Raw genomic sequence first — 72089 nt, forward strand, 5'->3', positions numbered from 1 at the left:
AGGGGCACACTTTGGCTCTGCCTTTTGGACTTCATACGCAACTGCATTTGCTCATATTCTTCCCCCATAACTTTTGTGTCATCCTATAATCCTCTGTTGCCTCCAGCCTCTCAAAATTTAGATTGTATGTTCCTCAGGGCAGAGATTTGTGCTGCTGCTTCGGTTTGGATTTTAGCATGAAAAATTCTGGAAAATGTAAAAAGAAATACTGTAAACAGCATCCAGTCTGCACGAACGTTTCTCTCTCGCCTGCATCATCTGTATTTTAAGCATGAGACTGCTACTTTTAGATTCCCTGAGAATCAGAGCAGTCAGCAGAAAAATTGCATCAGGTCTGCCAAGACAGGAAGCATGAATTTAGATCCTTAATAACACGGAGGCTGGCTTTCTCTCTGCAATTAACACCTGGACATCTTTGAAAACTGGAAATCTTTGAAATTGTGGGGGTTTTTTAATAGGCAGGGAGAAAAAACAATTTAGTATTTCAATGTGCTACACAAATGGCCTGGGAATACTGTAACATTTAAAAATGCATGCCCTTCCACAGATTGTTAACAGCAATCCATAAATAAATAAAATACAAGGAGCTCTCCTATTCATCAGGATGACAGAGCTGTGTGCAATGCAAAAGGGCTTTGGGAGGAGGGGACCTGCAAGTCATACCACTGACCCATCTAGCTCAGTGTTGTCTACTCTGACTGGCAGCAGCTCTCCCAGGTTTCAGACAGGGTATGTTCTCAGTCCTACCTGAAGATGCCAGGGATCGAACCTGGGACCTCCATGCAAAGCAGAGGATGTACCACTGAGCTGTGGCCTTCCCTACTACCGTAAATAACTGGAGTCATATCCATCTTGACTGTGAGTCCTGGAAGACCTCTTCAGGATTTTCTTCCTGACCTGGGTGGGAGAAGCCTTGACTGACTCCAGCTACAAAAGCTCAGGCTGCTGAAGAGACCAGAGACCATCTTGGCTGCGAGACCTGGAAAGACCTGCTTCCTGCCTTGCAGGTCTTTTTCCATCTTGCATGGGAGGGTGGGACCCTGACCGACTAGCTACAAAAATAGACTATTGTTTAGTAGGATTTGTTGGGAGGGTGTTGCTGCTGTTATTGATATTGATTTTTTGTAGCTTTCTTTTAGATCTTATTATGATTTATGTAGAAATTGTGCAGTTTGGTTGGGTGTGTGTTTTATGTTCCATCTATTGTTTAGGACCACTTTTATTAATTATGTTGTAAGCCACATTGAGCATTGTGTAAACTATGGAAAGGTAGCCTACAAATAAAATTATGTATTTATGTATATCCAGTTCTTCCCAGTTTCCCTTTGCCTCGCTCTCGAGACGGTTTTTCTCCCACTTGCTCTATGTGCATAACGTACAGAAGTTGCGGAATCCAGATGTTCTTGGCACAGAATTTGGATTGCAGGGGGAAAGGAATTATATTTTATTTTCTCAGTGTGTCCTAAAATGCAGCCCTGTTCATGGGACTCCCACCATCAGCGGCAGCGAAGGGCTCCGAGCAAGAGGTTTAATAGGGGCTCTGAGTTATGGCAGCCAGGAACCGAGGAATCAATGTTATTGGGGTGGAAATCTCTGCCGGTAATAGATGGCACATGGCGCCGTCCCTCATGAGTGACTTAGCAGCTGCTAGCAAGGAAATCGGTCACACTGCACGGGCTTCTGTGAAGCAAGCTTTAAAAGGCAGGAGGAGGAGGTGGGCGGCTTACCAGGGGTGGTCAAGATGATTCGCAGCAGGCAGTCTCCTTTGACATTTGTATCTGCCCAAACAAGGCTCTCTGCCTTCCACTTTCGAGATAAGGAGGATACTGGACTGGGGAGTATGGGGAAACAATGGGTAAGGAAGAAGATGCCTTGCAGTGTTTGAGGGATAGTCTGTTTATTTGCATGTCAAGCACAGAGGATCAGTAGCAGGGACCTAGGCAGAAACCAGAAGCAGCATCAATTCCTCCTACTCTCAAGCTTTTTTAGCCTGAGGGCCACATTTCCTTCTGGCCAAGGGCAACATGCCAGTGGTGGGTGGAGTCAGAAGCTAAAAAGTGAATGTAAATTTTTCACTTTCGTGCAATAGGCTGGTTTCTACACATTCAAAAGCCCCTCTCTGCCTCCCATCCAGGCACATAGGAGGCGTTATCAGAGTTCAAGGACCTTTGCCAGCCAGGCAAAAAACCTCAAGGAGTGAGAGGGTGCCGGTGAGGACCACTAAAGGATGTGAGGCTTTGGAAGAGGGTGTGTGGCTGGGGGGAGAGTTCCAGCAGCCAGACAGAGAAGCCAGCAATGTCTATCTGCATTCCACATAGGACAAGACAGGCCAGTGTCCGCGCAAATCGTAACATCGGAAATGGCAATAAGCAAAAGCCAGTGGGGGGACATTTCAACTCCCCAAGACACTCTGTAACGGACCTCAAGGTGACCAACCTTGAACAAAGGAACATCCGAGGAAGACTGCAATGTGAAACTGTTGAATTACAAAAGGTTTGACACTTGAGGATTGAATTAGGACCAGGCGCTGTGGTTAAACCACTGAGCCTAGGGCTTGCTGATCAGAAGGTCGGCGGTTCGAATCCCTGCGACGGGGTGAGCTCCCGTTGCTTGGTCCCAGCTCCTGCCAAGCTAGCAGTTTGAAAGCACATCAAAGTGCAAGTAGATAAATAGGAACCGCTACAGCGGGAAGGTAAACGGCGTTTCCATGTGCTGCTCTGGTTTGCCAGAAGCGGCTTTGTCATGCTGGCCACATGACCTGGAAGCTGTACGCCGGCTCCCTCGGCCAATAATGCGAGATGAGCGCGCAACCCCAGAGTCGGTCACGACTGGACCTAATGGTCAGGGGTCCCTTTACCTTTTAACTTTATCACGCTATGTGTGTTAATCGGCTTACCAATGCTAGGATGTCTGTGCTATCGACCACTGTTTTCTGGTGAATGCCCACTGTTAATGGGTAAATTATCATTACTGGCATTTCCTTGTTGACCCTGCCCTTCATCCCTGTATAGGCGCAGTACTTGCTACTCAGCATTAACACTTCATGCGTCTGATCGACTGCAATCCCCGAAAGCTTATGCCGTAATAAATTGGCTAGTCTTTTATGGTGCCGCCAGATTCTCAGATGCCGAAGTGGAAACGAGCCTTTGCGGAAAGAATTCTGGCAGATTTTGGTTTTCGAGAAAAGACCGAGAGGCTGGAGACAGCTTGAACCAGCTGGCCCCTGCTCTAGGCAACTTGGAAGAGGGATCACTGTTAATCGTGTGTACGTTTGCAAACCTTCCGCTAGTATCAATGGCATCAATGGCAGCAATCCGATATGGTATCGCTAATTCACAGTCTCTGGGCTAGCGCTTGTCGAGCCTGTGCCCAGCCCCTCAACCCAAACCTAGGATCACATCAATTGTGGGTTGTCTCTTGATCCACTTTGCCTCTAATCCCACAGGATTTATCACCGGTCTCATTCCACGGGACAGGCAATGCCTCAAAGCCTGTGAATCTATTAATGTGTGAGCCTTTAATTTCCTTTCACTGTGCAAAGGATCTTGCCTTCTCTATATGGGTATCAAACTGGAGAGTGGGGGGAGAGACGAGGGTTTAACACAGGTTAAAATCACGAATTAACCAATCAGACCTAGGGTGAAAATAAATCCTTTCTCATCCCAAAGCATGGGTGACCATGTGGACTGTTAAGCAAAACCTATTGATCATGGGTTTGGGGTGTGTGTGTTTTCCTCCCTAAGAAAATGATGCTGGGGGGTGCAAACCCACAACACCCACCCTGTCTGGAGAGGCATGGCATGCCCACTCCGAGCAGCGCACCATGCGTGCCAGTTCATTACGCTGCCTGTCGGCCACTGTGATGCAGAGCCAGCCACTTGCACAGGCGATTTATGACAGTAGCAACAGCAGGGAGTAAATCACGAACATGTCGTGATAAATCACACCTTGCGGACCTGCATAGTGGGGACACAAGTGATCGCTGTGTCCTAACCAGCCGGCTGCTGGCTTTACATTCCCACCAATCATCTCTGGCAGGAGAAGAGAGCCAGTCTAGCAAGGGGGCAGGACTGCGGAAGTCAAGAACAGAAATCCACGGACTGGCAGAAGGGTGGAGGTTGCCACCTGGGATCTAGGTGAGGGATGGCGAAGAAATTCCGCTCAGCTGGCATTTTCACGAGGTTCTACCTCCTTCGTGATTTCTCAAACCAATGCCCAAACCGAAACACAGCTATTCTTCGAAATTCAAAAATTTCAGCTTCCACAATTTCTTTCAGTGCAGTCCCCCAACCAAATACAGTCGTACCTTGGTTCTCAAACAGAATGCGTTCCGGGAGTCTGTCCGACTTCCAGAATGTTGAGGAACCAAAGTGTGGCTTCTGATTGGCTGCAGGAAGCTCCTGCAGCCAATCGGAAGTCGCGGAAGCTGCACTGGACGTTCAGCTTCTGAAAATCATTCGAAAACCAGAACACTCACTTCCAGGTTTCAATCGTTTGGGAGCCAAGGCATTTCAGATACAAGGTATATCTGTAATGTGTGCAAAAATGGGCAGATTAGGGGAAAGTTCACACAGGAATTCATATAAAAACTTCTGGCTTCTATCAAACATTTTACATTTATATTTTATGTAAATGGCTTATTGGTTTTCTTATGATTATAGACCTATAGACAAAGCTATAGGCAAACCTATTTTCTGCAATAAATAGACAAATAAATAAATACTATGGGTGAAATATATTATAATGCAGAGATGCATTATAATATCAGGGAAATTGCTTGCAAAAGTGTATTTCTTAGGCAAGAATGCACACAAAAATACAAAAACACAGATGAAACTAAAACACAGACGAAATTTTCGGAGGACTTCCAACTGTTAGAGAACTGAAGATTGGAAAAAATGAGAAAATGAAACAGAATCATCCATCCCTAAATTCCAGACTCATCCAGAATCCAGATTTGTCAGATCTACAGTTCTACTTCAGCTCTTGCCCAAGAGTTGCCTAGCTAAGGCAGCTTCCTTCAGTCTATGAGTCACTGCATTTTTTAACATCTCCTATCAGCTTGGCACCAGGCTGACAACCCCCAGCTTAGAAAGTTGCCTGCACATTTTGCTTCATAACTTTCCTTCCAGGAGCGCAAGAGCCAGGCTTGTTTTTTGTTTAAGTTCAGAGTCGGGCCCCATTGCAGGCACAGGCAATCATGCAATTGTTACAAGTGCACCATTACAGCCCAGCCGTGCATGAATCTGTCCGTCCCCCGTCCCCCCCGCATTGCTTGGATTCACTTGGCAAATACATTTTAGGCTGACTGATAGCAATAGAGGGGCTTATATGGTATATTTTAACGAGTTTTTATCAGATCTATTTTCATTCGTTGTTGCCCATCCCTCCCTTTTTGGATGGGGAAAGATATACCTTTGCATTCACAAGTTCTGCACCTTTGCAAAGCCGGTGTACGATGGGCCTGCAAGAGTTATTGGAGCAAAATATCACTCCCTCAGTTTAGTTTAGTTTAGTTTTGCTTCTTACAGTAAACACCACATTTCTTCAACTCCATCATATTCTAAATATAGGTTCAGGCCCATTTAAGGCTGCAGTCCTATATGCACATTTTCCTGAGAATAGGGATGCTGAACACAGGGACATGTAACCCTGACCGAGTACAGATGAAGAGGGACTGTGTTGCGAAATTGCATATCTTTCAATATTTCAACCTTCCAAAGCTGCCAAGCAATTACTTTGAAAGCTGTCCGCATTTGTCAGAGCCATTCAAAAACTGTCATTCAGTTTCCCTTTCTCTCAATTATTTTTCATTATTCTAAGCTCCTCACTAGTTTCACGCCTGCCTTTACTTTTTCTCACTTCTTCAGTGCTAGGCACCTCCAATGGTGCAATGGACGTACACAGTGAATCATAGAATCATAGAATCATAGAGTTTGAAGAGACCACAAGGGCCATCCAGTCCAACCCCCTGCCAAGCAGGAAACACCATCAAAGCATTCCTGACATATGCCTGTCAAGCCTCTGCTTAAAGACCTCCAAAGAAGGAGACTCCACCACACTTCTTGGCAGCAAATTCCACTATCGAACAACTCTTACTGTCAAGAAGTTCTTCCTAATGTTTAGGTGGAATCTTATTTCTTGTAGTTTGAATCCATTGCTCCGTGTCTGCTTCTCTGGAGCAGCAGAAAACAACCTTTCACCCTCCTCTATATGACATCCTTTTGTATATTTGAACATGGCTATCATATCACCCCTTAACCTTCTCTTCTCCAGGCTAAACATACCCAGCTCCCTAAGCCGTTCCTCATAAGGCATTGTTTCCAGGCCTTTGATCATTTTGGTTGCCCTCCTCTGGACACGTTCCAGCTTGTCAGTATCCTTCTTGAACTGTGGTGCCCAGAACTGGATACAGTACTCCAAGTGAGGTCTGACCAGAGCAGAATATAGTGGTACTATTCCTTCCCTTGATCTAGATGCTATACTCCTATTGATGCAGCCCAGAATTGCATTGGCTTTTTTAGCTGCTGCATCACACTGTTGACTCATGTCAAGTTTGTGGTCTACCAGGACTCCTAGATCCTTTTCACATGTACTGCTCTCAAGCCAGGTGTCTCCCATCCTGTATTTGTGCCTTTCATATATATTTTTTGCCCAAGTGTAGTACTTTACATTTCTCCTTGTTAAAATTCATCTTGTTTGCTTTGGCCCAGTTGTCTAATCAGTGCAATGTCTTTGTCTTCTCCTGGCCTCCCCAGTCCACTCAGTGCTCTCAAAATCAGCCCTGGGGAGTTGGGGGACCCTCAAGAGCAGAGGTTTGGTGTATGTGGAGGGAGGAAAGGAAGAGTGGAACTATGAGCATGGGACATTGGATTTAGCCCTATCTAGGTGGCCACAAGTACCAGGTTGGGACGCAGGTGGCGCTGTGGGTTAAACCACAGAGTCTAGGGCTTGCCGATCAGAAGGTCAGCGGTTCAAATCCCTGCGATGGGGTGAGCTCCCATTGCTCGGTCCCAGCTCCTGCCAACCTAGCAGTTCGAAAGCACGTCAAAGTGCAAGTAGATAAATAGGTACCGATCCAAGCGGGAAGGTAAATGGCATTTCCATGCACTGCTCTGGTTCGCCAGAAGCAGCTTTGTCATGCTGGCCACATGACCTGGAAGCTATACGCCGGCTCCCTCAGCCAATAACGCGAGATGAGCGCCGCAAGTCCAGAGTCGGTCACGACTGGACCTAATGGTCAGGGGTCCCTTTACCTTTACGAAAACGACCAGATTTCAAAGATACTGAGGTTACAATCCTGTATCCACTTAGCTAAGAAGCAGAGATGGAAGGATATGTCCATTTTAGTTCTCTCAGTTTCCATTTTTTCTGATCTCAGATTTGGTGATCCACATTTCTGCAGCAATTTGCAATTTAAAAACTGAACTCGAACCAATGGTTTCAAGTTACAAGAAAGGAGATTCCGACTAAACATTCAGAAAAAAACTTTCAAATAGTAAGAACTGTTCAGCAGTGGAACAGACTCCCATGAGAGGCGGTGGACTCGCCTTCCTTGGAGGTTTCTAAGCAGAGTTCGTATGGCCATCTGTCAGGGGCGCTTTAGCTTAGATTCCTGCATTGCAGGGGGTTGGACTAGATGACCCTTGGTGTCCCTTCCAACTCTAAGATTCTATGATTCTAATCCTCCTGAAATCGGCATTTTAGTGCAAATTTCTCATAATAAACACATTTTTGTATGCGATTTTGACTCATGTACACATTATTGCAAGCAATGTCCCCTAACAGAATGCTATTTTCAACAATATTTCAATTTTAAAGCATATTTCCCCAAATATATGCATTTTGAAAAACATTGGTTGGTTGGGAAACTGCATAACAAAATTCAGATAAGTACCAATTTCAAAGTATGGCTGTGTTTCAGGTTTCATATTGTTTGGGAAAGTGCCAATTTGATAGATTCACCTTTAAATGTGAACTGATGAACTGAATAAAATGTCTCCCCATCCTTACCTTGGAGTAAGCGTCATTGAACTCAGTGGATTTTCCTTCTGGATGAATCATGTATAGAATTGTGCTGAATTAACTCTTCCCCCAATGCCTTCTCACAGTCCTTCTACATATGTATTTAATCTGGGTATATTTCATTACCTCCAGCCCAGCCTGAATTTTATTACCCAGTTATTGCTGGTAATTCACGGGATTGAATGTCTCCCATACCACGTTTTAAAAGGATTCCCTTTTAATAGCAGGAAGCATCTTTTGTTTCATCTTCTCTAATGTTTCTAATCTGATGCCATATTCAGCTCCTCTCAGAGGAGATGCATTTGTTGGATTTCAGAAACAGTCCAGGCCACCACATCATGTAGAAAGGGCGTTTCAAGATCGTGTGGGGAGGATTTTGTGGAAGTTTTTAAAAAGCATGCAGAGCAATGATGCTGGCGATAATGCCATGTTACGTTGGCTTACACCACTATCGGTTACTGCAAAGGAGGGAGACGGAGCTTACGTATCTGTTTTACAAAGGCAAAAAAGGTGTAGTTAAATCTCCAGATTCACTCAACATCCATGTTAAAATGACCGAGGCTGCCTGTCTCTCCTGTCAGATTATTAATTCACAAACCATCCAAGTGCCCCTATTTTCCTGGGACAGTCCTGGATTTATAGAAGCCACCCTGGTTCTTGATTTGACCCCAGAATGTCCCGCTTTTCCTTAGGGCTCCCTCCGATCTTCATCTGAGAAATTTTTGAGAGTATGGTACGATATCCCTGTTTTCATTGGAGAAATGTGGGATGGTGTGGTTATGCGGCCCCGAAGCCAAGGAGATAAGTAACTATACAACTTTTAGAAGACATCTGAAGACAGCCCTGTATAGGGACTTTTAAAAAATTAAGTTTAATGTTTTATTATGTTTTTATATATGTTGCCAATCCAGTCAGATGGGTGGGATATGAATATTACTGTTGTTGTTGTTGTTGTTGTTGTTGTTGTTGTTGTTGTTGTATAGGATGTCCCTCCTTTCATCGGAGAAATGTTGGAGGGTATGGCATTGTGGCTGTTTCAATGCCTTTAAGATCAGCTTGATCTGCAGAAACCAGAAGAAGACAGTAAGAGTTGTTTGACAGTGGAATTTGCTGCCAAGGAGTGTGGTGGAGTCCCCTTTGTTGGAGGTCTTTAAGCAGAGGCTCGACAGCCATCTGTCAGGAATGCTTTGATGGTGTTTCCTGCTTGGCAGGGGGTTGGACTGGATGGCCCTTGTGGTCTCTTCCAACTCTATGATTCTAAGAAACTTTCAAGTCAGAATGACGACAGAGGAGCGCCTGGCAACGCCAACAGATAAAACTCCTGCGAAAGAGTACAGCAGGCATAGGCAAACTCGGCCCTCCAGATGTTTTGGGACTACAATTCCCATCATCCCTGACCACTGGTTAGCTAGGGATGATGGGAGTTGTAGTCCCAAAACATCTGGGGTGCCGAGTTTGCCTATGCCTGGAATACAGCAACCAAAGTCATTTGAAAGGTTGCCCGTTCTAGCTAGCTGCTTCCCAGGATGCACTGAGAAACCAGTCCTTGGTAAGACAAGGAGACGCTGAGATGGATCTTAGCCTGATCTTGCTATCCAATCATCAAAGGCCCCTGTGAAGCCTCTGCTCTTGTTCCAGAGGACGATTGTGGGCGATGCCACCCCACTCGCTTCCCCCTCTTTCCTCCCCAGTAACCGACACGCCCTGTTTACAAGGAAGCCTGCGCCGCTCCCTAACGAGGAGCATTTTTCTTTCTGCCGGGTTGTTAATTAGCTCAATGATCCTTGCAGATGTCTTGCTTGGGTTTATCAATCTCCTCTGGTGTCCCCGTCCTGGCTCAGGGACTAGTTGGTAGGTGAAAGGCACCCAGGAGTCTGGTAGGAATGGATGTTTTACCACATCAGACTCAAACTTTGGGGTCCCATAATGCAAAGCTGCATGTTAGCTGGTTCCTAAAAGATGGTCAGAGGGTGGTGGCTGTCAAGAGAGATTTTTTAATGTTTTAATGTATTTTAAATCTTTTGTTGGAAGCCGCCCAGAGTGGCTGGGGAAACCCAGCCAGATGGGCAGGGTATAAATTATTATTATTATTATTATTATTATTATTATTATTATTATTCTCTGTCTTTATAGGAATACAGTCTTCTTCATTTTTACAGACCTTCTGTCCCCAACAGTTTCCCATTCAACTTGCAACAGTTAAAGCCTGACACCAAAATTAAACATCTTCCTCAGGGCTTCACCTCTAGGTTGGAGTAAGCCCCCTAGGCAAAGCCCCCTCCTGTGAGGCCTGGCAGGCAGCAGTACTCTGAACAGCACAGAGCTTCTGGGGCTAGTCGCCATTTAAATTTCCCACAATGCCCCTGAAGTGTCACTTTGGGGGATGCTAGGACATAAAAATGGCAGCTAGCCCCAGAGGTTTGGTGCTGATCAGAGCACCACAAGGTTCCGTGCAGAGCTAAAGGCATTGGCGAAGCAAGCCGATCGGGTGCCTGGAGCGGCGCACATGTCCTGTGTCCAGGGGCGTGGCCAGCCGCCCATGGGGCGTGGCCAGCCAGGGCAGGATGCCTCCGAGGAATCTCCCTGCCTCCTCCCACTCAGCCACCCTACAGCTAGGGGGGGAGGCAGTGGGCAGACCGTTTGGGGCAGCACGGAGCCTGCGGGCCCCCCAGCCACCGTGTCACTCCCAGGAGAGATGCGTGGCTCGGATGCGCTGCAGGCCCCGCGGTGAGTGCCGCCCGGCATTTTGTCACCCCTCTCAGTGGTGACACCAAGGGCAGACCACCCCCACCGCACCCCTCCCTCTGCCCCTGGCTGAAGGGAGGTAGTGTGGTGACCTTTTCGTATCTCATAATAACCAGAGATCTGAGGGTGGTTCACGGTAGGTACTTGGGCACCCTAATGAGCTCATTGCTAAGCTCATAACTCAAAAGACACTTGACATATAACATACCTAAATGGCAGTTCTGCTCATTTTCCATTGGTTGCATCCCTCCAGATCATGCCTAAGAATATATATGTATATGTATACACACACACACACACACACACACACACACACACACTCTTCTTATTTTTAGGTATTGAACAAGACTGTTTGTACATTCAGAACATAGTTTGAAAAATGTGTAGGACAGTGTGACCCCAAGCATACTTACTCAGGAGCTCGATACTACAATGTTCAATGGAGCTTACATATTTCCAGATAAACATGGGTGGGATCCCAGCGCAAATTGTGTTAACAGAGAAGCTGATCTGTTGCACAGAACTCTACTTTACTGTAGCAGTTCAGATCCTGCACAGCTTATCTTGCTTATTATATATCCCTAATAGTATGGCTTAGGAAAGCATGTTGGAAAGGTTAATGATTTGGGACATTTTTGGATTAAAGTGACCATAAAAAAGAAAGAAAGAAATTAAGATCCAAAAGGGAGTGAGAAGGGAGAGCTGCCCTCTGGATGGCAGCCGGCAATTATAAGAGGCATTATAAGAGTTGGCAGATCCAACAGAGAGTCAATGAGAGAGCGAAAGAGATAGAGAGAGAGAGAGAGAGGAGATGTGGGGAAGGAGGGATGAGGATATACGCACAGACTGAAATCATCTGGTGTGCCAGCGTTTTGCAAATTAATTAGCACCGTGGCTGAATGATCTTCAAAAGTTTCCTAAAGAACAAAAGTGCAACAATAAAGCGGTGCGTTTGCTTGCCGCGAAATTGCTGGCAGAATTGCTGAGTGCACAAAACGTGGGACAGCGGCAGGCTCCACTTTTCGAGCTGACAATTTCCATCATCGTCGGATGTTGGCGGGATTGTTATGCATTTAAATGTTATTTAATTGGGTTGACGAGTAGCTGCGGGCCAGCGCACCAGCCGGAACGCTGGGAGCCGCATACGGGTAATCAAAATTCTGAAAGAGCTGGCGGCGGGCAGGCAGCCCTCGCTTCTCGCTGCTCCTAGCGAGGGGATTTATTGAGACATACAAGGCCTTATGAGTTTAATTTCCCCCTCCTCCCCACCCCCTGCCTTTATGATGAAAGCACTTACTCAGAGACCCTCAATATGTTTGTGTAAACAACACAGATGCAATGCTTATCCATCGAACACGAAGGAAGAATAGGTTCACATTTATATGGCGCTTGAGAGCAGCCTTGCCAATACACAGAAGATACCAGCCCATCTGCCCATTCTCTTCCAGTTTCACAAACATCGGCTGCTTGCTCACCTGGAGACACATGTTACTCGCCATAGGGGAGTGGGTGTTTGCAAGCCTGCTGTGGGATGTTCAAAGTGCTGTGCAGGCCCTCTCCGATAGTCACTGCCAGGCACATCACTATTGCTACATTCATGTCACAGATGGAGGGGCTGAGGCCGAGTGAGTGCCACTTTGCGAGTTCCTTGCCAGCAGGGAGATTTGAGCTGGGGGCATCCAGGTTCATAAGGCAATCCTCCACGAAATGGAATACAGGACGCTCCTGGTCCATTTGGCTCAGTACACACCGACTGGAAGCAGGTCCCACTGAAATTGGTAGATCCTAGCCATGTTTTCTCTCCCACTCACTTGCCAGCCAAGAATGAGCATTTATAGGCACATGCTGCATTACACACCACACATGTAAAGCACATTTCCCTCAAAGATTCCTGGAAGATTCCTGGTTTAAGTGTGCCGGGAGTCGTAGTTCTGCGAGGGGTAAACTGCATTTTCGAGAATTCTGTAAGCGAAGAATTGAGCGCAGTGTGTACTCAACCACACACATTCTATGAATGTGCTGATCTCAGTCCTCCTTTATGAGCGACTGACACAACTTGATTGTTGGGATAAGAACCTAAAGCCGTCACCTGGTGAAAAAACTTTACAGAGAAGATGCCTTTTCAGCCATTAACCCTGATGCAGATGTCCTGTGCTTTGGGGAGAATTCCTATGAATGATGTCAGGCTTTTGTGTAATTAAAAAATAAATAAATCTACAGTTGATAGGACTTTCAAAGGTCGTGGCACCCTAACAGTACAAAGCGCTTGTGATTTTGGTCAACTTCAGCATGGGATAACTGAGGAAAACGGATTCTCATCATTGCCAATGAGGCTGTGCCAGCAACTCTGATGGGTGCTAATGGGAACTTCCTGCCTCCCAACATTGCACCCTCTCCATGCATCGAGAGCTATGTGGACCCTTCTTGAGCATCCCAGCTGTGCAATAATTAATCACTGTCGGGCTCCTATAGCTCGGAGCAAAATTACTCCTGCATGAAAGCAATTTCCCTGGACAGAACATAGCTTGCGGTGAGCAGGCCTCGCCATTCTATTTCGCAGGAAGCTCTAATTATCTTCCAAAGATGGGAGGCAACGCTTAAGAACAATCATTTATCTAGTTAGTACATTTTGCAGGTGAGGTTGTCAGTCTGCTTAAACATCCACCCCTCGGGGAAGAGAAGCAGAGTGGGGGGAAGCTCCCCTCTCCCCCATCAATGACTGGGAAGTTCAGGCAAAGTACAAAGTGGCTCGAGGAGGAGGTGAGAGGAGCATGCTGTTGGAGCCAGGCCACGTTGTAGGAAACAGCATCGGCTTCCAAGTCTGAAGCCTTGAATGCAGCAAGAGAGAATATGTACCACTTCACTGACCAGGAAAGGACAGAAGGACAGCTTCACAGAATTTACAATCCAGCTGGCCAAACCAGAGGCTTCATACTGCCGGCCAATGACCAAAGTCAATGTTCCATACCGCTTTTATGACAGGCTGACGTTGCCCCCAAACATAGGTCAGGAGATTCCTGGTTGAAGCCTCAAAACCAGGGTACCTCAGATCTGGCCAACTCTCCTGTTTTGAGCAGACGCTTGCAGTTTTAGGGCCGATTACTCTGAAACCTGATCTCTTGGCTGCCTCTCTTCCTAATCAATTTCATCTCCACCGACTGTCTCCTAAGCAATGGGCTGCATCTAATTCTGTGCTTGTGCAAGGGAAATTTCTCGCCGCTTCCTACCCACCAGGGCCGGCCCTATCATTAGTCAAAGTGAGGCGGTGGCTGGTGGAATGGCAATGGAAGCGGCAGCTGTAGCCCCTGCCCACTTCCCTCTGTTGGAGGACATATCTCTGTGTGCCAGGTGACCTGAACTCTCCCCTCCCTGCAAACTGCTTATCTCAAATGCAATGGAGGATGGTGCCCTCCTACCAGTGTCAAAACACGGTCCAACTTCCAGTGTGGTCTACAACTCGCATCCCCCATGCCCTTACCTTCCAAGTCCCGGACTGCAGAATCCGGGACCGGCAGCCGTGTGACACCGGAAGTTGCGTCGATGTAACTTCCGGTGTCGCTTTGCCCTTCTATGGGCACCCAAAATGGCCGCCGCCGGCTTCGAAAGTCGCTTGTACGCATGTCAGGAAGTGCGTCAACGCAACTTCCGGTGTCGCTCCGCCCATATATGGGCACCAAAAATGGCCGCCGCCGACACCGGAAGTCGCGTCTATGCACTTCCGGACATGCGTAGATGCGACTTTTGAAGCCGGCGGCGGCCATTTTGGGTGCCCATAGAAGGGCAAATCGGAAAGAAAAAAATGGCCGCCGGCAGGAGAAAATAACGGAGCAAAACGGGAGACGAAGTGATACGGGGGACCACCGGGAAAAGGTAAGTAAAATCGGGGTTTTCCCGGAGAAAACGGGGTACTTGGCAGCTATGCCCATGCCTATGGACCATGCTTGCTGGAGCTGATGGAAGCTTGAATTCAACCGCACCAGTTCTCCATGAAAGGAAATGATTGTGTGAAGAGGATCAGGTGAGGTTGTATCCCATATTGCAGGTGCAGGTTTTGCATAGGAGAGACTGTCAGGCCTATGCAATGTGGAATATACTGTGTCAGTGAAGAGCGGCTTGTGGGATTGCTGAACAACCAGGTGTATCCTCCAACATTTCTCCAATGAAAAGAGGGACATCCTATTCCATACAATAATAATTTTATTATTGATACCCTGCCCAGCCACTCTGAGTGGCAAAAACACCCTCCCCCCATCTACCTCTCTTCCCCTTTTCTTCCTAATGTCTCAACAAATGAAACTGATTTGTAAAAATGTTATGAGAGACATGCCGCATATCTTTGTAAACCAAGAAAACCTTTAATTAATAAATAAATAAAAATATAATCAAACATGCAAAAACTTCCCTATACAGGGCTACCTTCAGATATCTTCTAATGGCTACCGGTATATAGTTACTTATCTTATTGACATACCCCAAACCCCGCAATAGTTCTCTGATGAAAATAGGGACGTCCTAAGGAAAAGTAGGGCATTCAAATCAGAAACCAGGACAGCTTCTGTAAATCCGGGGCGGTCCCTGGAAAATAGAAACACTTGGAGGGTCTGGGACAATGAGAGGAGGATCATGTGACTGAACGATTCTCCATACAAATTATATATATAGAAGAGCACTCAGCCATCATGCTCACCTGCAGGTTGAAGTGGTATAGCCCAAACACAGACATACCACCTGAAACTAGGCCTACATTTTACCTGTTCACCTCTGCATTTACCTATAGGCCATTGGAAGCTCATCTCACAATGTTGGCTCCAACTGGGAACTGCAGGCTGTGTCTACTGCAACATGGAGCTCAATGACAATTACTTCAGGGTCAAACAAATTATTCTAGGGGATCAGTGCTACACAAAGGTGTTTATGCGCCTAACCAGTTTACCTTTAGTAACGTCTCTGCATCAATGGTGCAGAAGAGTTTTCCACCAGGAAGAACCTATGGGAACCACTGCCTGCTAATGATGCTCTGCAAGCTGTTTTTCAAGGAATGGGTATGTAAATTTCACTGTGCAGCTGAGTAGAAAATCTCAGTGCCAGCATCTCCTCCTGCAATTAAAAGAATAAATAAACCACAAGCCACCTGTAAAAGTCTGGAGATGTGTCCTATCTCACTGGAATATCCAATGAGGGAACAGGCAAGGGGTTAGGAAGGCTCTCCTATAGGAACATTCCACTTAAGGTCAATGAATTCACACAAGTAGGTCCATCACTTGATGCCTCGTCACTTCCCCACCACCACCAAAATTTGAAAATACAATTTTCTTAAACAAAAACTGTAATATTTTCATCGTTATTATAAAGCAGCATCAACAACTACCGGTAATCACAACAGAGAAAGGCTTTCCCATGCATTGACATCCACATCGCAGAGCTTTAAGTGGGACCACTTTTAATGAATAAGTAAGGCCTTTGGTTTAAGGAGCTGTCCCAGAAGAGAGAGCCCTGTTATGCTGGTGCCGAATAGTACAGTGGTACCTCGCAAGACGAATGCCTCGCGCAACGAAAAACTCGCAAGACAAACGCGTTTTGCGATTTTTTGGTGACTCGCAAGACGAAGTTTTCTATGGCTGTGTTTTGCAAGTCGAATTTTGTTTGCCTTTTTTTTTGCCGTGGCAAACCGCGCTCAGCAAGATGAAATTATCGCAAGACGAAGCGGCTCGCGGAACGAATTAATTTCGTCTTGCAAGGCATCACTGTATATGGTTTTTACTGGCTTATGTCTCAAACAATTGGTAATATTACCACCTACTCAACCCCATGATTGTTTCAACACACCCAGATAGGTGGGGTATAAATAAATGATGATGATGATGATGATGATGAATGTAAAGGTAAAGGTGCCCCTGACCATCAGGTCCAGTCGTGTCCGACTCTGGGGTTGCGGCGCTCATCTCGCTCTATAGGCCAAGGGAGCCGGCGTTTGTCCGCAGACAGCTCCGGGTCATGTGGCCAGCATGACAAAGCTGCTTCTGGCGAACCAGAGCAGCGCACGGAAACACCGTTTACCTTCCCGCCGGAGTGGTACCTATTTATCTACTTGCACTTTGATGTGCTTTCGAACTGCTAGGTGGGCAGGAGCTTGGACCGAGCGACGGGAGCTCACCCCGTTTCAGGGATTCGAACCGCCGACCTTCTGATCAGCAAGCCCTAGGCTCTGTGGTTTAACCCACAGCGCCACCTGGGTCCCTTCGATGATGAATGTGAACCTCCCTAAAGTCAATTCAGAGTCGGGGCAATGCCTCTTGCCTTCACTCTGAATGTGCAGGACACTTTTAGACCTGTCTGCAGAATGATGAAAAGTGAAAAGGGATAAAAGGCAATCGTTGACACCAACTTCCCTTGTTTCTGCTGAGCTGCTGTTGTTACAGAAGGATAGCTGTGTCACAGCAGGAACAACTAAGAGTCCCATGGCACCTTAAAGACCAGCAATAACTAACCATAAAGGTGTCAGTCTTTAATGTGCCACAGGACTCCTTGTTGTTAGGATTATTAATTCAGTGTAGCTCTGAGTGGCTTACAACAGCCCTAATAAAAAAAAATCAACAGTGAAAATATAAAAGTTAAATAAAAACATACAGTACGAATCAATAAAACTCTAAACCAGTAAAGTCAACAAAACCATCTGTAACGATTACCGTTTACAACTACACACCCTCTGAAAGCCTGAATAAAAAAAGAATGTTTTACAGCGCTTCTGAATATTGGGCTCAAATGGCCTTCTTTCAGCAGGGAAGCATATAGTGTTGCTTGAGAGTAGCCAGCCACATGTTCAAAAGCACACATCTTCCACCAGTGAGTTGTTCCACAGCTACTATTTCCTTCCTTCCTTCCTTTTGTAAAAGATGGAGAAAGGGAGTAAGGGAATGAAAAAGTAGCATGAAAGCCTAAGAAGGAGAGAGAAGGAAAAGGAGATGGATGGATGGATGGATGGATGGATGGATGGATGGATGGATGGATGGATGGACGGATGTGGCAGAAACTGAGTCCTATACACTGAAATGCATAGCGGTCTGTGTGTCTGAAAAAGTCGGTATCCGTTGCTCGAAAACATCTTCCATCTACTGAGAGTCACATTGGAAAGAACCTGGCTTTGCCCTTCTTTCCACCTGTCTTTTGCAAAGTTTAAGCCTCCAAATGGAGCAGCCGGCTTGTTGCATCCGAGACTGGGTGATATTATAAGAGACTAGGTCAGAAAATTGAATGCTTTCATCCCCTTGACACTTAGAACTCGGTTTTGCCTGGTCCAAAAAGTGATTCTCACCAGATGCTGGGGGAGGCAGACAATCCGATACAGCTTATCTTTGATGCAGGCTCCTGCGAGAGGTAGCGGGTCCTTTTGATTTTGCCGCCCACCCCCCAGCCCTGTGGCTTCCCCTCCAGCCCTCCAGCCCCATCTGTTAGCTGCAGAGCGAAATCTCAAATTTCAGGTTAATGTCACGGGAGATCAAAAGCTGTGTGGGGCAGGTGGGGTGGAGAGGGGAGCAGGGATGAGGTAGGGATGAGGTAATGGCCTGAAATTCTAGGGAGAGAAGCCCCTCGGGACTCAGCACAGCAGCAGGATGAAGCCAGCCTGTGCCACTGGGGCGGGGGAGCAGCCTTGTATAGGGTCCATTTCCTTGAAAAAAGAGAGAGCATGAAGCAGTTGTGTTTTTCCTGTTATTTATTACAAGGCAAGATCTAAATATACAAACCACACATGGGTGGGCACCCAGAACAGCCCACTTCTTTAAAACAGCACCAGTTCTCCCACAAGTATGTCCTTGAGAAACCCTACCACCCCCACCACCAAGGCTTCTTAGCATCACAGAACTAGAGAGTTGGAAGGGACCCTGAGGGTCATCTAGTCCAACCCCCTGCAATGCAGGAAACCTGCCCACAGCCGTCCCTGGGTGGGCTTGAACCACCAACCTCCCGTCAGCTGCCAAACCTGGGCTCTTGTGTCCATTCCTGGCTACATTACAATTGTTTCTCTCTCCGGCCACCATTCAGACAAGTGGGGTGCCCATAGCAGCTCAGTTGGTTAGAGTGCAGTGCTGAAAATGCCAGTGTTGCAGGTTCAATCCCTGCATGGGACAGCTGCATAAATCTGCGCCGCAAGGGGTTGGACTAGATCAGGGGTCAGGAAACTATTTCAGCAGGGGGCCAGTCCACTGTCCCTCAGACCTTGTGGGGGGGCGGACTATATTTTTTGGGGGGGTGAACGAATTCCTATGCCCCACAAATAACCCAGAGACGCATTTTATATAAAAGCACACATTCTACTCACGTAAAAAACACCAGGCAAGCCCCACAAATAACCCAGAGATGCATTTTAAATAAAAGCACACATTCTACTCATGTAAAAACGGGCTGATTCCCGGACTGTCCGTGATTGGGCCGGCTCCGGCTCCTGGGCCTTAGTTTGCCCTTCCATGGACTAGATAATGGATGTTTATTGTGGAATTTGTGTACTTTATGCACCCAGGTTTTTCACACCGTCTGCATGATGACACAGTTGTCCAAAATGCCAGCTCATTTTTTTTTTTTATGTATATACTTAATTTGGGTTTTCTCTTACGATGGAAATCCTCTTATGCAGAAGTAACCACTGCTGGTAGTGAATGCTTGTTAGCTCTTTCCTTCTGGGAAGGGAAGGTGGTTTGCCCTGTGTGTCAAAGTTTGCTCCTCAAACGTTGGTGATGTTTCAGTTTCAACAACTGCAATCAGAGAAGTTGCTCGCTCAATATCTCTTGTAAGGGTTACCATGGAGACTGTAATCAAAGTACATGCATCAGGGCAATTCTTTTAAAAAAAACCATACAGAATTTCTGCACAAGATCTCTTTATCAGAATATAGGTGAACGGAATGCAAAACCTCTGCACATATTTTGAAAACTGAATGGAAATGGATACCCCTCCCTCTAAAAACAACAACAGCAACAACCCACAAGGCTTCTTCATTGTGAAACATGGTAAAAAGAGACTGGTAATGTTCACTATTCTGCTCTTGCACGCTTCGTGTGTGTGTGTGTGTGTGTGTGCGTGTGTGTGTGTGTGTGGTTGTTGTTGTTTTTAAGAGTGTGGGCACACAAATACAGAAAAACCTACACGAATGCCCAAAATGGGAAAAGATTGGGGGTGGGGGGAGAGAAGTAGCGGCTGAGGGGACCAGAAAACACAGCATAGGAATATTCCACCGAGGACCGCCCACTGTTGAGGACTGGGAATAGAGGAATATCTCTGGAAAAAAAACCCTGTAGCTATCAAGACAGGACATTTAAAAGCACATTCTTCAGATATACAACACATGACTTAAGAAAGGGTGGGTGGTTGCAATCCTGACAGAGGCCCTACCAGATACGTTTAGCTCCGGATTATGAATCATGGAACCTAAAAATAATTGTTAAGTGCATTGTGATCCATTTACTGTGCAAGCCACTTTGAAAAACCTCAATGAGAACAGGTGAGAGAGACTGTTCTTCTTTATAAATGTATAGGCCACTTATTGGCAGAATCAGCTTGCAAGCAGCTTACAAAGTATAAAAAAACCTGCTATACGGAAATTGAAACAGAAAACACCCATAATTAAAGTGCACAATAAAACAGTCCCATTAAAACATTAAAATATCAACACCCATCATTAAAATATGCTAAAATAACCACATTATGACAACACAGCAATCGAAACCAAACAGGAGACTTGGGTCAAGATTGAGGGAATGCCTGTGTTAACAGGTTGGTCTTCACGAAACCAACCAAGTTGGCAGAATGCCAAAGCAGATAGCCAATACTCATATACCTATGAGGTTCATCTGAGATGCTGCACCTTCTCCTGGCACAAAAGAATAACTCATAAAAATACACATGTACACAAACCAACCCCACCAGGGAGTGAATTAACTAGATAGAACTAAATGTCTTTTCGCCGGATTTTTGTCATACCTCGTAACAAATAGAATGAAGGACCAATGAGATCCAGGGTCCAATCTAGAACGTTATCAAGGTAACGTTTTAGGGGAAAGGGGGATTTATTTGGACTGGAATCATCTGAATTGAAAATGAAGGTTAAGTCAAAAACTATGTTCTTCTACCAGCAACAAGAGGAATGCAGCATCAGCACAGATAGGATAAGACCATTCTCACAGCAGCTGTAAATTAAAGTGTCAAGCTTTTGCACACAAGTTTCTCGCTAGGCTTTACTTTCTTCTCTGTTAATAGACCAGGAAACCACTCCATTACAACCTATGAGTGTTCCAGAAAAAACTTCCTACAGCTCATTAGGGTTTTTTCCAGCGTTATCAAGGTGGTGGTAATGGTCAGCTACTCTATTCCGAACTTAAAAATGGAAAGCGTAATGCTGGTGGTCAACAAAAGAGGTTTAAAAAACTATCTCAAGGCAAAACTAAAAAATTTTAGTATAAACACCAACAATTGGGAAACACTGGCCTGCGAGCGCTCCAGTTGGAGAACAGCCTTTACCAAAGGTGTCATGGACTTTGAAGACACTCGAACTCAGAACGCAAAGGGAGAAACGTGCTAAGAGGAAGACACGCTTGGCAAATCCACACCGTGATCAACTCCCGCCCGGAAACCAATGTCCCCACTGTGGAAGGACGTGCGGATCCAGAATTGGCCTCCACAGTCACTTACGGACTCATTGTTAAAACCGTGTTTATGGAAGACAATCTTACTCGGCTACGAGTGATCGCCAAAGAAGAAGAAGGTGATTGTTCCTCCAAAACCACGAGGACTATAAACTCGTTGCTATATAAAAGTCCTGTTTCCAAGGAAAGAGTTTCAGACACCAAGTTAAAAGCTGTATTCCGTGCTCCGCTGTGATCAATTGCAGCAAGGTGGATTTCGCTAGGCTCCCTGGAGGGTCTTTTTTTTGTGCTAAACTCAACCTCCCCTACAAGCACAAAGGCACTTTGTGATTTGGTCTCCCCAGGCCTCCAGAAGTGGAGCAAGCCGATAAGCGGCTGCGGCGACAGCTGCTTTTTGGAGCTGTGGATTGAGTTACAAGGGGGCGCAGATTGCTTTTGTCCACTCGGCTCTGGGCCATCCATCACCAGCTCCGACAGCGCTTAGAACTGCAGGAACGCACCGGCCACAGCGGCTCTCAGCACTGGGCTATCGGCGACATTACATCTCAAGATACAGGATTACAGCAGAGAGGCGCTTATACCCCCTAAATTGAAAGAAGGTGCAGGAGATCTGATGCACATCTTGTGTCAAAGACTTCAAAGGAACAGGGCAGCCGGGGAGGAGGGATGCCCCCAACACCTCCTACACTCCCCAACGCACGGCGGAAGCAGGTTACAAATCTTCCAAGCTGCAAATCTTTTAATGCCTTTTACATTAACATGGAATTCCTCCATCTTCCTTTAAAGAGGAAACTGATGCATCGTATTTAATGGATTTGGAAGGGATTTTGCATCTAGGGCAAGCCACCTGCTGAATAAATGGGAGAGCTGCTCTGGAAGCTGTCGGCTGAGTGCCCTTTAGCCTTCCTGCTATGGTGGGAGCTTTCGTTTGCAGAAATTCAGGTACACAGGCATGGATGCCTCTGAGCATGTACAGAATTTATCGCCAACCCCAACAAAAAGTACTGTTCCCCCCCCCCCATGAAGGGAACGTGTTCTCACCTGCTTTTGAATTACTGGTGTCAATGAGCATATGGATAGGCCTGATCTGGTAGGCATTATGTACTTTGACTTTCAAAAAGTGTGTTCTGCCCAGACACTGAGGTCCAGCGCCGAGGGCATTCTGGCGGTTCCCTCGCTACAAGAAGCCAAGTTACAGGGAACCGGGCAGAGGGCCTTCTCGGTAGTGGCACCCACCCTGTGGAATGCCCTCCCACCAGTGGTCAAAAAGAACAACAATTACCAGACCTTTAGAAGGCATCTCAAGGCTTTTTAGGGAAGCTTTTAATGTTTGATTTCTGTATTTTCATGTTTTGTTGGAAGCCGCCCAGAGTGGCTGGGGGAACCCGGCCAGATGGGCGGGGTATAAATAATAAATTATTATTATTATAATAAAGTCCCTCCCCTAGGACTAAACCTAGCTGTCATGGAATAACAAAAGAGGTTCTCATTTGGATATGTAACAGGGTAAAGAACAGGAAGCAGAGAGTAGGAATAAATGAACAGTTCTCACAATGGAGAAAGTGGTGCCTTCCAAGGACTGATATTGGAACCAATGTTTTGAAACTTGCTCATAAATGCCCTGGAGTTAGGCGTGACCAGGTTTGCTGATGACGCCAGAGGGTTCCAGAATGAAAGAGCAAAAAGGGATTGCAAGGGGGTCCAAAACACTTTCTTCATGCTGCGAATGAGCATTAAAATGGCAGGTGTGATTCAGTGATGCACACTGGGGTTAAAACGTTGCAACTTCACTTCCTGAAGTTATTAATACTGATTTACAACTGATAGCTGCAGTGTGAACTACAGCAAAACAGGGTATTGCACAAAAATTGAAAAATAAAGATCATCTACCATAACTGATTGGTTAAGCAAAACTTGGCAAACTATCTTAAACTTACATACAAAAGAAATGCAATACTTAATAATCAAGAAAATGTTTTTTTACTGAGAGGTGCGGTGTACCTTTTTTTTACATTTTGGGAGTTAACAAAGTAGTGATATTTTTCTTTTTAATTTATTCAAGGTATTATAGAGTTTTGTTGTCTCTCCTCTTCATATGTCATTTCTTTGTTGTTGTTTTTTGCATGAGATAATGGGTTTTGCTGCATATTGTTATACAGTCGTACCTCGGGTTACGACCACCTCGGTTTGCGAACAGTTTGGGTTACGAACTGCGCAAACCTGGAAGTGTTTTCGCCGCACGTGCGCAGAAGCGGCGCGCGATCGGGATCTGCGCATGCGCAAAATGGCGGCACCCATCGCGTTCGGGTTCCGAACTATTCGGGTTCCGAACTGCGATCCGGAACGGATCGCGTTCGTAACCCGAGGTATTACTGTAACATAATATTATTAAATTTTAAATAAAGGAAAAAGGAATTTTTTAATATATATATTTTTTGCAACTTCACATATACCTCTTATGAGGTCTGACCAGGAGAGATATATTTGGTCATGGTGAAAAGCTTGATGAAAATGCCAACGCAGTGAATGGCAGCTATGAAAAAGGCAAATTCAACATTAGGTATCCTTAGGAAAGAGACTGAAAATGTAATTGCCAGAATCATAGTACTGTTTTTGCAAATCTATGGTGCAATCACACTTGGAATACTATGAACAGTTCTGGTCGCCTCAGCTCAAAAAGGATATTGCAGGTTCAGAAACGGTGAACTAAAATGATCAAAGAGGTGGAACAACTCCCTTATCAGAAAAGGGCTCTTTAGTTCAGAAAAAAGGAGAGGTGGGGGTGGGGGGACATGAAATATATGCACAAGACATAAATGATGTGCAAGAAGTTGATAGAGAAAACATTTCCTGCTTCTCTCATTAGGCTGGAACTCATGGACATTCAGTGAAGCTTAATGATGGAAGATTCAAGACAGACAAAAGACAGTACATTTTCACACATTACACTGCTAAACTCTGGAATTTACCTCCAAAATTCAAGTTACATTTGATAAATTTTGCCTACTGCCAACCCTCTGGCATATTCTTAAGTTTGCTAAAGGACGAGCATACCTTTCCTAGAGAGTGTGGTAACTTACAATTTTATCAACAAAAACATAAACGCTCAGTGTTCAAAGGCAACGCCAACTTTGATATTTTCTCTTTCCATCGGAGAAGGTTATGGAGTGCAGAATATTCTCTTATCACACACCAGAAGCAATGTGGATTCAAAAGACGTGAACAATCAGTATTAAGCAGTATTAAGCAGAAGATCCAGACAACTGGTTTTAAGGGAGAGCTGTCCCTTGCGGCTGTGAGTTGCCGGCAATTCTTACTCCTCAAAGGGAAGCCAAAGTGGTTTCAACCTAGTTCAAAATATCTGCTAGCATTGAATATTAACAGGAAGCAAAAATTCCCACTTTTGTGTTTGGTTATGAAAACCTAACAGAGGTGGGGAGGGAACCAAAAGGAATAAGCTGAAATTAATGCCCATTTTAAAAATTAAAAACCCCTGATTAAATCAGATGGACCAGAAATGACTTACAAGCATATGAAGCTTCTTTGTGCAGACCTACAGTTGTTCTCATTTAACACTAAAAGAGAAGAGGCCCCATGGGCAACATCCATCCTAGGGGCCAGTCGCTTCTTACCCTGGTGTGAATTCATGGCAAATATTTTGCACATATACCCCCAAGGACCAAAACACGCTGTGCCCCAGTGGCATGGTCACAGATCTAGGGGTGCAGTGTGAGGAAGGCTGGGGGTGCCGTCCCCCCAAGTGCATTTTCTGGAGGGGGTGTGACTAGGCACCCCCACAACAGGCTCTCATGCGTGCGAGGGAGCTGCTGGACCCGGGAGTGGCGTGGAGAGTCTGCCGCCCCTCTCCTCAGCTACGCCACGTGCAGCTCCGCCCCAGCAGAGAGAGTCTGCCGGCCATGGCACCTCCATCCCTGGGTCACCCTCTCTGGCCCGGCAGCTCCGGCAGAGAGAGGAGAGTGGGCGGCGTTTCCATACGCTCTGCCCATGAGCAGGCCCCGTGACTTCTTCTGGGCGTGCACACTAGAAGTGCCTAGACCAGACGGCCACTTTGATTGCCACCTGCTTGATTTACCTGAACTCCAAGGGCTGTAGCTCAGTGACACAGCACGTCTGCCATACGGAAGATTTTGCACGCAATCCTCTGTTAGCATAAATCACCCCAATATTCTAACATCCTCCTCCATCTCCACTCAAGTGGCAGGTCTTGAACTTAAGAGAACTACACAGAGTAAGCAAAAGGTGGCTTGACCAGTTGCCCGCAGCCTTTTCCAACACGGGACCCACCTTTAACGCAAACATGTGTTTGAGGACCTCTTCATTATACTAGTCTGTACTATAGATATTTTTAGAATGTGTGTGTATGGAGGTAGTGCAGGTGTTGGGACCCACCTTAGATCAGGTTTTGACCAATGGGCTAGATCAGGAGTAGCCAATGTAGGAGCCTGTAAGGTGTTGTTGGAGTCTGACTCCCATCAGTCGCACTCAGCGTGGCCAATGGTCAGGGATGCTGGGAATTGTAGTACAAAGCATCTGGAGGGCATCACGGTGGCTAGTTAAGCCAATGGTTATTAAGACACCTTAATATGTTAACATGCCCACCCCAAAGAACGGAGGTTTGGCAAAAAGCCAGACTGAACACCATGGACCAAAACGCTACAATGTCTAACGTAAGTTTGATCATGGAGAAGCCAGCAAGAGGCAGAAGCGTCTAGCAGAGTGGCAGCTGCTGCTACAGGATCTGCCAGGTATCACCCCAGATGAGGTTTAGCACCAATACACGGAGATGAAATTGAAACCCAAATTTCAGGAAAGGCCCAACGGGGGGGGGGGCTCCAGAAGAACCTGTAGAAGTGAATTATATCTCAGGAGCACAAAAAAAGGAGTAGTGTTACAAAATGGTAGTGTCAACCCAACGATAGAATAGTAGCTTTCATAGCCCAAGCCTGGGCTGGTCTATGAAAAATGAGTCCAGAGTCATTGGCACATCCAATGTGATTGGCATGTGAGGCCAAGACACCCAAAGGCAACTGAGGTTTCGCAAGCAATCATTCCACAAGGAGAGCCAGCACACCGAGTTCCTCCAGTTTTGCTCGGATGATGGCATCCCAGCCCTTGTTGGCCTGGGGGTTGCGAGGTGATGGGTGCATCACCCCCTCGACTCGCACTGGGATCCCAGCGGCCGACAGGGCCTTGCGGGCACGCTGCTCAGCAAAACGCCCCACGCCAATCACCATGTTGACGCCCAAGAGCTTGACAGCTTCGCATAGAGCGTCATCGCAGACCTGCAGGAGCTGTTCACGCTTGGCGGCCGGCAGGTCGGCCGGAGTCAAGTTGCGTCCGCTGTGACTAAGAAAGAGAAGCGGGCAGTGGTTGTGGACGAAACAGTGGCGGAAGAACACCTCGGGCCTGGCGCACAAGGAGCGGAAGAAGCCCCAGAAGCGGGCCCCACTCACCTCCGTCTGGGGGCATTCCAGGCCCCGGATAGGTCTCTTGGGGTGCTCCCTTGGTGGCTTGGACACCTGCCCGTGGACCTGGAGCCAGTCTCGGACCAGCTTCACCTCTCCAAAGGGCACCTGCAAGGGAGCAAGAACCATCACACGGGAACCAGGATCCAATGGGAAAGAGTCTGACCCCATAGGATTTGACAGATCTGCATTTGCTTTGGGATTTCTGTGGGACTTCCAATTTGTCAGAAAAGGCACCACAAACCAATCTATTTCAGAGAGGAGGAAAGTAAACAAGTTAAAACAAAAAGTCCCTAGCAAGTAGCCCCAAGACTAGGCTGATGTCAGGCTTCGGGGAATCAACTTCCTCCCCCCCATGGCAGTAGATAAAAAGATCAAAGAAAGGCATGTCTTACCAGTTAGAAACTTTAAGAATCACAGCGAGTGAACAAAGAACACATCTCCTAGAAAGGGCGGTGCTCCCAATTAAGGATCACACTCCCTTCCGTCCCTATTAATCTACATCACTCCTACATCTTATAATCTGATCTTGTACCCTCTGTGCTTTCTGTTCTGACACTTTCTGAGCAATTCTTGACCTTGGGCTGAGTGGAGGAATGCTGTCCAGAGACTGTGAAACTGATAGCCCTCTCTCTTCTAGTGTTTCTTCTCCTAGCTGTTCCCCACCCAGTATTTCCCAGCTTCTGCCTTCTGAACTATGCCCCTCTGCAAACCACTGTTCCAAATCTATACTGTCCTCCTGCTCCTGGGAAGATTTAGGAGCAGGAGCAGGGGGAGGGCGAGGTTCCCACCATTCCTCCTCAGTGCAGCCCTCCTCAGCATGGTCCCTGACAGCTGTTCAGAGGCAAAGAAGAAGAGAGCTTCATGGCCAAACCTCCACTAGGGATCTTCACCACAGAGAGAATCCAGATTACTCCATAGGGGTACCACAATTATTTCTTTGCATAGCTGCTCAAGATCAACTGAGAAGAGAGTGACAGGCTAGATGATCTAAAGACACATGATGCAGCAACCCCGCTGAAACTATGCACTTCTAGGTCTAATTAGTGCCTGTGAAGACTACATATACCAGAGGCAGTAAGCTTCTGAATAACAGTTGCTGGAAATCACAATTGGGGGAGCTGTTGCATTCAGGTCCTGCTAGCGGGATTCCCATAGGCATCAGATTGGCTTCTGAGCATAGCTGCCAAGTCTCCCGTATTCCCCGGGAAACCCCCATTTTTCCAGCTGTTCCCAGCTGAAAAACGGATTTTTTTTGTTTCCCCCCGGTTTATTCTGGGGCGGCAGCCATTTTGGAACTGGGTGGAGCATGCTCAGAAGCGACTTTTGATGCAGCTCTGCCCAGTTCCAAAATGGCTGCAGTGTGACTTCTGGCACGGCGGCCATTTTGGAACTGGGCAAAGCAGCATCAAAAGTCGCTTCTGAGCATGCTCCGCCCAGTTCCAAAATGGCGGCAGCGCTAATTCCAGTCTGCTACTTCCGGTCTGGTCCCTTATTTCTCCAACAGGAACTTGGCAGGTATGCTGCTGTGAGAAGAAGATGCTGGAGTAAATAGGCCTCTGGCCTCCTCTGGAAGGACTCTTTTATGTTCTTGTGCCACCGTATGATTCATTTTGGAAGAAAAGCCATATACAGTGGTACCTCGGTTTTCTTAAACCGAAACCGTTCTTAAACCGAGGCACGCTTTCCCTATTGAGGCCTCCTGCCGCCAGTGCCCTTCCACCGTTCGGCTTCCATTCTTAGACCGAGGTAAAGTTCGCAAACTGGGACACTACTTCCAGTTTTGCGGAGTTCGTAAACCAAATTGTTCGTAAACAGGGCTGCTCTTAAACCGAGGTACCACTGTACAAATCAGGCATAGGCAAACTCGACCCTCCTGATGTTTTGGGACTACAACTCTCATCATCCCTGACCACTGGTCCTGTTAGCTAGGGATGATGGGAGTTGTAGTCCCAAAACATCTGGAGGGCCGAGTTTGCCTATGCCTGGTATAAATAAGAAGAATAAGTAGGAAAGTCAAGGGTAGATGAATAAAAATGGATGTCTCCTGAGACATGGTGTTTTGGGAATCATTATTCATCTAAGCAGTTTTTCCCAACCTTGGGTCTCTAGCTGTTTTTGGACTTCAACTCCCATCATCCCTAGCTAGCAAGACCAGTGGTCAAAGATGATAGGAATTGTAGTCCAAAACCAGCTGGAGACCCAAAGTTGGGAAAAACTGGGCTAAGGCTCCAGTCTTATACCTTGGGTGGTATCAAACTCAATTTTGCTCAGAGCAGACACACTGAAATCAATGGACCTAACTTCATTAGTTTCAACAAGACTACTCTGAGTGAAACTTAATTGACCCCATGAGTCTTACTTCTGTGTTGTAAACATATATAGGATTGTGAGATGAGCTTACAGAGGACCTGGCTGTGCAGCGAAGTCTTTTGCTTCAAAAGCCTTCATTGCAAACAACAGTTTTGTGGACAACAGAGACAGGGGCTTCTTCTCTTTTAAATTGTTTTTATTAAAGTTTTTCTTGGGTGGGAGGCAGGAGCTTCTGGGGCCGACCAGCCAAATACAGACCTCTCCTTCTGTTTTCCAGCTCAGCCCAGCTGCTGCTCTGAAAAGGATCTATCTTTTCTTCGGGGAGGGGGATAAGCCTTCGTGATGAGAGGCTAATCCATCTATCATTATCAGACACTGATCTCCATAAAATTTAAATGCCCACACAGGCCACAAAATGGATTGGGTTTTCCACTGGAATGCTAAGACTTTGGGATTTAATTCAGTTTTCAAAGAGCACGTAGAATTTCCCAGCCTCTCTAGGTAGAACTAGGAAAAACTCCTCTCCGAACATCCTGGAGTGACTCTGCCAGTCAGTGTAGATAATATGTAGCTAGATCACTGTTTCCAAAGTGGGTGATATTACCCCCCGGGGGGGCGTTTTGAATTATCCTGGGGGCAGGTAGTAGCCTTGGGTGCAAGTAGTAGCCTCTTGGGTGCAATTGGGAGGAGCTGATTAAAAATAATGGGGTGGTGGAAGCATAAAGAAAGAAGAAATAAAATTCTGAAAAACCATTATTATTATTATTATTATTATTATTATTATTATTATTATTATTATTATTGATACCCTGCCCATCTGGCTGGGTTTCTCCAGCCACTCTGGGCTGCTCCCAACAGAATAAAAAAGTAATAAAACATCAAGCATTAAAACTTCCCTAAACAGGGCTGCCTTCAGATGTCTTCTAAAAGTCAGATACAGTGGTACCTCGTGTTAAGAACTTAATTCGTTCTGGGGGTCCGTTCTTAACCTGAAACTGTTCTTAACCTGAGGAACCACATTAGCTAATGGGGTCTCCCACTCCCGCCACGCCGCCGCCACGCGATTTCTGTTCTCATCCTGAAGCAAAGTTCTTAACCTGAGGTACTATTTCTGGGTTAGCGGAGTCTGTAACCTGAAGCGTCTGTAACCCGAGGTAGTTGTTTATTTCCTTGACATCTGATGGGAGGGCATTCCACAGGAAGGGTGCCACTACCGAGAAGGCCCTCTGCGTAGTTCCCTGCAGCTTCACTTCACACAGTGAGGGAACAGCCAGAAGGCCCTAGGAGCTGAACCTCAGTGTCTGGGTTGAATGATGGGGGTGGAGACGCTCCTTCAGGTATACAGTGGTGCCTCGCTTAACGAATGCCCTGCTTAACGAAATTTCCGCTTAACGAAAGGATTTTTCAAGCGGAGGTTGCCTCGCTAGACAAATTCGTTTTATGAAAAATTCGTCTAGCAAATCGCTGTTTCCCATAGGAATGCATTGAAATTCAATTAATGTGTTCCTATGGGCAAAAAAAAAAATCCAAAAAAATTCAATGCATTCCTATGGGATTCGCTAGACGAATTTTTCGTTATAAGAAAAGACCCGTGGAACGAATCAAATTCATCTAGCGAGGCACCACTGTACTGGGCTGAGGCCGTTTAGGGCTTTAAATGTCAGCACCAACACTTTGAATTTTGCTCGGAAACGTACTGGGAGCCAATGTAGGTCTTTCAGGACATGTTTCATCTGTTGTGCAATGCTGCTTACCGCCAGGTCGAGCCGTTGCAGGATGGCAACAACGCCTCTCCTGGATCCTGCGCTCAAGCTGCAGGCAAGGGGTTTTCCCAGGCTTGAGTGGACCCTTTTCAGCTTCACCCAGGCCTGGGAAGTGGATCACAGCTTGCCTGCCTATTTGGCCAATGGCAGGCGGGCTGCGGCACTGGCCCCACCCCTGTGGTGGATCGGACTGAGCCGGCAGGCTTCACTCTGGTCCGCCTATAGGTTTTCATAGAAATCATAGAGTTGTAGAGTTGGAAGGGACCCTAAGGACCATCTAGTCCATACCTGCCAAGTCCCTCTCTGAAAAATAAGGGACCGGACTGAAGGTAGCATACCGGAAGTAGCGCGGCGGCCATTTTGGAACTGGGCGGAGCATGCTCAGAAGCGACTTTTGATGCTGCTGTGCCCAGTTCCAAAATGGCTGCTGCACCAGAAGTCGCACTGCAGCCATTTTGGAACTGGGCAGAGCAGCATCAAAAGTCACTTCTGAGCATGCTCCGCCCAGTTCCAAAATGGCCGCCGCGCCAGAATAAACCGGGGGGGGAAACAAAAAAATCTGTTTTTTCGGCTGGGGACAGCTGGAAAAACGGGGCTTTCCCGGGGGAAACAGGAGACTTGGCAGCTATGATCTAGTCCAACCCCCTGCAAGACAGGAATATGCAACTATCCCGTATGGGGATCGAACTTGCAACCTTGGCATTATCAGCACCATGCTCTAACCAACTGAGCTATAAATAATTTTATAATTCCAAGCTTCAAGGTGTCTTAATTTACAAGAAGATCTTTCTTTACTATGCTGTAGGATGTAGGTATGTAGAAATATGGATACATAAAAGAACGCAAATTTGTCACTGCATCTTTTTGTTTGTTCGCTTAAAGAAGGTAGATTTCCAGGGGGGCACTGAGTGCTTCTCCCCCCCCCTTGAAAAGGGGGCGGTATGCCAAATAAGTTTGGGAACTTCTGAGCTAGATGGAATAATGGTCTGACTTGGCAAAAGGCAGTTTCCTTTGTCTCAAGGTGCAGAAGTTATAATTCCTAGGATTCCTCAGAAGAAGGAGGAATGACTATTAAACCAGACCGCAGGAAACAGAAGCAGTTGTTTTAGTCTGTGATCTCCAGACTAATTCCTGTGTTATCATAGCTTAAGTGAAAGAAAACTCTGAACAGCTCCACCCCCCCCCCACACACAACCTGTCACCCTTTAGCAGAGTTGTGTCTACATCCTCCACATCATAGAGCTAACTGCTTCTAGCATCGCAGGGGCGCGGGGGGGGGGGGGGTCAGTCAGTTTACACCTACCCACCCATGCTTGTTTAAGCTAGGTCTTCGCAATATCGCAGCAAGCACTTTGCCACCCTATCAATTTCCCTCCTCCTCTCCTTTCCTGGCTCAGCATCAAAGCAGATGCGAAGCTATTTGTCTGGGTGTTGACTCAGCTACAACGGGACAAGTCAGGACAGCCCAGTTCCACCCATGAGGCCCAAGCCATGTGCAGGAAACTAGAGAAATAACAAGGAAGAGTTCTTCAGCGGAGAGGCATCTCCGCTGGAATCGTGCAGTTCGTTTGCACACAAGAGCTAGCCAGGAAGCCATGCTCTCATCTGCGGTCATTTTATTAACACCCACCATCATCTAGCTCCCACTGAGTTCCTTTTCACAGGCAGGCACTGGAGGCCGCACCATCGAAACAAGATAGAGAGCCGCTGTGATTTTATGTTATACCTATATCGAGCTGCTGTGGTTTGCAACAACAACAACAATCCTTAGCACACCAGGTGCTTACACTGCCATTGCTGGACTCGCAGCCATACGTTTCCCAAAATCTGCAGCACGTAAAATGCACTGGGTTTCACTCCAGTGCTAGTCCTACTCTGAGTAAAAGGTAAAGGTAATGGGGCCCCTGACCATTAAGTCCAGTTGTGACCGACTCTGGGCTTGCGCACTCATCTTGCATTATTGGCCAAGGGAGCCGGCGTATAGCTTCCAGGTCATGTGGCCAGCATGACAAAGCCGCTTCTGGCAAACCAGAGCAGCACATGGAAACGCCGTTTACCTTCCCACTGTAGCGGTTCCTATTTATCTACTTGCATTTTGACGTGCTTTAGAACTGCTAGGTTGGCAGGAGCTGGGACCAAGCAACGGGAGCTCGCCCCGTCACAGGGATTCTAACTGCCGACCTTCTGATCAGCAAGCCCTAGGCTCAGTGGTTTAACCACAGCGCCACCTGGGTCCCCCCTACTCTGAGTAGACCCATTAAAATTAATGAACCTCAGTAAGTCATGTCTATTAATTTCAATGGGTCTATTCTGAGTAGGACTAGCACTGGATGCAACCTGTTGTTGTTGTTTTAAAAAATTGTTTTTATTAAAGGATTTTCATAGATAGCAAGGGTACGTACAACATCTGTTTTCAATTCATAGAGTCCTTTCTACAGGTCAGTTACCGTACATTCGGTGTGGGACACTGCTGTCATATACATTAACCTGTTTTTCGTTAGTTAAAACCAGAGCCGCATTTCATTCTTAAAAACACACACACCCCTTTTAGAATGCTTACTTTATGGAGCTTCCACAGTCCTGTGATTTTGCCACTGGTAAGCTGCTCTGGGAAGGCAGATCAGAAGCAGTAACTCCTGTGAATCTGCAGGGGGTGATCTCCATTCGGGTCAGGTAATTCCATCTCTCCTGATTGGTTAGCAAAATCACCTGCTGTCAGAGAAAGCCAGTTGGGAGGAGGAATGGCTGGAAGTGGTTCCTATGAGTTTTTTTTTGGGTTTTTTATTTCCATTATATTCCTTCTTCTGGCACTCTAGCAGGCCTTGCAAGCCACACCAGCGGATCCCTGCCGTACCATTTGGAAATGGCTGGAATCTTTAAAAAATGTGCTTATTCTGAAAGAGTTGCCCAGAAACGTGGTGAATGGATCGTTTTGCTTGTGGATATATGAGCAGTTCCAACCCATTGCACAGAGAACTGTGTTCTGCAAATGGGGCAGCAAAGGCCAGGAACAAAACAGGCAGCTGCCTCCAATGGTTTGTCCTGCCTTCGCTACTGACCCCACTGCAAGGATGTCTGGGACGGCTCATATGGGCACGTCGGCACAGGCAGCATATAAGGCTCGGATTTCATACACTCTTACCTGAGACTCCTCCTGAACTCAATGGGGCTGGCTTCTCGGTTAGATGTCCATAGGATTGGCCTGCAGCTCAGCCCCAAGTCAGCTGCAGAAAAACCTTGATATTACTGTCAGGGGTGGGAGTTATTCCATTTGTAAAATGTATGGGCCTTGTGTATACGGCAGAGCACTCAGGGCCGGCCCTACCCTTAGGCAACGTTAGGCGTTCACCACAGGCAACAGATTTTGGGCACCATGCAAGTTGTAAATTATTATCACTGTACTTTCAGTGCCAGGGAGGGCAAAATGAGGGTTTTCTGCCTCAGAAAACTTGGCTAGTCTCTTGACTTGGTGGGGAGCAAGAGATACGGGCCCGAGTTATTTGTTAAAGCTGATCCACATACTAGGCCTTGAAGTCTCATCCAAATATCCCCACTAATTCCTGATGTCTGGAGTCTTGTTGCAACTGCTCCGAGTAATAAAAACAGCACTCTGAACATGTTCAAAGGCCCTCGCTTCCCTATTATTACTACAAGTGGCCTAGGGCTGAGCCCCGCAGCCTTAAATTAAGAGCTTACAAGGTGAAGCCCTAGTGCAGATTAAGTTCCAATCCTGTCAAGCTCAATTTACTCTCCCCCACCTCAGCTTGCCTTCTTACCCCAGTTTGGGCCATTCCAAAAGGCCCTGGGTTCATACCAAGAAACAGCACCTCCTTGCGGAACCGACAGTATCGACGCACGTAGTCTTGGTGGGGCTCCCAGGCATAATCCAAGGGGTTGTAAACGTACTCGATGGGCTCGAGGAAGTTGAGCTCACTCAGGCGGAGGGTCTGCTCTCGCTCTATGCGGAGAAACTGCTCAGCCAAGCCGTCGCCCTCGAAAAAGCTCATGGGAGCCACTGAGGAATTCATCAGAGCTCTGCCTGGTAAATGAGAAAAGCAAAGGTTGGGTGGCCATCTGCCATGGATGCTTTAGCTGAGATTCCTTCATTGCAGGGGGGTAGACTAGATGACCCTCAGGGTTTCTTTCAACTCTACGGTTCTATGATTCCTGGGCCAGAAAATGGGTGGCTGAGTCATGGGATCTTACCTTCCAAGTCCCGGACTGCAGAATCCGGGACCGGCAGCCGTGTGACACCGGAAGTTGCGTCGACGTAAACTCCGGTGTCGCTTTGCCCTTCTATGGGCACCCAAAATAGCCGCCGCCGGCTTCAAAAGTCACTTCTACGCATGTCAGGAAGTGTGTTGACGCAACTTCCGGTGTCGCTCTCCCCATCTATGGGCACCAAAAATGGCTGCCGCCGACAACGGAAGTCGCGTTATGCACTTCCGGACATGCGTAGATGCGACTTTTGAAGCCGCCGGCGGCCATTTTTTGTGCCCATAGAAGGGCAAAAAAAAATAACGGAGAAAAATGGGAAATAACGGAGAAAAACTGGAGACGAAGTGATACGGGGGACCACCGGGAAAAGGTAAGTAAAAACGGGGGGTTTCCCAGGGAAAACGGGGTACTTGGCAGCTATGCATGGGATATGGGCTATACAGCTATGATACAGATACCCACATTAGGTTCCCACATGGGCATAAAGTTCTTCATAAAGACCTTGGCAGCTTTGACAAGCGAAATGGCAGGCTGTACCCTGAGTGATACCTTAACAACTCATGCCTGTGCGTTTTTGGCTATGAGCGCTAGCCAGTGGATGCATTCATTCCATTGCCCATCCATTGCCCATATGAAACTTCTAGAGACCTTGGATAAGAGAGCAGGAATCTGTACATGACAACACTAGTAACTACAGTGGTGCCTCGCTTAACAAATGCCCTGCTTAACGAAATTTCCGCTTAATGAAAGGATTTTTCGAGCTGAGGTTGCCTCGCTAGACGAATTCATTTTATGAAAAATTCGTCTAGCGAATCGCGGTTTCCCATGGGAATGCATTGAAATTCAATTAATGCGTTCCTATGGGCAAAAAAAATTCAAACAAAATTCAATGCATTCCTATGGGATTCGCTAGACGAATTTTTCGTTATAAGAAAAGACCCGTGGAACGAATTAAATTCGTCTAGCAAGGCACCACTGTATAAATTAACAGGGCATTCCTGCACTAGAAAACGAAGCAAGTTTGGGTAGGAATTATAACTATTATTATTATTATTTACACCCTGCCCATCTGGCTGTGTTTCCCCAGCCACTCTGGGCAGCTCCCAACAGAATATTAAAAACACGATAAAAATCAAACACTAAAAACTCCCCTAAACAGGTCTGACTTCAGATATCTTCTAAAAGTCAGATAGTTGTTTATTTCCTTGACACCTGATGGGAGGGCGCTCCACAGGGAGGGTGCCACTACTGAGAAGGCCTTCTGCCTGGTTCCCTGGAACAGGCAAGAGGCCATAGTTCAGGAGGAGAAGAGTTCAGAGGAAGAGTATTTGCTTTGCAGGCAAAGCTTCCCATGTTCAATGCTGGGCATCTCTGTTTTTAAAAAGGCTCTCGGGTAGCACACTGTGCGAAAGCCTCTCTGCCTAGGAACTATTGCTAGAGGCAGAGTATAATAATGGGCAAATAGTCTGACCTTGTATAAGGGCAGCTTTCTATGTTCCTGACAGGTATTAGAATGCAGGGAGTATCCAGGTAAATAGGGGTAGCTGCAGCATTTGCACACACGTGTAATAAAATAAATTCCGTTCCTGCACTACTTACCTGGCTGAGTCTTTTCTTGAGAAGCCAGGGGACACCCCTAGAAGCACACTCCCAACGCTTGGCTTCAGCAATGTGGCAGCATGTCATGAAACTGTTTCTTATCACCCACTGCAGTGCTCTGTTGAAACCAACAGGGAAACATGATGGTTTGATTTTTCGAAAGCTATTTTGGCTCCAGCATTTTGCTGTAACGGGAATTTTTTACATCATATTCAATTAGTGCTGGAGCACTTGACTTTTAGTAGTCTTTTAAAAGAACGCTTTCGAGGCTTTTTTCATGTTGCAAGGGGTTAAATTGTATTTTATTATGCCTGATCTGTGGCTTATAAACAAACCACTTTGGGAAAATGTGCCTTTTTGAAAATAAAAAAGCAGTATACAAGCTTACTAAATAAAACTATTTCCCGATGTGAAAACACAGAAACTATTAAATATGGTCTTGCCTTGTAACAATGGCTGGTAGTTCTTTGTTCCGCATTAAGTTAAATCATATCCTTTGCTTCAGAAATTTCATAACAGCAACTTCTCTGAGGTTTTGCTATGATGTGAATGAATTTCAGTTTGTTCATACAGTTGAAAGTGAGAAACTTTGTCATTTAAACCACCTTAAGTAGGTAAAGGTTTGCTAACTTTTTCTGGAAGAATGGTTTAACATCTGCATACAACAGGGCGAAATGCAACAGATACCACTTTCCCCAATTGTTGCATCTCCATGGTAGGAAATAGTATCACCAGTTGAATTTCTGCCCACCATACAGGTGTTTAAAGCACTTGGAGGGGGGGGGGGGTCATGGAGTGGCAAGCTGAAATTGGTTGACCATCCTATCCAACTACCCCTTGAAGCAGAACTCAGACTGAATTCCACCTGTCTGCCTTCCCTGCCTTCTCCAACCACTCAGTCTCTTATAAGTACCGGGGCCTGCCTCGTAAATGGTAAAACTCAGTATGTCACGCCTCAATCCATTTCAGCCTATTCCTTAACAGCCTTATTTCTTACCCCACCGAGTGGATGAGCGATTTCTATCATAGCTCTGCTTACAAGTGAACCAGGCGAGGCCTCCAAATATATTCCTCCATGGGGAATGTTCCTTTTATTGCCTTTTTTATTACCATAATTAGTAAAGCATTCACTCAAGATACAAAACATTACTGTAAATAACCTATAAATGCTCTGTGCTGTGATTAAAGAAAGACAACCACCTCCGCACGTGTGCTCACTTGCAATCTTGGAGAGAGAGAGAGAGGAAAATAAAGCTCAAGAGCCACAATTCAGCAGAGAGAAAATTAGCTCACAAAGGGTTCGCAGGCAGGTGAATACTAGGAGTCTGAACAGTGAGTGGGCCATAAGCCAGGCTCTTTGCTCCTGCTATGTGTGCCCCTTTGCCTCCAAAATAATTCCACATTTGCACCCCCCAAAACTCAAAGGTATGTAAGCTAAATGACACCAAGAGTTGAGAGTTTTATTTTACGTAGTGCCGTACTCTGCACCGGATCTAGGATCAGATTTGGAGCTTTTGCAGGATCTAGAACAGGGATGGGGCATCCATGGCTCATCAGATGTTGCTGGACTACAATTCCCATCATCTCTGACCATTGGCCATGCTGGCTGGAGCTGACAGGAGCTGGAGTTCGACCACATCTGGGGACACACACCTGCCCCGTTCCTGGTCTATATTGTTTTTAGCAAGGAGTCATACGGCAGCGGTAGGGTAGCACTGACCAATCAAACACTCCAAGCACTCAGTTGGGGCGGCACATATTTGGGGAGGTTTCTTTGTGAGGCAACAAAAGGAACGGATCTGAGAGATACTCAGGGGTGTGCTATGTAGGGGCCTCTCTCTGCCATATTTGAACCTTCCTCCCCAAGTTTTTCATCTCCCAACTAAAAGGAAACATTATCTAGCCTCTTTACTTAGTACAGTGGTACCTAGGTTTATGAACACAATTGGTTCCGGAAGTCTGTTCATAAACTGAAGCGTTCATAAACTGAAGCGAACTTTCCCATTGAAAGTAATGGAAAGTGGATTAATCCGTTCCAGATGGGTCCGCGGCGTTCGTAAACCGAAAATTCATAAACCAAGGTATTCATAAACCTGCCACTCTTACCCATACCTCTTCATGGTTTTCCCCCAAAGAATTCTAGCATCTGTAGTTAGTTTAGGATGCTGAAAGTTGTTCCTTCCAAGAGCTACAATTCCCAGAGTTCCTCTGGGAATTGTTCCTCGGGGGGGGGGGAGGGGACGCTGCAAGGGGGAAAGGAGCAAGTTCAAAATTATCTGTCGACAGAACTGGGAGGAAAGGGAGACCCACTTGCCCCACCCTTTCCTCGGAGGGGCAGTGTGTAAAAATGCCCCCCCCCCCATCCTTAGCCGTATTTCAAATCCTCAGAAGGAACGTCATCTCATAAAAGCCATGGCTGCCGAGAGATTTAATTGCCTCACCAACTGTAAATCTACGAAGCTCCGGATGTTAACAGCCTGAGAACTCCGTGCTCCCAGAGCACAAATTAACAGCATCCCATTCGCAGGCAGTTGCACCCCAGCATGCCTGAGCATTTAACAAGGGGCTTGGGAGAAGGGAGTGGGGAGCAGGAGGGCATTTCCCCCGACAAAGGGTCATTCGAGGGGTTGTGTTTCCTCAGCAGGTGAATAGGATTGTCCTGGTCTCAAGTTTCTGCAGTAAAACTTCCCAGCGATCCTTCTGTACCCACCACAAGAGCACGTTCACATTCTCCGTGTTCCAGATGAGAAGGGAAGGACGTACCGCTTAAAATCGGAGAAGTGGGGAGAAAGAACACGTTGGTCATCTTTTTATGATGAGAGTTGAAGTCGTCGTCATCCACAGCATGCCCTCCAAGTGCTAATGGGTTTGTTTGTTCATTCCATTTGTTTGTTCATTCCAGGTGAAGCTTTACCTGTTGGATTTGTGCCAGCTGTGCTGATCTCAAAAGCACGGGGCCTCTGCCCAATAAATAAATAAAAAAAGCGGTGGCAGCTGTTTTGCACTTAGCACCAGAGCTGTATTTGTTCAATGTAGCTGAAGGAACACCAACTCTGTACAGTACTTAAGTAGAAAGACCTCACAAGAGCAGCACCAGCATCCACTGAGATTTTCCATTCATTGGTGAAGTTTTTAAAACTGAAAAGGATAGCAGCAGGGACTTAATAAAAGTATACTATAATAAAAATGTATAGATTTGCGATATCCGTGACCAATCCGTGACCACAATCGACACCCCCAGCCCACTGGCTCTCTGTTGGAATGTTTGTGTGTGTGTGTGTGCTTGTAATCGGATTTTTAAAAACTGATTGATGGACAGGAAGGAATGTGGCTTTTAAATGGTATTTCAACCATCCAGTCCCCCAGTCTGGTCTCTGGTGAAACTGATAACTTTGGGGGAAATATTTTGACAATTTCACTGGTGGGGTTGTTGTTTTCCCTGCCCCACCCCCACCCTTAAACACACACACAAAACCATCTCTGGTGCATAAGACGCTATTTTAAATTTTTAAAAGACGGTGCATCACCACCGACATTTATAAGTCACTAACCTCCCAGCTCATAGGGACCCAGGTGGCGCTGTGGGTTAAACCACAGAGCCTAGGGCTTGCTGATCAGAAGGTTGGTGGTTCGAATCCCTGAAACGGGGTGAGCTCCCGTTGCTCGGTCCCAGCTCCTGCCCACCTAGCAGTTCGAAAGCACATCAAAGTGCAAGTAGATAAATAGGGACCGCTCCGGTGGGAAGGTAAACGGCGTTTCCGTGCGCTGCTCTGGTTCGCCAGAAGCAGCTTTGCCATGCTGGCCACATGACCCGGAAGCTGTCTGCGGACAAACGCCGGCTCCCTCGGCCTATAGAGCGAGATGAGCACCGCAACCCCAGAGTCGGACACGACTGGACCTGATGGTCAGGGGCCCCTTTACCTTTACCTTTACCCTCACAGCTGCAGTTCTGCCAGAAGTAAGGAAAAGGAAAGTTGAAAGAAATCAGCATTGGGTGAAATTGACACGCTTTCTCCAACCTTGTCTGTTTTCACCAGAGAGGAGTATATAGAGCATTTTCAGGCATTTACTTTCTTATCAGAACTCTGAGGTTGAACTGCTACTGTCAGTGAGAAAAAACCGAAAACAATATTGGGCACAGCACTCTGCTCCATGAGAATATAAGTCTTTTTCTTCTTTTTTTTTAGTACTTCTAGCTCTCATGGGTATATGGCCAATATTTGATCAAATCAACCTTCCTTTTTTAAAAGGAAAGTTTCTAGTACTCATGGTTCAACGTGCATTGCAGGGGGTTAGACTAGATGACCCTTGGGGTCCCTTCCAAGCCTACGATTCTGGGATTCTAAGAACATTTGGTAAGAATCTCAAAAGACAGAGGAGCTGCTGATCAAGATCTGCAGAAGGGAACAAGCAGAAATTCAATGCCCCTCCCCATGAATATCAAGGGCAAAATTGCAAATGCAAAATTAACTGCAATGTTAATTATGCAGAACAAGAACGGCCATGCTTTTTTTTTTTAAATGAAATTAGTTGAAAATACGTAGCTTCTCCTCTTTCAGGGTTTGGTTAGCTTGACACAGAATTTTGATTTTTAAGCTCAAAGTTCTCATTTTCCTACTCAGAAGTTGGCCAACTTGCACATGAACCTGAAAGGGTCGGGCTACTTTAGAATGAAAAGGTCAGAGTACAGTTAACAGTGTGCATGCACACGAAAGCTCATACCAAAATATAAACTTAGTTGGTCTTTAAGGTGCTACTGAAGGAATTTTTTTAAGTTAATGAAAGGCCAGGGATATATGGAGCAAGCAGATCCTTCACATTTGGAGCCCTTCACGGTTTGTTCTGGCCAGGACAGAACGGGGGGGCATTCCTGTTCCCTAATTTTCACCATGCCAGCTTTAGGAAATCCATGGGACTTGGGGCCAAAGCCTGCCACCACTCCATCCCCACAATGCTTCAGGGCTTTACAATGCTGGGAGTTACTGCCCACTTGGGTAGAGGCAGACTTGCAGTACAGCAGACAGACACACAAACACAATCCAACAGTGGCCCTCTCTGCCAACTGGAGAGGCAATTGCACACCACCCAACCCCATCAGCCATCAACGTGGGGGGTAGGGTTGCATTTTAATCCTGCTGAAGATTGCAAACTTAAAGATACAGAAGTGCCACTGATCTCACAAGGCTACTTTCAAATTCATAACATCTGGGACCCAAGCCCCCTCCAGTTGCCCTGGCCTGTACTTGCTCTCTGCTTCCCATTCCTTAGCCTTAGGTATAAGAGCTTGAGCTGATGCCATTCTATAAAAAAAAAAAGTCAGCATGGTGTATCTGTTAGACCTCGGACAAGAGTTCGAATCCCAAGCCAACCAGGAAGCTTGGGCCCATCACTGCCTCGCAGCTAACCTACCTCAAAGGGTTGTTGTGAGGATATAGTGGAGAGGGAGAGAACCATGGGTGTTCCTTGGAGGAAAGCCAATAATAAATAAAATAAAAGCCACAATGGTGACAGATAAAAGGGAAAGACAATAGGAAATAGTTGGCAGCAGCCAACCCTCCAAGACTCAGGCGAGATACTGCAGGGTGATTTGAGAACGCAGTGGCCAAAATTAAAAAGACACCAGAGGATACGGCAGTCTGGGGCTATAAGGCTGTACTGCTAAGGTCTTTAAGGTGCTACTGAAGGAATTTTTTTATTTTACTGCTAAGGAACCTCCGTGTTCAAAGGAAGTACTGTAGGCCTATACCTGAGATTAGCAGACGCTGGAGACAAAGAACAGGGGAGACAGCTGCCTAAATCATGCCTTGCTTGTGAAAGTCCCGAGGGCAACGGACTGGCTGCCGTTGGGTCGCAAAGTTGCCGGATTAGGTTATCATGGATGTTTGGGGTGATGTAGCCATTACTTTCTTGTTATCCGCAAGTAGCTTTGCAAGCCATGCGCAAACGCAAAAATGTTTAATTTAAACAGTTAAAAAACAAAAGAGGATGAATGTTGTCTTTTTCTCACCCCATCTGCACCACCTCCCCACCTCCATTACTATGTTTTATTGTCTAAATTATGTCAATGAAAGATGAATGAACCCCCTCTTCCCCCCCCCCTCCTCCGCAGACTCCCGGTCTACTTTACCTACAATGCTCCGTTCAGGCCACGCGCCTCTCCCATTTCCTGTGCGGTGGCTGCTGGGAGCTGTAGTCTTTCCTCTCCCGCAATACCTCGAGCAGCTACGAGGGGTAATCCTCCTCGACACTACAACTCCCAGCATCCTCCTGAAGAAAACAGGAGCTTGCGAGATTTCCGGGGAATGGAGCGCCTACGGAAGCGAAAGGCAGGGAGGGTTGGAGTGAATGGAGGTGAGCGAGGCATGAATGGAGCTAGGAACGAGTCCGGAATTTGCAAGCGGCAAGGGTGCATCTAGTTGACTGCTTTGTGGCTTTCAGTTGTTCAGCTATCACAATAAATGTATGGGCGCTGTTTAGGCTAGACTGGTTTTCATCCACGCAGCCTTCAGTCCTTGTGTCCAACAGTATAAATACAGTCGGAATATATATAAAAATAAAATAAAATTTCACACATTTTGACTGCCACCAAAGGACGCGTGCTCCAAAACGTACACAAGAGCTTATACCAAGAACAAACTTAGTTGGCCTCTAAGGTGCTACTGGACAATTTTTTATTTTATATATATATATTTCGACTGCGTCAGACCAACCGGGGTACCTACCTGAGTAGAAATACAGGTAGACATAACTGATCTTAGAAATAAACCCAGATACTGATCTACCTGATTGCATTAGGAAGAGGGAATGTGAGCGTGAAAAAGAGAATCAGCATGTTTCTACTTATGCTGAAATCTTACACCTGCACAAGCCTTCGCCAACCTGGTGCCCTCCATACGTTTTGGAGTATGCCTCCTTTGGTGACAGTCAAAATGTGCCAGCAGGAGCTGATGGAAGTTGTACTCCAAAACATCTGGAGGGCACCAGGTTGGGGAAAGCTCTAAAAGGTAACCTTTCTTGGTTATCTTTCAGCTACCAGAAATTTGCAATTGGTCCTGACATACGTACACACAGACCTGCATACAAACTGACACAGAATTGCTTCCATGGATGTTGCCTGCAGGTGTAATACTATGGTTTATGTGTAAATCACCTTCGGACGGTGGCTCAGAAGGTAATTAAGAAATTCATGGTAATAAAAGGACCTGATTCTGCCTAGGCTTTGATGGGCACAGCAGACCTAACCCCAAGCTGTTTGGAGGATAAGAGGGTCATAGAATCATAGAGTTGGAAGAGACCACAAGGGCCATCCAGTCCAACCCCGTGCCAAGCAGTAAACACCATTAAAGCAGTCCTGACAGATGGCTGTCAAGCCTCTGCTTAAAGACCTCCACAGCAGGACTCCACCACACTCCTTGGCAGCAAATTCCACTGTCGAACAGCTCTTACTGTCAAGAAGTTCTTCCTAATGTTTAGGTTGAATCTTCTTTCTTGTAGTTTGAATCCATTGCTCCTTGTCCGCTTCTCTGGAGCAGCAGAAAACAACCTTTCTCCCTCCTCTATATGACATCCTTTTATATATTTGAACATGGCTATCATATCACCCCTTAACCTTCTCTTCTCCAGGCTAAACATACCCAGCTCCCTAAGCTGTTCCTCATAAGGCATCGTTTCCAGGCCTTTGACCATTTCGGTTGCCCTCCTCTGGACACGTTCCAGCTTGTCAGTATCCTTCTTGAACTGTGGTGCCCAGAACTGGACACAGTACTCCAGGTGAGGTCTGACCAGAGCAGAATTCAGTGGTACTATTACTTCCCTTGATCTAGATGCTATACTCCTGTTGTTGCAGCCCAGAATTGCATTGGTTTTTTTAGCTGCTGCATCACACTGTTGACTCATGTCAAGTTTGTGGTCTACCAAGACTCCTAGATCCTTTTCACATGTACTGCTCTCGAGCCAGGTGTCTCCCATCCTGTATTTGTGCCTTTCATTTTTTTGCCCAAGTGTAGTACTTTACATTTCTCCCTGTTAAAATTCAGTAGAATACAGGGTACAGCTGATTGGTCTGCAAAACAAAAATGCACTGAACATCTTACAGAGAAAAGCATGTTTACCGCACCAAAACTGCCCATGTGTGATGAATGCAGCTAGCATTGTTAAATGATGGGATTCCCCTCTCCAAGTCAGGACTGTGCAGCAGTTCTCATTCTCCAAAGGTCCTCATAACGGAGAGAATCGAGGGAATGAGAGCGTGTTGATCTGCACATGCTGCCTTCGCTCCCTTTGCATGCCAGAATACCGTAATCCCTGCCGCCACCTGATAATGAGCAGAAGTGGACAGGCCTCGTTATTGCTTCTGTCAACACTCAGGCCTTATCAGTTCTGTCGTAACAGACTCCCCTCTCCCCAGTAATGGCCTCTTGTGTGCAGGGTCGCTAGCGTCAAGTAGGTGTTTAAAGGATCAGAGCTGCGAGTCACTCTGAGACACAAATATTTTGAAGGGGCAGATACCCTGCTGGCCTCTCGAGAGCGGTTCCTCCTGGCTTGTGCCATCCCAAGGTAATGACAGACCTTCTGATGAGCGAACGGACATCCATCTGGCTGAAGGAGACTAGCCCAGCACTGGGCAGGTGCTTTGTCTGACAGACTCGATCCCTAGCACCTAATTAAAAGCATCTCAGCAGTAACAGCACCAGGAAAGACCTTTGCTTGCAATCTTGGAGAGCTGCTGCCCATCAGAACAAGCAGCTCATGTCAAAACTTGGGATCACAGGGGCTGAACAGAGCAAACAGGTTATATGTATTCATCTAGAGTAAAAGGAGGCAAGTGCTTGTCTGGTCTGCTTTGGGAGACCTCCATAACCTTACTGGGGTTTTTTTTAAGGGCTCTGTTCAGCACAGTGTCTGCTAGAGCAGGGATGGGGATCCTGCGGCCTTCCAGATGTTGTTGGACTACAACTCCCATCACCCCTCTCCACTGACAGTGCTGGCTGAGGCTGATGGGAGTTGCAATCCAGTAACATCTTGAAGAGCCCCAGGTTGCTCATCCCTATGCTAGAGAGAATTACATTATCTGTAGGGCAAGTTTGTTTATTAGGGGCAAATGGGGCACTGCTCCACCAGCCTCAGTCTGTCCTCAGCCAGCCACCACCTGCCTGTCTCCTTACTTACAGCAGGCCCAGGGAGTGGCCAGGGCCGTCTTAAGCCCACCCAGCGCCTGTCCAAGGGCCCGGGAGTGCCAAGCGGACCACAGCAGCAGCGGGAGGCCACCTCCGAGGACTCCGCGCTGCGCCTCCTTCTCGTTTCCCCAGCGCTGGGTTCTGCTCAGTCAAGCTTTGCCACCAGCGCGCGCACCGCGGGACCAGCAAGAGCTGCTTGGGCGCTGTGCGCGCGCTGGTGGCGAAGCTCGACTGAGTGAAACCCAGCGCTGGGGAAACGAGAAGGAGGCGCAGTGCGGAGTTCTCGGAGGAGCACAGTCCTGGCCAGATCGCCGGAACCCTGCGCTCACTTGGCGCCCTTCCAGCGCCCTCCAGCACCCTCCAGCGCCCAGCGCTGTGGTTCTCCGCGCCACTAGCCTCTATGGCTAGGACGGGCCTGGGAGTGGCACTGTTTGTCATTGGCTTTGGTTTCACCTACTGTTGAGCTCCCCGCTTTCCATCCTACCAGCCTCAATGTGCCCCAGCCACCACTGCTTATACAGCTAAATATAGATATCCAAATATAATGCATCTATAAATGTCAACGCACCTTCAAGTGAAATCTTCTAACACCCATTTAGATCTCTCAACTCAGCCTGCAAAGAGCTTTTGCCATTTGGCACGCAGATTTTTCAGTTTGGTATCCACTTGCTGAGCTGTATAGAATAATGGAAATCTAAGCCCACCTGTGGCTAAAAACGAAACCAAACTGGCAAAGAATAATAATGCTGGCCTGTGGCTAAACTCCCACTTTGTCAGTTTTCCTCCAGCCCAACCCTGAAGCTGATGCCACCTTCTACCTGGGCTGGCTGCCCTCGCCAAACCCTCGGCAGGAAGGCAAGTGTGTGTTAAACCGCCAACATGCCTTGCCTGCTGTCGCTCGGCTCCTGTAACCTCCTGTTAAATAAGCCCCAAAGCCCTCTCTCCAGCAATTCCCAGAAACATCAGGAGGAAATGACAGGGTGAAAGTTCAACTACCCAATGGTTATAAATGAACTGTTTCCAAAAATCAATACGCCATCCTGAGAGCAGCTGACGCCAGTCCAGCTCTGCGCAGCTGTAGGAAAGGACTGGAACGCTGACTGATGTATGGTCCAGTTCTTGGTCCTGCCTGAAGGATTTGCACTAGCCACCGCCACCACCCCACATCTGCAAAATGGGGGACGACATAATACTGACCTACCTTGCAGGGCTGTGCTAAGGACAGGTGAGCTAATGCATGAAAAATGTTTTGGGCATTCTAGTGATCTATGAAATCCACACGTTTATATCACTGTGTTTGTAAAAGGATGGCTGAAACAAGCTTGTCTATTAAACCAAGCAGAACTCCAGTTTTGCAGAGAGAAGCATAGGTGATGGAAAGAACTGGGCAGGGAGCCCCAGCTTCCACTGGCTATGCATTGTTAAAGGTAAAGGTGGTACAATATCTAGGTTACAAATCTGGCGTATGGGGTGTAGCTTGTTAGAGTACTTAAAAGTAACACAAGGGAGAGTCAAGTTTCTCACAGAGCCACAAAACTCACTCAGTGTGCTTAGACTTTCATTCTCATCTCTCAGTCCAACCTACCTTCCAGGGTTGTTGTGAGGAGAGAATGAAGGGACAGCAGGAAAATGCCCATATATATGCTACCTTGAGCTCCTTGGAGGAAAAGTGAAATAAAGAGGTGATGATAAAATAGAATTTAGTAGAAATGAATGGTGTGTGAATAGAGTGGAGAAGGTTTCTCTCTTCCTTGTGTTCTTTTGCGATGATCTGCCGGTGGTATATCAGAAGTGGGGAACCCAGGGCCGTCTCAACTATGTCGGGCGCCCTGGCGCCGTGGTGTGGAGATCGCTCCAGCGCCCCCGCTCCACCCCATTTTTTGTCACGGCTGGTGGACGGGCGCAGGGTGTAGCACGGCTTCCGCGCGGCTCTGCCCTGCGCCACCCAGCCTACCCCTAGAGCCGGCCCTGGGGGAACCTGCCCCACCTCCAGATGTTGTTGGACTGCAACTCCCAACATCCTTGACCAGGCATCCCAAACTTCGGCCCTCCAGATGTTTTGGACTACAATTCCCACCTTCCCCGACCACTGGTCCTGTTAGCTAGGGATCATGGGAGTTGTAGGCCAAAACATCTGGAGGGCCGCAGTTTGGGGATGCCTGTCCTTGACTATCAGCCATGCTGGCTGAGGTTGATAGGATTTGGAGTCCAAAAACATCTGGAGGGTCACTGGTTCCCCACCACATTTGGATATGGATGCAACTGTTCTGTATGCTGTGAAGTTCTCAAGATAAGAACATTCAAATAACCCCAGTGGATTGGATCGGTGACCCAACTAGTCTAGCATCCTGTTCTCACAGTGGCCAACTAGATGCCCATGGGAAGCCCGCAAACAGGAGCTTACGCACAGCCCTCTCCCCTCCTGCAGTTTCCAGTAACTGATCTGCAGAAGCACACTGCCTCCAGCCCCTGCAGTAAGATAACAGAATAAGATAACAAACGCTCACCATTATCAGTCACAACATGCAAGAATTGGAGACAGCCCTTCTCGTTCCTGTTAAAATTCAGGCTTCGGGCTGAGCCAGAGCTTTGCCCTTGAGATCTATTTTGTAGTACAAGTATTCCATTCTAGAATGTGTGGGGGAAATTAAAGTGCCCCTCTGAGCATAAGCAAAGTGTATTTCCCTAAATAGCACAGAACCTCATTTTCTCACAACTTCCTTTTTTCTTTTTAATGTAACTTGCTGGAGGTCTGCATTAAGGGCAAAGGCAGATGTAATTGACTTATGTCCCATTATGTCATCAGCACACTGTCCCCTAACCTGCTTTTTCTTTTTAAAAAATTAAGTAGGCAAATGAATATATGAACAGCCAAGTGGTTGTGGCTGTTGTTGTTGTTGTTAAGACAAAGAGCCCACCCAAGGATGGGAAAAGGAGGATAAGGATGGCTGAGCCTGAATTTGATTTGCTGGTATGCACGTCAGTCAATTTTTGAAAGTGGGAGAAAGCTAAGCTTACACCAGGAAAGGAACATTTTTGAGACTGAGGGAAACATTTCCTTTTAGGCAAATTTTTGCGGTTCAAATGCCAGTTACGGGCAGGGTCAGAAGCATAAGTGGGTGGAGCAATGAATGAAAAGTTTACTGTTGCACAATAAATTATTTTCTACCCACAACCCTCTCTGTCCACCGCCAGGCAAGCAAAAGCATTATCAGCATTCAGGGACACATTCCAGCCAGGCAAAAACATTCAAGAAGGATGTGAAGCATGGCCGTCGAAGGACGTGGTCTGGGGAGAGTCGGAATGACTGGGGCAGGGCGTGGGAAATGGAGCACGGTGCAAGCTTTTTCAAATCAAGGAGACCAGGGGCAGACTTTGGTAAATGTTCATAATATGGCGCCCTATTTGAGCCTATGGTGCTGGAGGAGACTCTTGAGAGTCCCATGGACTGCAAGAAGATCAAACCTATCCATTCTGAAGGAAATCAGCCCTGAGTGCTCACTGGAAGGACAGATCGTGAAGCTGAGGCTCCAATACTTTGGCCACCTCATGAGAAGAGAAGAATCCTTGGAAAAGACCTTGATGTTGGGAAAGATGGAGGGCACTAGGAGAAGGGGACGACAGAGGACGAGATGGTTGGACAGTGTTCTCGAAGCTACAAACATGAGTTTGACCAAACTGCGGGAGGCAGTGCAAGACAGGAGTGCCTGGCATGCTCTGGTCCATGGGGTCACGAAGAGTCGGGCACGACTAAACGACTAAACAACAACAAATTTGAGCCTAAAATTTGGTGCCCCCAAATAGGTCTTCTCAATTATGGATCTTTTTAATTTTGTGCCCCGTCAACTCAGTGCCCTGTGTGAATAACTGCCCAGACCGCCCTAAATCCAGTACTGAAGGACACAACACATTATTTTCCCCACCCTGGTTGATTCTGATCTCTCTCCTGGAGATTTTACTCTTTCTCCATAAGATTTTGGGAAGAGGACTAACGCCACGATCTTACTCATGTCTACCCAGAAGGAAGCAGCACAGAGTTTCCTGGGACTTACTCCCTGCTAAGTCTGAAAAAGGATTGCACCTAACCCTAAAACTTCAGGTCAGATTCTGAGACCTGGCAACCCTACTCTGAGCCCAAGGATTCGTTAAAACTGTTCCCAAAAATGCAAAAGCAAAAACAAACATGGTCATGGGTTGGAAATGGAGAAAGAAACTTTCATCTCCTCTCCTCTGTCTTGAGGGAGGGGTATGTGTGCATGACTTGGCTGTTGGCAGTGCCACTTAAGAGTTGACAAGTTCCAGTACCACTTCTGAAATTGCATTTACAAAGGGGTCCCGCTGCAACAAAATGTTGCAGTGTGGCATGCTCCTGTTCGAGTCAGTAAGCCATGCCCTCTCCAAGATACTCCATTCCATCCCCACGAGTCAGCATTCTGTAGCAACTAAGCATGCTCAGTTGGACCACATTGGGGTTTTATCCCACCCTTATGATTTAGTTTTGTCTTCCTCCGAAATATATATACTTGTACTACTACAAGTCTCATGATTTCTCCATGTCTGCCGACATCTCCCTTTTGTGCATGGGCCGAGCTGTTTTGGCTGTATGAACAATGCCACTGACACCTGAACATCTGAAATAAGGGGAAATGGTTCTGTGTGCTGTAACCTTCCTCCAAGGGGCTTGCGGTGGTACAGATTTTGTTCTTGCAAAGCCTGCTATTCCAGTCCTGGCCAGTGATTCCCAGATCTGAGCTTCAGAGGCACAATTACATCAAGGCAACCAATGACAGGGTGTGCAGATGCAAAAGAAGAGCAGACTCCCGTGGCTTTATTTTTATTTATTAAATTCAAGAGATCCACAGGACAGATAACTTTGGCAAGAGATGTGTGCAGCTATGCACAGGTAGAAAAGAGTCCCACCTACCTAATTCCCCTTCCTGTGGGATGATTGGCATCTAGTACCCCTAACTTTCCTTTTCTCTCCAAGCCCTGAAAATTTGCGTTGCTCCCAGCGCGGCTGAGAAACAGGAAGGGTTAAGGTTTTCTTCCAGCTGCTGCCTGGAAGTCGCTTCCCCCACCTTCCCTGGCTGCTAAGAGCTGCCTTGTGCAGAGGGCGCCATCTATTGGCCTGAGGAACACCTGACATCTGCTAGGCCTGATGCAACTCAGCGGCGTATTCCAGAGGACTGACACTTCCTGGCAAGTGTGCCAGCCGGCATTTATGCACGTTACATGGGTGTATGTATGTGTATACACATGTGTATATGAAATGCATGAAACAGCAACACTGGAACTGTGCTGCTTAGGGGAGTGATATTTTGCCCCTCCCGCTGCTTTTACGTTTTCTGCAAAGAGATTTTAATATGCATCGATGATTTCTCTCTCTTAATATTGTGGATATTGGGGGAATTATTTGTTGTGTGATAAGTTATTGATATGATAGTTGTTGTAGTAAATTTCTTTATTGTGTTTTATTTTCTGCATTTTGTAATTCGTGGATTTTTTTTTAAAGATTGTGCATCACCTTGAAACTGGGTTCATAAAATCATGGAACTGTAGAGTTAGATCGAACCTGCAACCTTGGTGTTATCAGCACTACGCTCTAACCAACTGAGCCATCCAGTGGAATACAACTGAAGCTACCGTACTATAACATTCCATATAAGGTGATTAACAACTCATAATGAATGAATGAATGAATGAATGAATGAATGAATGAATGAATGAAGTGAGGGATGTAGACATGCCAGGTGTTTAGGCTTGCCTGATATAGTTGAGGGATGACCCAGTGGTATTTGGGGAATACCGGTAGTTATTAGGGTTGTGTATACAGCACTTCACAAGAGTATTACAAGCAAAAAGACAGAGCACACTGTCAATCTAAATGTTGACAGTGGGCAGAGCTAACAAGAGGGGGCATAGAGAAGGACGGAACTGAACAATCAAGCTTTATGAGTGGTGAATGTGCACAGATGCAGCAATAAGCACATGGGTTTCATTTAAGTTCAGGCTTCTCTGAAAAGGTGAGTTTTACAGGAAGCATGGGAAAGAATGGGGGGGGTTGGCATCACAAAGATGGTGGTGTTTCAGGCAAAAGAGGTAGCAAGTGAGAATGGGCAGCTGCATTTGATAGCACAGGAAACTTCCCAAGAACATCAGAACACAGCTAGAACCTGCAACAAAATGTTGCAGTATAATAATAATAATAATAATAATAATAATAATAATAATAATAATTTATTTATACCCCGCCCTTCCAACCGAAGGCTTCCAACCAAATATTAAAAACAGTACAGCATCAAACATTAAAACTTCCCTAAACAGGGCCGCCTTCAGTTGTCTTCTAAAAGTAAAATAATTGCTTATTGTCTTGACATCTGTTTGGAGGGCATTCCACAGGGCGGGTGCCACTACCGAGAAGGCCCTCTGTCTGGTTCCCTTACTTTCTATCAGAAGTGCTTCCGTTCAAGATCCCAGCTCAGGCTACTCCATTCCAACTGACACTGAACATTCTATACTTGTGCAAATGCTCAATCTTCATTGGGACTTTTTATTTGAATTCTCTCTGCCTTTAGCATTTAATCTCGGAGTCTCTGTCTATTATCTTTGAGAAGTCTGGGAGAACAGGTGAGGTCCCTGCAGCCTGGAGGTGGGCAAATGTCCCCATCTTCAGAAAAGGGGAAAAGGAAGACACAGCTAACTACTGACCCTTGAGCTTGACATTGATACCAGGAAAGGTTCTAGACCAGATAATTAAACACTCAATCTGTGAGCACTTAGAAAAGGATGCTGTGATTACCAAGACCCAGCATGGGTTTCTCAAAAACAAGTTATACCAGACGAATCTCATTCCCTTTTTTTGGTGGGTGTGGAAAATGCTGTGGACGCAACATGTATTAACAAAGTCCCCCGTTATTTTTGTGGAGAAGTTGGTAAAATGTGTGCTGGAGGATGTTACTGTTAGGTGGATTTGTGGCTAGTTGACTGAGCGAACTCAAAGAGTGCTCACTAATGGTTCCTTGTCATCCTGGGAAAAAGTGACAAGCGGGGTGTTGCAGTGTTCTGTCCTGAGCCTGTTGCTGTTCAACATCTTTATAAATGAATTTGATGAAGGAATTGAGGGGATGTTAATCAAACTTGCAGGTGACACCAAACTGGGAGGGGTAGCTAATGCCACGGAAGACAGAATTGGGATTCAAGATGACCTTAACAGGTTAGAGAACTGTGCCAGACTAACAAATTGAATTTCAACAGGGGAAAATGTAAGGTTCTACACACTTAGGAAAAACCAGCTGCACAAATATAAGATGGAGGCTTGCTAGTACAGTGGTACCTTGTGTTACGTACCGTCACCCTTACAAATGCTGCGGATTACGCACTCCGCTAACCCGGAGGTAGATGCCCCTTGTTGTGACCTTTGCCCCAGGATGCGAGCGGAAGTTGCGCTCTGGCGGTGCAGCAGCAGCGGGAGGCACCATTAGAGAAAGCATGCCTTATGTTATGAGCAGTTTCCTGTTACAAACGGTTCTCCGGAACGAATTAAGTACGTAACACGAGGTACCACTGTAGTATGTGTGAAAAGGATCTAGGGGTCTTGGTGGACCCCAAACTTAAAATGAGTCAACATAAAACAAATGCTATTCTAGGATGCATCAACAGAAGTATAGTCTCCAGAAAAAGAGAAGCAATAGTAGGGCACAAGGAGAAGGGGACGACAGAGGATGAGATGGTTGGACAGTGTTCTCGAAGCTACGAACATGAGTTTGACCAAACTGCGGGAGGCAGTGGAAGACAGGAGAGCCTGGCGTGCTATGGTCCATGGGGTCACGAAGAGTCGGACACGAGTAAACAACTAAACAACAACAACAACAAATTCTGCCTTGGTCAGACTGCAATATTGTGTCCCGTTCTGGGCGCCTCAATTTAAGGAGGATATTGACAAGCTGGAACATGTGCAGAGGAGGCCGACCAAGATGATCAAGTGTCTGGAAACCAAGCCTTATGAGGAACTGTTGAGGGAGTTGGGCATGTTTAACCTGGAAAAGAGGGGACTGAGAAGAGGTATGAGAGCTGTCACATGGAAGATGGAGCAAGCTTGTTTTCTCCTGCTCTGGAGGATAGGACTCAAACCAATGGATTCCAGTTACAGGAAAGGAGTTTCCAAGTAAACATCAAAAATAACTTTCTGACAGTAAGCTGTTCGACAGTGGAAGAGACTCCTTGGGCAGGTGTTGGACCCCTTCCCTTGAGGTTTTTATGCAGAGGTTTGATGGCCATCTCTCAGAGATGCTTTAGTTGAGATACCTGAATTGCAGGGGGGTTGGACTAGATGACCCTGGGGTACCTTTCAACTCTAAAATTCCACAATTCTAAGTGAGTTGACAAATGCCAACCAGACACTCTATTTTTGAACCCTAACCCTGGTGCCATAAATGTTGTGAGGTGGAATCATGGTATTGCTTGATTGTTTTTCAGTAAAGCCAAATTTTCTTCTTTCTTCTTCTTCTTCTTCTTCTTCTTCTTCTTCTTCTTCTTCTTCTTCTTCTTCTTCTTCTTCTTCTTCTTCTTCTTCTTCTTCTTCCTCTTCTGAGTAAAAGCCAACAGCATTTTCATTTAGTGTGTGCAGCATGCTTGAACACTAGCCCTGGGGGTGGACTGCCTTGGAATGGTCTTCTCCTTTAAAGCATATATGTGGGTTTTCCTGTGACCCACAGATGTGTTTTCGATTTACAAAGCCAGAGTGCATGCTTGTGATCTTTTAAAAGCAAAAGCAGAATGGGCGATATGTGACCCTGAGCATGCACACTCGCTTAAGAACAGAAGAAGTGGTTTTTCCGGATGCATTACTTCAGCCTTCACTGCAAGAATCCCAGCAGCCTTCTTCTCTGTGGGGGGTTCCCATTTGTGATTTTGCCCTCCCTTTGCAAGTGGGTGTTGCTGAAGCTCTCACCACGTTGGTGCCAAATAAATGCCGGTGTGCGCCTTGCGCCCAGGCTTTTGCAGTGTTTAAGCGTACAGGCGGTGACCATTTTGCATGGGTTTTCCTGTTCCTGCCTCTTCCCACCCCAAAAAATGTTGCCGTATGGAGGATTTCTTTTCAGGGTTTCAGACAGACAGACACGCCCTCTTCCAGTACATGCCATTCCCTTCGGGGTTTTCCGTCCTGCAACGGTCAGTCAGGAATGCCAGCTGGCCAGGAAAGTTGGGACACAAGAAAGGAACGTCCTGACTTTTCCCCTGTACCTTTAATACAGGTTTGATTTGCAGAAAGCAATAGGTGAACTATCCATAGCTTGGGAGATAAAGCAGGGCCACCTGCTAATCGCTGCAGATCAGCGACTTTTAAAGGGACAGGACAGGTAAAGGGGCTGGTTCAAAAGACAGCAGGTTAGCCGAAGTGCTGTGAGAAATGCATTAAATCATGAAAGGCAGCCCTGAGGCCAAATCCACAGAGGGGGGTTTCTCTTTCAGTCCTGTGCACTGTAATTTACTGTCCTGCCCTTGTGTCCCTCTCATGAGCCTCTTCTAAGGGCAGATAATTCTACGTCTCTTCATTCATTTGGAAGATAGTTTTGGTGGGGGGAGGAAGTCTACTTGACCTTTATCCTTGACCTGGCTTTTGACACTTGAGGTGTGCGTATCTTTTCAGGACCCACCTTATTGTTATGATTGCAACTTGTTTTAAACTGTTTTTAATTGTGTGCTTAAATGTTGTGACCCACCTGGGACCTTGCGGGAAGAGGGCAAGTAATAAATAAACAAGGGACTGTGTGATGCTTAACCACACTGGCATCTCTCTTGCCTTCTTGGTGCCTTTTTTCAAGCTATACTATAGATTTTGCTGAAGTCCTTGTTACACTGGCTGTAAATAACCTGCCATCTCCTTGAAGAGATCCAGAGGGAAGGATTAGAATGATCTTAGGAAACTGTGTTATACCAAGTCAGGCCTTTGGTCCAGCTCAGTATTTTGTACATCACTAGTCTTCAACTGGTGGTGGGTCAGGACCCAGGGGCATAGTGGGTGCACAATTTTGAGGGGGCACGAACCAGGTGCCCCCACACAGGTGCCGGCTTCTGCAGGGATCCCTGTCCTGGCCAGGCACATCTTGGCAGGCACCGTCCCCTGCTCCCCATCTTTCTCTGCCTGCCGCTGGGGGTCTCTGGGCCCCGGAGACCAGCCTGGCCTCGCTTCTGCGGCCCTGGCCCCCTTGCTGAATGGCTGCCTGGCCAGCACTCGCTTGCTCCTTGCTTGGTGCACTCCCCAGTCAGTGAGCGGACGTGGATGGAGGGAGGCGGGCATGGGGCAATCCCAGAGTGGCCCAGCCCAGCGCTCGTCTCCGCGGGCTTCAGGAGAATTCGCCTGCCAAGGGTTGTATCGTCTGGCCGGGCTCCCCTCTGTGCGGTCCTGCAGGCAGTGCAGTGCGGCCCTGTTTTTTCTCAATGGTGAGGGCTGGGCTGGCACAGTGGGCTCCATTTACACATGCCCTGGGTGCCAGCAAGCCAGGCTATGCCACTGTCAGGACCCACAGCTGGATATTGGCCTCATCAAAGGTGGGTCACAAAAGCACAACTAGAAGCATGTAAATTATGACTAGGACCTTCTGCATGAGAACAGATGCCCTACCTCCACACAGAAGAGCAGATTTCAACAGAATATTAGGAGAAGCCTCCGATGCTACAGGTTTCCCACCCCTACTGTATAGTTTTGCAAGAGATATTCATGAGGGGTTTTTAAAAAAACCAGAGATGATCAAAGGCCAGCCTTACCTTTCTTACTCCTTTCAACTTCTCTCTCTCTGATTGCACTGCCTCAAGGGGATGGAACAACTCCCTTATGAGGAAAGGTTACAATATTCGGGTTGGTTGTTCTTTTTTTTAAAGAAGTTCAGAGCAAAGTCAGGTAAGAGGGGGAGCATGAAAGCAGTGTATAAAATCATGCATGGCATGGAGAAAGCGGGTAGAGAAATGGTTATCTCCTTCTGTCATAATAACACTCAGGGAAAGCCCACTCTTGGAAGATTCAGGAGGACTAAAGGAAGAACTTATTCACACAGTGAATAACTATGGAACTCACTCACAGAGGAGGCAGTGACGGCCATCAGCTTGGATGGCCTCAAAAGAGGATTGGACAAATGCATGGAGGATAAAACCATGCCCTCCAACATTTCTCTGGTGAAATTAGGGACATCCTATTCATTAATAGGTGGGACCCAGGTGGTGCTGTGGTTAAACCACTGAGCCTAGGGCTTGCTGATCAGAAGGTCGGCGGTTCGAATCCCTGTGACGGAGTGAGCTCCCGTTCCTTGGTCCCAGCTCCTGCCAACCTAGCAGTTCGAAAGCACGTCAAATGCAAGTAGATAAATAGGAACCGCTACAGCGGGAAGGTAAACGGCGTTTCCATGTGCTGCTCTGGTTTGCCAGAAGCGGCTTTGTCATGCTGGCCACATGACCTGGAAGCTATACGCTGGCTCCCTCGGCCAATAATGCGAGATGAGCGCGCAACCCCAGAGTCGGTCACGACTGAACCTAATGGTCAGGGGTCCCTTTACCTTTTATTCATTAATAATAATGAATAGGACTCTAGGTGGCTTCCAACATATATGAAAGCATAATGAAACATGAAACATTTTTTAAAAACTTCCTTATACAGACCTGCCTTCAGGTGTCTTCGAAAGGTTTTATGGGTATGTATCTCCTTGGCTCCAGGGTTGCATAACTCCATACCCTCTAACATTTCTCCGATGAAAATAGGGACGTCCTACGGGAAAGTGGGACATTCCGGGATCAAATCAGAAACCGGGACGGCTTCTGTATATCTGGGACTTTGCCTGGAAAATAGGGACACCTGCAGGGTCTGCAAGGCTATCCATGATTATTCGCTATGATGGATGCGACTTACCTCCACTGTCACCAATTTCTGGAAACGGCCAGAGGGGGAAAGTGCTGTTGCGTTTATGTCTGGCTTGCAGGCTTCCCAAACACATCTGGTTAGCTGTTTTGATGGCAGGGTGCTGGGCTAGATGGGCTCCTGCCTCCTGGCCTAATCCAGCAGGACTTTTCTTAGTGTTGAGAAGCCCGACCTGCAATAAAATGCTGCCCTGAAGCCTCATTCTGCAGTTGCTTCCATATTATGGGACATCACAAAACCAAGGAGCCCAAGCAGCTGGGAGAACTCATCACATGGAGCAATGGGAGAAAAGGACTCCTGTGCTATTGGGAAGGGAGCATGGCAAGCAGGGTTTTATTTGTTTATTTTAAGAATGGTTAGCTTTCCCCTCCTTGTAAAGTACATAGGAGGAAGTCGGAAGAGTGACGTTCTTTCCCACTTCCTCCTTTTTGCCACTGCATTGTTTTCAAGGCTCATATTAATTCTGCTGGACCTGGCTTTTACACACCAGATTGCAAGAGCTCACCAGATTGCCTTAGTGAAGCTACTCCCTCTGAGCTTCACTTCTCCATCCCCAAATTTGCAAGATGTAGCTGCCAAGAATCATCCTCCTTACATTTTTGTTGTGAGGATTGCAGCAAGATAGTGCACAGAATCAAAGCATGTGCAATACTTGGAAGCCCTTTAGGAATGTTAACTATTATTATCACCACCACCACCACCATCATCATATTGTTGTATGTTCACTCGGGTTGGGGGAGAGGTGTCAGTGCCCAGGTGTTGCTCACTTCCCACAAACCATCCAGCAGCTGTGCTGATTTCCCACCATCATCCCACAAGGTACACTGGACTGGGGAACATTGTTCCAGCGGGGAGGGGATGCGATGCAACATGGTATACCCTCCTTCCAGCAAGAGCCAAGCTGTCAGCACATAAATAGCTTATGTAGGCATGGCGTTATGTTCTCTTGCCCTTAAAGTTGTTGCTACCAAACCCAGGGATGTGTCTGTCAGCAGTTAATAGTAGAGGTAGCCAACATGGTCTGCCCCCCCCACATGTTACTGGACTACAATTCCCATCTTCCTTAACCATTGGCCATGCTGACTGATGGGAGCTGGAGTCTAACTGGATTTCAAGGGCTCTGTGTTGGCTATCTAGGAGTTAAGATGTGGTCTACAAACACACAATTCAAGATTTTCGTTGACTTCTTGGAGTGTCTTGCCTGGGCTCAATGGATCCTATCCACCTCTGGTTTTTTTTAATTAAAAAAAATCCAGAAAAAAGATGGTTCCTTGCCGCCTGGGCATGCGGTCTGTGCGTGTATCCCAGTGAAGGACAGAGTTGCAATTCTTAAGCTGCACAATTTCCCCTTGGCAGCCAAGGGGTGCATACTAATGCTTGCTCACACACTCTTGCTGTCATGGTTTGTGTGTGTATGCGCACACACATACACTTGCTCGCACACGCTCATGCACTCACACAGCATGCACAAAGCGCTGAGCCTCACTTTGATTTTCCCAAAAGGATTCCTATCAAATATTTCCATGACTGATGGGATGTCTATGTCTGCCTCTCTGAAAATATCTGTTTTTGCCTCAGGGTCAACAAGCACAGTTGCCTATGTATACATGTCTGTGAGGGACACAAGGCAGAGAGCTGTTACTCAGGATTGCCATGCAAACAAAAGTCCCAGGTAGCATGCTTTTAACTCCTTTTGTCCACACAATCAGGGCTATTAAAGATGCAGAGGGGGGAAATAATGCTTTTTCTCCTGTTTCCACTGCAGGCCAGGGAGCAAGGGTTGTAATCCACTTTTACCATGAAGAGCTGAAGGCATGTGCGTAGCCAGGAGGGTGCAGGGGGGCAGCTGTCCCCTCACCAAAATCAAGTAAATAAAAATCCTTAACTAACTGATCAATTGTATCGCACATAACTTGGTTCTGCCCCCCACAACATAAAGCCTGACCCTCCCCAAAAAATAAATAAATCCTACGCCCCTGGTTGAAGGCAGAGCTGTAGCTGCAATCTAGCCAGGTTTTGGGCCCCAGATGAAGCCTCCAGAGGCCTCTGAGGTTCTCAGCCTGCGTATGTGTGTATGGAAATGTGCATCATGGCAGGGTTGCCAAACTCAGGGTGAAATAAAGCCTAGTTTTGCCCCTGGCTGAATCTGGTATGAAGGAAGCATCATTGCCTACTGCTTGAACTGAGCTTTCTAATGATATAGGACTAAAAGTGAAATAAAACTGGGAAGGTAAGGAGGAGAAAGTTGGTGTGATGTTAAATCCACAAAGTCTGCAGACTGAATCAAGTCTTTAATTTGATGCCAGGATTAATTGTGCAGATTTTTAATGCTGTGCCAGCTTTCTCGCCCTCTTCTCCCCACCCCCCACCCCGCCACCCAACTTTTAGTATTTACCTGGATGCATAGTTCTAGAGAGTTCAAAAGCTTGCTCGCTATTTTTGTGGCATTGTGGTTGGTCCTAATGATAGTTATTTCCTATGTGGATTTTAGCGATACTAACGGTAAATGCATCCTCCAGGCAGGGAGCCTTAAATAGCCAAAACAAGACTACCTACACAACCAAAAGAGGGAGGTATTTGTAGGCTCAGAAACCCTAAGGGTAGAAGCACAAAAACAATATTGGGGATAGACCAGTGTGGAATGGGTATATTGAGTTTCTGGCATACTGAATAATACTGTCACGAGTCCCATTTGTTTTATTATGCTTAGTCGGAGTAATAATTTTTGTTTTGGCTTTTGCAGGATGTATCTGGCCCTGAGGTGGGGGTAGGAGAGGGTGAGGAGGGGGTAAATTAAGCATATCTATACAAGTTGTGGGTTATCTGAAGCAGTAGGTTCCAAGTATGAAGGGATTTGTCTGTGCAACACTGCATAGATGTTAGTAACCTGCCTCTGGAGCATAGCTGCCAAGTCTCCTGTTTTCCCCGGGAAACCCCCGTTTTTACTTACCTTTTCTGGTGGTCCCCCGTATCACTTCCTCTCCCGTTTTTCTCCGTTATTTTCTCCTGCCGGCGGCCATTTTTTTCTTTCTGATTTGCCCTTCTATGGGCACAAAAAATGGCCGCCAGCGGCTTCAAAAGTCGCATCTACGCATGACCGGAAGTGCGTAGATACGACTTCCGGTGTCGGCGGTGGCCATTTTGGTGCCCATATATTGGCGGGGCGGCAGCGGAAGTTGCGTTGACGCACTTCGGTCATGCGTAGAAGCTACTTCTGAAGCTGGCGGTGGCCATTTTTGGTGCCCATAGAAGGGCAAAGCGACACCGGAAGTTACGTCGACGCAACTTCCGGTGTCACACGGCTGCCGGTCCCGGATTTTGCAGTCCGGGACTTGGAAGGTAAGCTCTGGAGGTAAGTTAAAGAAGAGAAGTGCTGGCAGCGAAGAACAGTCCCATCCAACTCAGCAGCTTTTGTTTTCTAAAGAACAGCATTGGGGCTCAGACATATGCATTTGCCTGCAACATGTGCATGTGCCTTGCTGTGCCTCTATGGCTGTGTCCTCTATGGGTGGGCTTAGGTTCTTCTGCACATAAGAGCTGAGCCGAACCCAATCATATATTTTAAGTATCACTTTCCCCTTTAATGAAAACTGCCGTGCTTTTTCAGCTCCAACTTGTGAGATGTACCGCTAACATAAGCAGTCAAGTACAACATTTCCTGTTTGCCCAGAGTGGACACACAAGGGGATGTTACTCCAGCCAGGAGGACTTCCTGTCACACCTGTCTGGAGCATCCTCCCCCTGCATGTGACCAAGTAGATGGCCGTGACCCTGGGAGACCCCATAAAAGAGCTGGTCACGCAGCCATCTTCCCTCCTTCTGTTGTAGTGACAGAGACACAATACACGTGTAGACAAGTTGAATCAAAGCAGAAGACAAGGCAGAGAGCTCCGTTTTTATTGAAAACCAGCTTAACAGGTTAATATTCAACAGGTAGAGTAACTTTAGACCAATCATGGTAAAATGATTCCTTATATGGTAGTATTCCTGAGCTTGCCACGCCCTAATGATTCCTTATATGGTAGTGTTCCTGAGCTAGCCACGCCCTGAACCTCCCCCAATCCAACAAAAAAATTAATAAGGACCAAGGCGGGATACATTGGGATTAAATTCAAAGTCACTTATCTTTATTCACAGAATATTTAAAGCTGTTATGCCACAAGCATGCATACATTCCTTTGCTTTAACCAAAATAATGGGGCTGGGGTGAATGCATTGATAAAACAAGTACAGTACAGTTATGGCTAAATACGGTACTTTTCCCCTACAAAATCCCAGAAGTATGTGGTTGCAATCAATTTGCCATTTGCAGTGGTAGCCAAGAGCCAGACTTTGGACCCTACTGAATCTTCCTTCCCATGCCATAACGACCTCCCCCCACAAAAAAACACCCCACTCTGAAATCTGAAATGGTATCCTGAGATCACCAATGGTACCCTGCCACATTGGCTTCTTGATAACTGGGCTGTTTATCCTGTCAACCAGCCTTCAGGCTAGCTAGGTCCTTGCTCAAAAGCTCTATGTCAATTTAAGAATGTAATTTGCTGTAATTACAGAGCTCAAAATGCCTGTGCTGAAGGAGGAACAAAATCAAAGTTCTGAAATGAACACTGATTCACTCCCACCGCCACCTCTGCAAAACAAGCAAAGTAGCTGATGGAAAATTCCGGATTACAAAAGAATGGTGCCAAAATCCACAGCATTCCACCCAAGCTGTGCAGGTGGAAAATTCTGCTACACGCAGCAGGGCAGGTGTGCATTGTTTTAGAAAAGGCTTGTGTTTTTCTGCCCTTCTGAAGAGAGGGCACATCTCTAAATTTGTGTGTAGGAATGTGCATCCAAGGGGAAACACAGGGTTGTGTTTATGTCCAACAATCCCTGCACCATTTTCCTCCACTTCCTCCGTGCCACATCTTTTTCTGACTATGACGCTTCGAGGACTATTTTACTTAACATCCAGAAAGCATTTTGCACACCTATGTCCTGGAACAGTTGGGCAGCCGGACACCACTAATCTGACCAGTTCCATACTCTAGAGCAGGCATAGGCAAACTCCGGCCCTCCAGATGTTTGGGACTACAATTCCCATCATCCCTTGCTAACAGGACCAGTGGTCAGGGATGGTGGGAATTGTAGTCCCAAACATCTGGAGGCTCAGAGTTTGCCTATGCCTGCTCTAGAGAAATCCTCTGGCCAATGCCTAAAAACTATACACAGCAGTATCATGCATATTATATACTTTGCTACTGAGGGTGGGACATTTTTGCAGGATCCTCATCTCTACCGCATTCAATCCACTAGAAGCTGAAAACTTGTTCATTACATAAATCAGTCAGGCACGGACCATATGTAAATGTATGAGCCAGAACTGATGTAATATAATTTATACCAACAAGGTCGCTTTTGAATGAATTTCCACAGATGCATGCATGTGGAAATGTTTCCCTAAAATACATGATCTGTGTAGTTTGCCAAAAGGCAAACCCATGGCTAAAATTTGTGTTGGGTCCTTTTTTGTAAAGAAAAACGACTCAATTCAATAGGTTTTCACCTTTTGTATGTGTTCCTTGAAATCTCCACCAAACCCACCCTGTGGATGTCTCTGGGCATTTTGCCTCCTAAGTATATCCCCCTTCCCACTTTCAAAATGACAGTACAAATTATCCTGTCTAATTAGATGGGGGGTTGCTTGCATCTATTCTCATACACTTGACTCCCACTCTCCTAAAAAAATTAGATGAGGGATGGAAGAAAATGCCTTTGAGCAGGTACAGAGTGCATTTCATTCACCGCTGAACAATTACAGAGAGTTCAACTGAAAGCCATGCAGATGCATCTGGCATTTTAGGGGAAAGAGGATGCAGCTACCGGTAGATGTCAAGGGCTGTTGCCGGCAGCCACACTTGTGGTCGTACATTTCCCCCCCTCCTCCGCGCCTCCAAATTAAGCGCGGGAGACGCTTTGTCTGCACAAAACGGCCGCGGCTCCCAGGCACGCATGTTTTAGTACGTTTGCAGACACCCGTCTGCACTTCCATCGTTCACACACATACACGGGGAGAGAGAGAGAGAGAGAGAGAGAGCCGAGTAGGGCGGACAGACGGTGCTTTTCTGGCGTTCGCGCTGCAAACGCCTCTCCTCTGTTTGTCTGAAGCTGCCATAGATGCGCACGTGCTTTCCAAAGTGGGGGTGGCGGCGCTGCGTGTGTGCAACTCCGTGCGGCACGCCCTCCAAAACGGGACTACTTGCGCGCGCGCACCGCCAAGCCCCTTCTCTTTCCTGCCACCTTCCGCGCCGCCGCCGTGGCCACCCCACTACCCATCGCGCCTCCCTCCACCCCCCTTCCCTCCCTCTCCCTCCTCGCGTCATCATCTCCCCCACGGCTGCAGCGATAGATATTAACCGCGCCGGCAGAGCAGACAGCCAGCGCAGCGCCTGGTGCTCTCAGCAAATCAAAGGCCCATTCAGCGGCGTGATTGATGGGCCTGCCCTCGCGGTGAACCCGCACTTTAATACAGAGGAAGTTATGAAAGCGCCATCCATCAGCGGCGGGCGCTTGCTTGCTCGCTCGCTCCTCTTCGCATGCTCGCCTCGGTCGCTGGCGGCCCGGGGCTGCTGCTGCTGCTGCTTCCCCCACCCCACCCCCGTCCCCCACCGCCCCCCCTCTCCCCAACACGCTTCGCCGCCACCTTGCAAAAATCTCATTTGGCTTCGCAGCCGCTTGCTTGATTATCCGGCGACCCACGCCCACGCTCTCCTCTTTGGCTCGATCCCTGCTGCCCCCCTCTTTGCACTTTCAGGGGTGGGGGAGCTATGAGCCAGCGCCATGCAGAATTGGGGCATTTCCTCTCCCCCTTTTCTAAGCGGGGGGGGGGGGAGAAGACTCGTTAGGCGCGCTGGACCCCACCCTCCCTACCGCGCAGTCGCTCGTGTCCAATTTAGAATCTTCCCTGACATTTTCCTCCGCAGCTCATACATCAGGAGGGAGGAGAGCCAAGCCGGCGGGGGGGGGGAGGGAGGGAAAGAGAAGGATGTTTCTCGCAGACAGCGCGGTGTCTGTCCTGGAGAGACAAAAGGAGACGAGGGAGGGAGGGAGACAGGCAGACTGAGAAGGGTGCGCGGAGGGGAATGGGGTGTTTCTGGAAGGGAGACAGGGGCGAGGTTAGAAAGGAGAAGGGTCTCTCCATCACGGTGATGGGCAGAGGGATGCTGCTGCTGCTGCCGGCAGACAGTGGCCGGCCTTTGGAGAGGGAGGCCGCATTGGTCATCCTTGGCAGAAGAGGAGCGGGGCTGCTGGGGGAAGAATGGGAAGGGTGGAGTAGGCAAGGAGATGGATGGAGAGCGAGGGACGGGGAAAGGATGCTTTGCGCACTGCACGGCATCCTTCAGCTTCCACTTGTGGCTGTGGATGTTTGCAAGCAAAAGGCCCACCTGGGTGATGATGATCCTCGTGCATACAGGACTTTGCTTTGTTTCACTTTGCTTCTTTATTTCAGTTTCTAACCTGGCTTCAGGGTAGAAGTGGGGGGGAGGAATGGAGGGGACTAAAAAAAAAAAGCCCCCCATCCAATCCAAATTAGATTGGACTGAAAATCCTATTGAAAACAATGGGGCTTAAACTGAGCTTGGGTAGCTTTTCATTGCTGGTATCCTTGCAACTTGAGGTCAAACTCAAGAAAGTACCCAAGACAGAAGACTCTGGGTATCTAGAGCAGGAATTGGAACTTCTAGTCCTCCAAATGTGGAATTCAATTCCATCAGCCCTCAGCCAGCATGGCCAATGGGCAGGGATGATGAGACCTGTGGTCTGGCAACATCTGGAGAATCACAGATGGTGGCTATAAAGGAACAAGTGAAATGAAGGAACTTTATAAAGTGTTATTACCACAATCACAAGGGACCCAGGTGGCGCTGTGGTTAAACCACTGAGCCTAGGGCTTGCTGATCAAAAGGTCGGCGGTTCGAATCCCTGTGACGGGGTGAGCTCCCGTTGCTTGGTCCCAGCTCCTGCCAACCTAGCAGTTCGAAAGCACGTCAAAATGCAAGTAGATAAATAGGAACCGCTACAGCGGGAAGGTAAATGGCGTTTCCATGTGCTGCTCTGGTTTGCCAGAAGCGGCTTTGTCATGCTGGCCACATGACCTGGAAGCTATACGCCGGCTCCCTCGGCCAATAATGCGAGATGAGCGCGCAACCCCAGAGTCGGTCACGACTGGACCTAATGGTCAGGGGTCCCTTTACCTTTACCTTTACCACAATCACACTCTCAGACGAATACCAAAAAGTTTAAATTGTCAATCTTGAAAATTGTACCAGGTTTAAAGGGTCCCGGGGAAGAATCTCAGTTTTGCAAACTTGCTTATTTCCTCCTTTTCTATTTACCCCAATGTGCTAGAGTCTATATGAAATATTATATTTCATAACAGTATTTTCATATTTCATTCAACCAAGCTGTATTTTTCCCTCATTCAAAGTGTGGTTTAATCACCAACATGCTGCTACATCTTTTGTTGATTTTCTTTCATGGCTGATTAAAATTTAATCCAAATCGAACATAGTGGAGAAGGAAAAAAGGGAGCACAACTTCCGCTCATGTAGCTTTCACTAACTGGTGGAGGCAGAGACTGCACAGCCACTCCTAGGATGACATGGTGGTCTCTATGGGTGGGTGGAGAGATTTGGAAAAACTAGGTGCTATGTAGGGGTAAAGGTAAAGGGACCCCTGACCATTAGGTCCAGTCGTGACCGACTCAGGGGTTGCGGCGCTCATCTCACGTTATTGGCCGAGGGAGCTGGCGTATAGCTTCCAGGTCATGTGGCCAGCATGACAAAGCCGCTTCTGGCGAAACCAGAGCAGCGCACGGAAACTCCGTTTACCTTCCTGCTGTAGCGGTACCTATTTATCTACTTGCACTTTGACGTGCTTTCGAACTGCTAGGTTGGCAGGAGCTGGGACCGAGCAACGGGAGCTCACCCCGTTGCAGGGATTCGAACCGCCGACCTTCTGATCGGCAAGCCCTAGGCTCTGTGGTTTAACCCACAGCGCCACCTGGGTCCCTATGTAGGGTTAGATTATACTAAATGCATATTACAAGGCCAGCACATAGCAACATGTTCAAGATCACCAAGCTGAGATGTGTTACTCTTTAATTTGGCATATTCCCTGGTGGTAAAAGTGCACTTTTCTAACCATGTGCCCTTTCAATATATAGTTATGGGTGAATTGGAGGTTTTTCTACTGGAAATATGGTACGTTTGTGTATAATGCCCATATTAAATAAATGCGGAATGAGTTTAAGTACTACTTCTGCTGTCTAGTGGTGGATGTAATAAAGGATTGGATGTCTGCAGTAGGTATACAGACAGATAGCACAATATGGGTATGGATATGAATGGTGATATGCAGCCATTACTTGATGCCAATATTATGTTAGAATACTGTAGCAATGGTTAGATCCAACAATGAGACATAAGACAAGGCTGAGTTCCACAAAGAACAACCCCAGGCAAAGCTCGGGGGTCTGTATTTATTAGCAGCAGCTTTGACAGGTAAACATTAACTCACGATGTAACTTCCAGCCAATCACAGAGCAAACCTCATGCATAAACATGTACAGGTACAGGTCACTTCCTGCCAACACCCTAACTTCTCCACCATAGAGGAAGTGGTGGACTGCACATCCCACACATCAAGTACCTGTCACATGTCCCTCTCATCAAACATCCCCCTCCTCTCAGTCTTGTGATCCTCAGTAACTTTCCAAACTCCCCATAAGGATTCATTGTGCTCTTCTCACCTCAGCATGACCCATCCCGATCTCTCCCTGTCAGGCTAGATCCAACCAGTTCGAACCAAACCTTTCCAGGTGCATCCAGCCTCCCCCAGCACAGTTGACCCATACCTCACCTTCCTATCTCTCACACTGTACTGGTTTGCCAGTATTACTCTAGCTAAACCTAAGGATTAGCGGGTTTGCCACGCTACTATCATACACCAACCCCACATGTCCCCTTTCTTTTGTTTAAAAATGAACCTAGGCTGACAGGGAGAGAAACAATGTAACGGTACTGAGTGCTTGTGTAGAAACTTTGTTGCTGCTTTTACGAGCACAGGCTGTCAAAGCTTTTAAACATATATAAACTTTGTAACCTTTCAAACCACTTAGCATCAGGTACAAATAGAACAATGTATCAAAACATAAATAAGCATTATATAAAACAATGCAACAGTCTCTTCAGGTAGACTTTGTATCAGCGCCATAAGATTACTGAGTCTCTCAAGAAGTGAGGGTCCAATAACTTTAACGTATGTTCCAAACTTTAACTAAATAACCCATTTCCTCAACGGAGGAGAGGTGTCCCTGAAACAGGCAAGCAGTGTCCTTCAGTCCCCTTTTACTGTAGCCGATGGTAGTCATGATCACGCGGCCTCGCAGAGTTGGATGTCAAACAAGAAAAAGAAGCAAGGAGATGATTCTCAGGTGTCATCGCAACGCCATGAACTCTCAGTATTTCAGTAACCTGCATGGATAAGGCTTTCACTTGGCCCCAGGTGACTCAATGATGCTGTAGTGGCACACGGTCCCGATCCCTCTGTGGATCCCTCTGCGGACACTCCCTCTGTGGCGGTGGATCCTGTATTCGTAGATTCGCCAGGTCCAGTAGCAGGCTCGACTCCTGCTGTAACCCTTGATGCCATCGATCCACGGTTTCACCCATCTTGCTATATCTGGATTGGTTTACCTGAGGAAAAAGCACAATTGGAAAACCCCTCCCCCATATATTTCTAAATATTCAAATGATTTAATTTATTAAATTTAGTAAATGATTTAATTTTAATCATAATTGTAATTATAATGTGACTTAATATAAATAATACTGAAGACCCAAATAATAACGAAGACCCATAGATATTCCTCCTTTTTTGTTTATGTTTGGCAAGAGACTTACTCTAAGGGGCAAAGACTCTGAGACCTTGAATAGTAACAATGGCATTTGATCATATGTTCACATTTGAGATGCCAGCCACAGCTTCCTATAATGCTCCTGCACTTTTTAGCTCCCACAGAATCTTATGCTAATATGTTGAGATAGAATTTGGATTAATATCGTAGCGAACCTCAGTGCTACCTGTTAGAAGTTAAATCTACTATTCTGATTCACACTGGATACAAACCTTATAATGCAAATATACCAGAAAACCTTCAGTCCTGGCGTTCAGCAAGCAAACTGAGATGTAATAATTAAAAATAATAGAATCATATGGAAAAGACTTATTCTTCACATTAATCATGTGGAAAGAAGCTATGAAAAATATAAGCATTCTAAAATGCTGAAAAGACTCCAATTACAGGTTACTGGCTATAGAATATCAAACTTCCTGTTGGGCACCTTCTTAAAAACAGAGCCAAAGAAATAGGCAGTAAAATACAAAATGTATTTAAATAGAGAGCATCCATGCTTTTGAATGGACCAATATAGGTCGGAGAAATAAGAAAACCATTGCTGGAATGGCACATGCACTCTTTGTAGAAAAATTAAACAATGCTGTTTTAATCTTTAATAGAATTTGAGATCTGAGAGAATCCCACAGCAAGCTTTTTGGTGACAGAGGGCAAAGAATGGACCATCTTTTAATTATGATCACAAGAGCAAAATACACCATAAACTACTTGTGTAGCCAAGAAAGCCAACTTCAAGAAGTGTTAGAGGAAAGAAAATGCAAACTGAAGAAAGAAATAGCAGCAATAGGACTTAACAATAAGAAAATAGATTGACATACTATATCCAGGAGAGCCAAATACAAAAAGACTAAAATCTTCATAGGAAATAACAGCAATATGAATAAGCATGAGAAATAAAGAATAAGATATAAAGAATTGCAGCCATAACACATTAAATCTAAGGCTAGTAATAGATATAGGATTGTATTTACTGACAAAGAGACCCAGAAGATCACAGGAAAATCCAAGAATCTAACATTTAAGAGAAAGATAAAACCTAAGCACTACTGCAGAAATAATCCCAAGAAATTACACAAAAGAGAAATCAAAGAAGAGATCTCATGCCTTCCAAAATGTTGAGAGGATATATTCAAAATAAAATATGCAAATAAGACTTGTAAAAAATGCTAAAATGAAGAAAAAATACTAATAGACTGCTATGCATTCACATACCCCACAGAAATAAAAAAATACTCTGCAAACTGTTTGGTTAAGCTGCATCTATATACTTCAGCAAATAAGGAAAAGATGAATACTGCCAAGATGGTGTAGCAGCCAACATATCAGCATCAAATTTAGTCCCAAACTACAACTGAATTAAGATTGTTCATGTAAAAACATAGAACCTGCTGTAGCTAAGAAAAATCCACTCATCTTAGAAAGAAGACAACATACAATAAGTATTTGAACTTTACACCATAGCTGATAAAAGAAGAATCATACAATCAAAAAGAAATAAACACTTTAAATCAAGAGACAATGACTCCTGTAGGTAAGGAATATTATTAATCAAACAAGCTTGTTCCTGGAACTTCCTTCAGAGAAAAAATCACAGTTAATTGATAGTCGCTTGAGCATGTGCAGAGGACAAATCTGTGAAAGGAAAACAATGAGCCAACTCTCACACACAAAGAAGTAGGATTTAAACACCTTTCCAATGCTAAAAGAAAGAATTAAGTCTTGGAGGGAAAAAAACATTAATCTAAGAAATACTGGAACTCCTTCTGAAAATGAATTCTAGTCAATCTGAAAAGGAAAAATTCTATAAAGAGTAATCAGAAGTAAATTTCTTACACAAAGATTGAAATCAGATTTAAGTAGACTATATAGAGAAGAGGTAAGACTCCCATGCTCACACCTGTAAATGGGAAATAAAATACACAAAGCAAAAATCAATTGCCAATTCTACAATTGGAGACTCATTTTAATGCAAACAGTGAAATCCTTTGGAGTTGGGCTACTGGCGATGAACTGGGTAGCTCTTGAAAACAAATGTAAACAGTGAGTTTTCCAGCATTCCCCATTCTTTAACCAAATCTAATCCTGTTAATACCTAAGTGGATATAGGACAACCCTGCATTTGAAAAGAAGGGGAAAGAATTTGTAATACAGACAATAAGCAAGCAGAATATTTTCACTGAACCCTTAAGAAAAGACAATAAAAGCTGACATGGGGAGAGAAAACATAAGCCTTCATTCACATTAGTGAGGAGAAAAAGGTACTTTCTTCAGAAACATCAGTTGCAGATATTTTAAGTTTTCAGTCTGAACTGGCTACTCTAAGCAGACTGAAAAACTGCCAAATGACAATAGGAAGGTTCCTCTTTTTTTTAAGGAAAGCCTTGAGCAACTTGAACAGCCAAAATCTGTTAACCATTTAAACTACCTCAAGGAAAAGAATGCAGATCAAAGCTTCTCACCTTCCTGGATCAAAAGGAAACATTTACTCAGGCCCTTTAAGCTTAATGCAGTGCTTCTGTGAAGCCTTCGCAAAGCTGAAAAGGAGTAAACTTCAGAGACAGAAAATGCAAAGCACTAGCACTGTTTAAGCTAGGTTTCTGCCCAATGGAAATCTTTTTGTCACTTAAAACAGACCTTTCGAGATTTGACTGCCTGTACTTCTCCTGCAAGACACACTATACAAAAACAAATAACCAGAAGCGTCAACAGTGTTTGCAGGACTGTATCTATTGGCAAGGTGTCATTTTCCTCTTCACAATGCTGTGCAGCAGAGAAAGCCACAAGCACCAGGGCAAAAAGTCCAACACCAACCAGCCCTTTCCACAGAGAGACAGCCACTGCTGTTCGCCTCATTCCCTCACCTATCAACATTCCTCTCTGTTTTCCTTCTTCCTGCTCCTTCCTAAACCTCATCTGAACCACTCCCCTTGTCTGAAGAGAGTCAGATAGGCTAGGAGATCCCTGGGCATTCAAGCCCTGTGTGACCGGAAAAGAAGCAAGCCCTTCTTCCAGTTCTTCTCTAGTTAACGTTCCTGACCCCAGCTCTCTCTTAAACCCAAGCCAAACAGCACCCCCCACCATCTTTTTCTGGGACAATGGAGAGGTGGACAGTAAACCAGAGGATTCCAAAGGCAATGGTAAAGCCAGAGCCTCTGGAACTGAGATTGGGAGGTCTGTGGCAGCAGCCTCCACTGAGCAATGAGATACAGAAAGGGGGGTTGCCTTTTCACTTATATAGACCCCTACCAACTCAATTGCG

General features: G+C 46.4%; 1 protein-coding gene across 2 annotated transcripts; it reads right to left on the minus strand.

The window, feature by feature from the left end:
* Positions 1-25215: 25215 nt before the first annotated feature.
* On the minus strand, positions 25216-42956 carry SMUG1 (single-strand-selective monofunctional uracil-DNA glycosylase 1). 2 transcript variants are annotated; one of them, XM_035100113.2, is made up of 4 exons: positions 42911-42956; positions 36784-36901; positions 34743-35005; positions 25216-26998 (listed from the first exon to the last, which is right to left on the minus strand). In XM_035100113.2, exons 3-4 carry the CDS (start codon positions 34992-34994, stop codon positions 26471-26473), a joined length of 780 nt encoding a protein of 259 aa, XP_034956004.2. In that variant the 5' UTR covers positions 34995-35005; positions 36784-36901; positions 42911-42956; the 3' UTR covers positions 25216-26470. The 2 variants fall into 2 exon arrangements, with proteins under 2 accessions (XP_034956004.2, XP_034956014.2); XM_035100123.2 differs by lacking the exon at positions 42911-42956 and having other exon boundaries at positions 36784-40416.
* Positions 42957-72089: the final 29133 nt, after the last annotated feature.

The sequence above is a fragment of the Zootoca vivipara genome, chromosome 2 (assembly GCF_963506605.1).
Source record: "Zootoca vivipara chromosome 2, rZooViv1.1, whole genome shotgun sequence".
Lineage (NCBI taxonomy): Eukaryota > Metazoa > Chordata > Lepidosauria > Squamata > Lacertidae > Zootoca > Zootoca vivipara.

Coding starts and splice junctions, on each gene's coding strand:
- SMUG1 (XM_035100113.2), bottom strand. CDS start 34,994: ATGAATTCCTCAGTGGCTCCCATGAGCTTTTTCGAGGGCGACGGCTTG. Junction 26,999..34,742: donor TTGGAATGGCCCAAACTGGG/GTAAGAAGGCAA, acceptor GCTCCCTTGCAG/GTGCCCTTTGGAGAGGTGAA.